The sequence below is a fragment of the Bidens hawaiensis genome, unplaced genomic scaffold (assembly GCF_021521415.1).
Source record: "Bidens hawaiensis isolate Kalapana, Puna unplaced genomic scaffold, B.hawaiensis_p1.1 tig00002307_1, whole genome shotgun sequence".
NCBI lineage: Eukaryota > Viridiplantae > Streptophyta > Magnoliopsida > Asterales > Asteraceae > Bidens > Bidens hawaiensis.
The window spans coordinates 2,855,809-2,927,897 of record NW_027491124.1 but is presented as its reverse complement, the minus strand read 5'-3'; the positions used below and the strand labels follow the sequence as shown (position 1 = coordinate 2,927,897).

The 72,089-nt window shown below is 36.8% G+C and overlaps 3 protein-coding genes across 3 annotated transcripts; 2 read left to right on the top strand and 1 right to left on the bottom strand.

Moving 5' to 3' along the window:
- The first annotated feature begins 24,025 nt into the window (after nt 1-24,025).
- Nucleotides 24,026-35,904, top strand: LOC143616804 (arogenate dehydratase/prephenate dehydratase 1, chloroplastic-like). The gene is made up of 11 exons (XM_077089532.1): nt 24,026-24,353; nt 30,823-30,890; nt 31,856-31,948; nt 32,102-32,302; nt 32,854-32,935; nt 33,006-33,100; nt 33,603-33,680; nt 33,790-33,879; nt 33,956-34,023; nt 34,119-34,200; nt 35,848-35,904. Exons 1-11 carry the CDS (start codon nt 24,068-24,070, stop codon nt 35,902-35,904), a joined length of 1,200 nt encoding a protein of 399 aa, XP_076945647.1. The 5' UTR covers nt 24,026-24,067.
- An 8,134-nt stretch (nt 35,905-44,038) lies between these two features.
- On the top strand, nt 44,039-44,641 carry LOC143617319 (uncharacterized). The gene has a single exon (XM_077089918.1). It carries the CDS (start codon nt 44,039-44,041, stop codon nt 44,639-44,641), a length of 603 nt encoding a protein of 200 aa, XP_076946033.1.
- Nucleotides 44,642-60,077: 15,436 nt separating this feature from the next.
- Nucleotides 60,078-70,360, bottom strand: LOC143617313 (uncharacterized). Its single transcript, XM_077089913.1, has 3 exons — nt 70,241-70,360; nt 61,201-61,382; nt 60,078-60,801 (listed from the first exon to the last, which is right to left on the bottom strand). The coding sequence occupies exons 1-3, from the start codon at nt 70,358-70,360 to the stop codon at nt 60,078-60,080; spliced, it is 1,026 nt and encodes a 341-aa protein (XP_076946028.1).
- Between the last annotated feature and the right edge of the window lie 1,729 nt (nt 70,361-72,089).

The following is a 72,089-nucleotide window of genomic DNA, read 5'->3' as shown; positions in this document are numbered from 1 at the left end:
GGTTACGTGTATAATACCATTGAATTGAAGTGTTACTTAGTGATGTTTTCGTCAATATGATTCCCTGCTCAAACTCACAAAAATATATACTGCTTTGTAGGATGTTAGTTTGCTTTACTGCTTTACATTTGCTGCATTTTATTTTAGTTTAAAATTTTAAAAATCCAAAAATATTTTTTTCTGCTTTATTTTCGATTTACCGAGCTTGCGAATAATTCAAACAAAAAGAAAAATTTTTGTCACCCCAAATTTAAGTTAATCGTGCTTAACGTAATTCACAACTGGTATCAGTTGTATTTAACGTAAAAATCCGCTTAATTTAAACATTACCAATCTTTGGTTGATCGGGTATTTAATATATGCAATTAAAACCCTAATTGAATTTAAAGGATTATTTATTTCCTTGATTAAAACCCTAATTGGGTTTAATGAGTATTTAATTCCTTAATGAGATTTTATCTCATTCGTTAAGGATCTTTGATGATTCGTTAACTTTGGTTTAACGAATGTAAAGCCTTTCGTTATTTAAAACATAAAGAATGAGTCTGATATTCGCTTCCGTTGTGCATAACGAATGGAAGATATTCGGTTAAACAGTTAACGAATGGAATTATAATGTATCATTAGTTAACATTTTAACGAATGACTCTAAGATTCGTTATAAAGATAACGAATGGAAGAGTTAAAGTATTATTCGTTACAGTGTTAACGAATGAGAATCTTATTCGTTTAAAATTTTGAACGAATCAGATTGTAAGTTAACGAATGAGGCCATTCGTTAGTTCAAAATTGAACGAATGTCGTCGGTTGGCATGGAATAATTGGAGTTTATAATCCCAAGATCAGACGAATGACACTTCATTCACCTGTTCCTATTTCATCGCGTACTCAAACGAACTCTTGCAAAATTTTTGCAAAATACTCTACCTGTTTATTATAGCAATTGATTAACCTATTCGTAATCTACAGGTATTGGCGATCTCATTGATATGATTTGTATGGAGTTTTATTGGGTGTTTAGGGGTTAACTGATTAGTTTAATATTTGCATATTAACCGAACAGTTAACATATAATAAAACTCATAATCGAATCAAAATTAGGATTAATGATCTGTGTTTAGTAGATTAAACCAGTTTCCAATCATTGTAATTGAGATTAATTGTGAAAATTGATAGCAAATCACAGGCTTCATAGATGACATTCATCGTGTTTGACTGTAATAAGTCAAAATTAAGTTGATGTTTGACTTCTGAGAAGTCAAATGGATAATCAACTCAGATTTGTTATATATATATATATATATATATATATATTATATATATATATATATATAACGAATGACTAATTAGATTCGTTAGTTTCTAACGAATGATCTAGTCAGATTCGTTATCATTAACGAATGACTGTCTGATTTCGCTACGGTAACAATGAACAGTCAACTCGATAACGAATAAGTGTAACGAATTAGAGTTGATTCGTTAAAGTAATAATCAGTGATTTGTTATTATAACGAATGATTTAACGTATAAGTATTATTCGTTATTTGTAGCGAATGTACTTCATTAATATTATAACAAATGTCTCATTCGTATTCTATGACGAATGAGATACCTATTCGTTAAACAGTATAATATTTTCGAATATTTTACTAATGTTTATTCTTGGTTAAACAGAAATGGCAGACGAGATTATTCAAAACCCTGTTCTCGAGCAAAATCCAACAGATAATCCATAGCAACATCCTAAAGTTCAAGATGAACCTGAACAAGCTCCAGTGCTATTGTCGTGGAACAAAAGCCATAACATATGTGCCTTTCTAGAGACAAATTTTGAAGATTCACTGATCTTTGGTGGCATGACCAGTTTCTTAATACGCTCCAGGATATACAAGGCCATCTCTACACAGACAGTGGTTTATCAAGGCATTATTCGAGCCTTTAGGGATACCTCTAGATTTAATGAGGTCGAGAATCAGATAGAGGCGGTTATTCAGGATAAACGAGTGGTGATCGATGTTGAAGTTCTTAGAGACTCGTTGGGCTTTCTTGATACAGTGGACAATAGATGCGAGTTCGATAAGGGTTTGATTCGTGGGTTTTTTAGACGGGTTAAGTATAATGGTGATTTGGGTAAATCGATGTACAACAAAGCAAACTTGTGCGAACAATAAAAGTATTTGCTTCATGTGTTGATACATTGTCTCGGTGGATGCAAAGGAGGTTTTGATGAGTGCCGAGTTATGCTACAATCTGCTTTCGTCGCCTTAGTGTTAAACAAACCATTCAACTTCTCTGAATTGGTTTATTAATACTTGAAGGAGAATCTCACAAGCCGTCACAAGTTCCTTATGTATCCGAGATTCTTACAGATGATGATTAATGATCTCCAGCCCACTTTGGCTAAATATCAAGATGATTTATTGAAGCTAGAACACATGAATACGGAGACTATGCAACGTTTGAGATCTTATCGTGGTCAAAGTGTTCAAGCTCGCCCGAGGTACAAGAGGTTGATTGACCATCTTTCCAATATTGATTATGTAGCGCCACCTAATGATCGTTGGGCTCATGATGATTCTGATTCTGAGCGTGAAGCTGGTTATGGTGGTGATGGTGGAAATCATGGTGGTGATGGTGGTCCAGGACCCGTGCTGAGCTAACGTATGAGCAGAAACGTAAGCGTAAGGGGAAGGAAATTATGTTGGGAAAGGGGGAGAAACTGAAGAAACAAAGGGTTCGACATGGTTCGGGTATCGAGATAACGAGTCAACCTTTTGAGCGATTGACTCCACCAGTATCTATTTCTGCTCCTATTCCTAGTTATTCGTTGCCTCAGAGTATTCCAAGATCTCTTGATCCTATGATGACTCGATCTCCAAATCTAGTACATATGCCTATCTCTCTGGTACCTCCGTCTATGACATTGATGACTACTTCAAAACCGGATCCAGTATTTGGTGATGTGCTTCAAACTGTGTTGGCACATATGACTACACCACAATCAACTACTCTAGTTACTCTGTGACTCCTTCCACGTTGCCAAGACCTGAGCATTCGTTTATGTCGTTCAACCGTCCTCAGGGTCCCATGCAACCTGTGTATTCTCATTTCTTTGGTATGACTCCTCAGGCTCAATGGTTTCACATGATGAATCTGCTGCATCTTCAACAAACACAGATGCAAGCTGATTGAGCTGCCCATGAGCTAGCACAAAGGAATATGTATCGACATATTCAGTTCGTTCAACGAGAAACAGGGAACTTCGAGCCCTTGTTGCTGCTCAGGGGGAGAGAATCGATAAGCAAGACGAGATCATCCTTTAGCTCACATGCAAATATGACGAGTTAAAGAAATTGAAGAATGATGAAGATGATCAGGATGGAGCAGGTGGTGTTGATCAACAACTAGGTGGTAGTTCTGCACCGTCGGCAGGTAATAAGACTGATACAATTACTAGTGGTAGGTCTAAGGGGAGTAATCTACATATTTTGCCATACAAGGATTACATGAGAGCGAAGCCGATTGACGTTATACCGGCTAACATGCTTTTGTTTGTTGGTTTGGATGGGATAGTGTATAGTATGGTGAATGCGGATGAGATCGAAGAAGGCGAGTTTGTGGATCATTCATTGGCTAAAGAGCAAATAACCTTGCTTCTGGATTTGAATGAAGAGGAGGTTGAGGAATTGGGAAAGAGTGTGGATGTTGATGTTGAGTTTGAGGAAAGTACGAATACAGGCATTCCACGCGGGAATGTGCCTGAATATAATGAAGTGGAGGTAGAGGATGTTACTGCTGAGGAGTACCCTGAGTTTTATGCTGACTCAGGTATTCCATTCTTTACTACAGAACATTTTGATTCAGCAGAACGTCGCTTACGAGAAAAGATCGAGAAATGGAATAAGGCTGTACAGACAAGTCACTTGTCTGCTAAAGAAAGGAAACGGAAACATGCTTTGGAGGGTATGTTTGAGCATGATGTGAAGAGAATGAACAAGATGATCGAGGCCTTTCGTTATCATGAACAAGAGGAAGTCAGATTAGCCAAGGCTCGAGAGTCTGCATACCAGATGAAGAAGTACAAGCCCATCAAAGATGCGAAAGGTGATTTGATAGCTTGGCAGACACTAGCCAACACGATATACTATCTATGCCGAGGTAGGATGTTAGAACACTAGCCAATAGACCGTTTGTGAATCAAGGGAAAGATCAGTGGGCTGGGTGGTTCTACGAGCATCTACTTCATGAAACCCATTATGGTTTCAAGTTCTTCAAGCCGCAAGTCCCGACACACAAGTATATAGATGAGATTGATTCGTGCACTGGCTGGAGAAAGATGATCTTACAGGTAAAGCCGCCGAAGATAATGAAGAGGGCACCGATGAAGATATTCCCTCAGAGTCTATTCACCACGTTCACTAGATGGTACTTGTAAGTCACGAATCTGGATCACTACAATTATGATATCAACAATCTAGGTGTTAGCGCGGAACTCCAACACTAGATGATCCAAGAACACAAACAACGCACAAACACGTCAAACACCAGAGTGGCTTCAAAAAACACGTTAATATTAACGTCGGGTGCTTAAGCACTAGCAATACAATACTCGTCTAAGAAAACCTTTAGACGGCTAATAACCACGTGAACGAACAACTAACCCTATACAATGATATATATATACAGGGAGCTAACATACTAGCCCAACAAAAGCCCAAAGCCCGCCGAGAACCACTAAAGTTCTCGGCTTACATAATATACCCTATCTAAGCCCAACCTACAAGCATAAACCACAAATATAGCCCAACATTCTCCCCCTTGGTTTATTGCTTGATCAAAACTGCTTTGGCGTTAGATAATCATCGTCCATCAATACTTTTATTTAGGCCATTCGGTGTATATACTGTGGCTTCAAAATGGACACTTGGAGGTTTAGTGTCATATTTAGCGCCTTAATTTAAAAGCCTGGCCGGAAGTCCGGCATAGGTCATGCTACTTTCCATATGAAATAAATAAACATTATGTTTGTCATCATGATAGCAACGAATATTAGACTTGATTGACTCAGAAAAGTCAAGCACGATGTATCTTTGGTAGGAGCAACGAATCCTCTGTCAAGGTTTGACCGAGAATGCTTTAACAACTCTTCAAAACAAAGATCTCTCTGATTGACCCTAAGCATCTGGTTAGTCCATGCCGAAAACCTCAGAGCACTGTTAATCATCTTCAACATGCCACCGATCATCATCAATAACCAAACCTGTAACTACAACCAATGACTAAAACCAACTATCAGTAACTTCAACATAGATCAAACAGACCGTCTAAAAAAATCTCTCAACCATACTATAGTTCCTTACCTATTTAAGGAAACTTTCTTAAGAATCTCAAGGAGACAAGAAAAGAAGTAAGACAGCGAGATAGGTGAAAGATTTGATGGTTAGAGTGATAGAATATTTTGGAAGGCACGAGAAGTTGATTTTTTTCAAGATTAACGAGTGCCTTTATAGACAAGCTGGTCACATCAAACCAGACCGAGAATAGAGATTTGCCGAAAACATGTGGCAGAGAACTCTCGAATCTGGCCGAGAACAAGAAGCAGCCGAGAACATCGTCATCACAAGCAACCGAGAACTCATAAATCATGTTTAATCGAGAACTCAAACCGAGAACGATTACTCTTTAAAATTATCTCAACGCACTTTGAAAAGTATCCCGACTTATGTGAAAAATGATCTCTCAAAAGCTTTGTTTAGACATGACTAAACACGAGACAAAAATAAAATAAATGACAGTAGATAAGAATAGAAAAATAAAAATAAAACTAAAACTAAACTAAAACAAAATTTACCTATCCAGTCTTTAGAAAATCAAAGAATATTGGGATCAAATTCCAGCTAATTAAAACAATACCACCTTGAAAAGACTCGAACATGAGATCATATTGATTAAGGTACTTTCACAATGATTCATTTTCCGCATTATTGTACATAATGAAAAGGTTGATAGTAGGTAATTTTCATGAATTTCATTGCGAAAGTGATATGGTTAGATTCAATTTAGACATAAAACTTACATGGACATCACTTATGGACCTCTGATGCCCCTTATCTATTCTTAAGACGTATTTGGCTTTGCCCTAATCACCCCAATTTGACTCCAACCCCCTAGTACTTGATCAAAATATTTTTCTCTATACAAAATGATTATTAAGCTTTAAGGTTGAATGTTGGACTTACATGCCATCTGGACTTACAAGCCTTACATTCAGGGTGTTTAGGACTTATTTGGATGCCCCACCCCTGTAGTTCCCTGAGACCCCTTTAAGCTTTTAGAAAACAATTTAATGATAAATTAGATAACAATAAAAAAAAAATTTTTAACATATAAACAGTTGGTGATCAAGATACTAACGGGCTTGTGTATGACTGGGTAATTGCTTTTCTGCCTATCATTCGGAGAGATATGTCTAGGGACATGCATAAATTTTCAAGATGATTCTCCACACTAAGTTTAGCAGATTTAGTTTGTATCACTTCAACTTTTGTATCATGAAAAGCTTCCACACACATCAGTAACTAATCAAAAGCCTTTTTAGCCTAACAACTTCACACGTTAGACACTCAAAATCAATTTATCTATCATTTCGCAAAGGTTGGATCAATTTTCATTAAAGATCGAAGTTTATATAATTTACTATAAAACGATTACAATAAAGTGGCAGGCAAACGGGCAACAAGCTGCGCCGCAATAATAAAATGTGTCCATCAAACTTTAAAAAAAAACATATGAATATGTTCGTTGAACTTAAGTAACCGGCATGATTTTAAGCAAAGACGATTTAAATCCAATCACCCCAGCTACCTTTAGTCATTTGAAAGGTAGCTGAACTTAAGTCATTTGAAAAAAAACTTTAAGCTATCTGAAAAGCTTTCAGCTGAATAATAATATCATGTCCCAGATTATATTCCAAAGACGATTTAAATCCAATCACCCCAGCTACCTTTAGTTTTCAGGTGAATGGCTATCCTATGTGTCTACATGTAGACAATAGGACCAAACACATAATAAAATGTGTCCATCAAACTTTAAGTGGCCGGCATGATTTTCAGTGAAAGAACTTAAACCGATAGTTAAACCAAAAATTTAATTTTTATGTATGTTCAGTTGCCCCGGTCACTTTCAGTCCTAAGGTTAATAGCTATCCCGTTAGTCAAGAATTAATGACAGGGCCAAACATATGAATATGTCCGTTGAACTTAAGTAACCGGCATGATTTTAAGCAAGAGAACAAAAATTTTGAAATTTTTTTTTTAAATAAGCGCACACACACACACGCACACTCTTTTTGTATTTTTATTTTTCTCCCCCTAAATTTGTACAAAAATTATGACACAAAAAAAATTTATGTACACAATTTAAACCTCAAAATACTCAGTCTTCAAAACGCAGCATCTTGAGAAACCCTACAAGCACATTGAATCTGGCTGTTCCAACCGGCTTCGTAAATAGGTCCGCCACATTATTATCAGTGTGGACATGTTCAAGATGAATTAGCTTCCGGTCGTAACAGTCACGGATAAAATGAATTTTAATGTCAATGTGCTTGGTTTTAGAATGCTGAACGGGATTCTTAACAATTGCAATGGCAGCATCATTATCAAAAAAAATGGGAGTATCAAGAAATTCCAAACAGTAATCCAGCAGTTGATTTTGCATCCAGATAACTAAGAGCAGCAGGCTGATGCAGCAACATACTCTGCTTCGGCAGTCGAGGTGGACACCGTCTGTTGTTTCTTACACTGCCATGAAATGAGACGATCTCCTAAGAACTGGCATCCGGCAGATGTAGATTTCCTGTCAATGTCATCTCCACCATAATTACTATCAGCAAAAGCATAAAGATCAAATTCTGATTGTTTGGGATACCAAAGACCTAACTTCGGTTGTCCCTTCAGATATCTAAAAATACGTTTGACAGCAATTAAATGAGAAAGTTTAGGATTAACCTAGAAACGAGCACATTGACAAACTGCAAACATGATATCGGGTCGGCTAGCGGTGAGGTACATTAGAGACCCGATCATTGATCGATAGTATGTTTGATTTACGGGACTCCATTCCAGATCAGATGACAATGAAGGCCTTTGCAAGCATATCTTCAACATACTTCCCTTGATGCAGTAAAATTCCTGCCAAGGTTTGGCGAACCTGTAATCCCATAAATGTTGTCATTTCACCCAGCGAACTCATCTCAAAACGTTTCTTCATTACTTCTTCAAACTCTACGCATAACTCAGTACTGGTGGATCCGAAGATGATGTCGTCTACATAGATCTGGACTAAGATCAAATCTTTTCCGACAGTTTTGCGAAACAGAGTTTGATCAATGGTTCCTCGCTTATAGCCATGATCTAGAAGATGTGCTGTCAATGTAGCATACCATGCTCGAGGAGCCTGATGATGCCCATACAATGCCTTGTCTAATTTGTAAACATGATTTGGCTTCTTTGAATCAATAAAACCCGGTGGTTGTTCCATATATATCTCTTCCTTGACCTCGCCATATAGAAAAGCAGTCTTAACATCCATTTGATACACAGTGAACCCCATAAGTGAAGCGAAGGCCAGAAAAATTCTGATGGCTTCAAGTCTAGCCACCGGAGCATTAACCTCAGTGTAATCCAACCCTTCAACTTGACGAAAACCACGGACTACTAATCGAGCCTTGTTTCGAACAATAACCCCGGTGTCATCTTGCTTGTTCTGGAACACCCATCTCGTATCAAGTGCTTTCTTTCCCTGCGGTAACTCAACCAATTTCCAAACTTTCAACTTATCAAACCGATTTAACTCTTCATGCATAGCGTCTACCCAACTGGGTTCCTAGAGGGCCATGTCTACTGTCTTTGGCTCTATCTGAGATATGAAACAAGAAAACAAACAACTATTTATATTTCCAGTCTGACTTCTAGTGGACACGCCCATTTCAAGAGGACCTATGACGTTCTCAATTGGATGATCTTTCTGAATTCTTGAAGGAAGTAATTGATCGGAAACATCACTGGCAGAATTAAAGTTTGACAAAGTCACGTCAATGTCAGCAATTGATCCGGAGGTCACTGTACTATGTGAGTACGAAGTGCTGGCGACATATTCATTTGGAATGACATCGGGAAATAGTGTGCTCCCGAAAATCTGACGAATAGGACTCTCCCCCTCAACTGTCGCGGTATCTTTAGGCGGACTTGGCGAACATTCATTTTTCGGAACTGCTATCGGCTGAGAGACAGATGCGGGTTTGTCGTCAATAACTGGTTCTGGGATGTCGTCATCCAGAAGTGGAGAAATGTAGGATATTGCATGTGAGTCATCTTTCTCAGCATCCACTGTAGTGCTACCTGAAGGTTCTGTGTTGATGACCGGAAACACATTGAACGGTTTGAAGAGTTCATTATAATCAAATAACCAGTCTGGACCAACACGAGCATCAGTCTCGTTCTCTTCCAACCAACGAACATCATAAGATTCTAGAATCTGTTTGGTAGACTTGTTGTAGACCCTGTAGGAAGTATGGCCCGCATAACCAACGAAGTAGCAGTCATCAGCTTTGGCCCCAAATTTCGGAGTAGACTCAAGGTTCAGAAGAGTACATGGGCAACCAAAAGCCTTAAAATGCGCGACAGTAGGCTTATGTCCATAGACAATCTCATAAGGAGTCTTCATTTGTAATTTGTTGATTATCACTCGATTCTGAACATAACACGCCGTATTAACAGCTTCTGCCCAGAAAAATAATGGCAGCTTAGAATCACACAGCATGGTCCATGCTGCCTCGATAAGATTCCTGTTTCTCCTTTCAGCCACACCATTCTGTTGAGGAGTTCGAGCTGAACTGTACTGACGAAGCACTCCTGATGTGTTGTAAAACACTCGTATTTTTCGCACGTTTTATCTATGTATTATATTATATTTTATATGTTTTAACTCGTTTTAGATAGGTTTTACATACATTTATTAATCTTGTAGGTTTTGGGTGAAAGAAAGAAGAAAACCGGGACTTTTTGAGCATTCTAAGAGCCTTTTACGCATACAAGTTCAAGACAAAGCTCAAGGCCCGACCCGTATGCATCATGGAGGCCCAAGACCATATTATATTATATTATATAAAAACAAATAAAACCCTAATCAGCAAAAAAGAGCTGCTGATCGGAATCAATAGCAGCACAACAGCATCACCAGCAGCACAACAGCAGCCAACAGCAGCACAACAGCTGCTGATCGGAATTTCCAGCAAGAAAAAAGAAAGAAAAAGCTTTTTGTGTGCTAGGGTTTAGAGCTTGTGGCGACTAGGGAAGGAAGAAGACACAAGAACCAAGCCTTGGGATCATTCACCATTGATTTTTACAGCAACGAGCAGCCCGGAAACACCAAATATCCTTACATCTTTTTCATTGTTCATACACTTTTAGTTTCTTGCTTAATTGTTGAATTGTTTTGCAATTACTTGAGAGATTGAATTGTTAATGATTAGGATTGATTGTTGGACGATTGTTAAGATGGTTGGTATGAGTTTTATGATGATTTTATTGAGTGTTTGCTGCTGTCCAATTAATATGCTTGGCTAATCTTGTTAGTTCTACCTAGGAATGATGATAATTGTTAGGTTTTGATGAGTTTTATGGATTGTTTGATTAATAGACCTTAATTGTTATTGTAAAGTTTGATTTAGACATGAAATAGGTTGTGTTTAAGGGCTGGAAATTTTGGTGATTCATTACATAAACCCCGTGTGTCGGTTGATTAGTTTTGTATTGATTGATCGGTGCATTGTTTGATTCTAGACTTTGTGTTTAGGGTTTGTTTGCGGTAGGTACCACCGTAGGGTTTTGTTGCATGATTAATTGGATTAAGTACAGCGGTTAAACACCTTTCTTGAGACCGAAAGGTGATAGGAAGTTAGGGTTGTCTCATTACCTTTGCATGCTAGAATAAGGATTGCGCGAGAGCGAGTTCTTTTCTTGTCAGGTTTAGGTGTTTGAGCGACTAGTTGATCTATTTTAGTTTAAGTTGAATTGTTCCTCCATCCTTGGTTGTGTAGTATTCATTGCCATTAGGGTCGAGTGTTGGTGAGACCGAGAGGTGATCCTTCATTAGAACACGTTAGAAATTGTTTCCCGATTTGGTCGTTTTAGCCGATTTTGAGTAGTTAGGGTTTGTTGTGTGAGACCGAGAGGTAATCCAGTGAGCCCGAGCGATCCTTAGTCGTGTCATCTTTAGGAACCGGTGTCTATATATCATTCAATCCATTAGCTTGTTAGGCCTACAATTTGATTTAGACCTAGGTAGACGTTTTTCTCCATCCTAAGTTAACACAGTTAGTTTTACGTTAAGTTTTCTATTTTTGGTAAGTTTTGTTAGTTAGTCCAGTTAGTTCAGTTAAGTATTTAAAAATCAAAAAATCAAAAATCAATATAATATTATTTTAAGGTAGGTCTTGTCTAGGGTTAGTGATCTTTAGCGTTCTAACGTGTCCACGTGTTCGATACTCGGACTTCCTAAGTCTATACTACTTGCGATCGGTACACTTGCCGGTTGTGTGTGGTTTTAGGATTTTCGTTTTAATATTAAAGCTTAGTTGTGAGGGTCATTTTTATAGGGTTATAAGATTCTAGAATCTGCTTGGTAGACTTGTTGTAGACCCTGTAGGCAGTATGGCCCGCATAACCAACGAAGTAGCAGTCATCAGCTTTGGCCCCAAATTTCGGAGTAGACTCGAGGTTCAGAAGAGTACATGGGCAACCAAAAGCCTTAAAATGCGCGACAGTAGGCTTATGTCCATAGACAATCTCATAAGGAGTCTTCATTTGTAATTTGTTGATTATCACTCGATTCTGAACATAACACGCCGTATTAACAGCTTCTGCCCAGAAAAATAATGGCAGCTTAGAATCACACAGCATGGTCCTTGTCGCCTCGATAAGAGTCCTGTTTCTCCTTTCAGCCACACTATTCTGTTGAGGAGTTCGAGCTGAACTGTACTGACGAAGCACTCCACTCTCAGAACAAAAACGATTCAAGGATGCATTCTTGAATTCCGTACCATTATCACAATGAATTCCTTTCAGCTTCAGATTCAACTGATTTTCCATAAGCACCACGAATCTTTTGATCAGCTCTGCAGTTTCACTCTTATTGGACAAGAAAAACACCCAAGTGAAGCGTGAGTAATCATCAGTGATAACCAAACAATAAGAACTGTGAGAGAGACTTAAGACATGAACCGGACCAAAGAGATCCATATGTAATAGTTGAAGAACTGTGGAGATAGTGTTGATCAGTTTTGGCTTGTGAGATTTACGATGATGTTTGCCCAGAGCACAGTCCACACACTTTTCAATGGTAACAAAATCCTTAATGGGTAGTCCACCAACCAAATCATTTTTAGCAAGTCGGTTTAGATTTTTCACATTTGCATTGTGTTCAGACACTTTTGAGAACAAACAGGTTATTTCATCAGGAACATTTTTGTTCATGTCGATCACATAAGCATTATCTTTTCGTTGTGATTGAACAAGAATCCAGTCTTCTGGTATAATGATACCCGGTTTTAGAATCAAACACTCCTTTTTAGTAAAATGAGTTGAAAACCCTTTGTCACAGATTTGTGACACGCTTAGCAAACTGTGCTTCAATTCAGGAACGAAATTTACGTTTTCAAATTTTAAAACACCGTTACTTACAGTACCCTTCTGTGTGATCTTTCCCTTTTCTCTACCCGTAAAAGACATACCCACCATTAAAAGTTTGAATGTCGTGTAGCTGGGAAATGTCTCATGTCATGTGCCTGGAACAGCCACTATCAACATACCACGGTCTGATGATATTCCTCCATAGCTGCTCCTGCACAAAGTGCGGGATTAGTTAGATTTTGTCACCCACTCCATAGTGACGCTGGGTACACCTGACTCATCTATACTAGTTACAGGCTGCCATGACATATCTTCTCGATTATCTAGCATTGAAGAAGAAACCTTCCTTACCGGAGACTTAGGCATCCATTTATATTTACCATTGAAAGATTTACTGTTGTTTGTACGAATGGATGGTTTAGTCTCTTGCTTGCGTGTAGAGGGAACAAACGAATTTGTTCTCCCGACAGGCCAAAGTTTAGAAATCGAGTTAATTTTTGAAGTAGGAACATGGTTTCCACCCTTTTTCCGAGACATGTTACGCTTGGTCTGATGAGGACTAAACCTGCCAGATTTGTTTCGGTTCCAATCACCGTTAGAGGGATTAGCCGTATGATGCCTAAATCTTTTCCTGTATGAATTGTGAGGCATATAGGGCATATTCCTCTGATAAAATCCATAATATGGAATATATGGACGATGTGGACAATTTCTGGAAATATGACCAGGAGTGCCACAGTTAAAACACGTTTGTCGCTTTATGTAAAAATCATTTTGGGCAACTCCTTGTCTGGACTGGTTGTGTGGACCAGCTTGTTTAAACTTGCGAGAACCAAGTTTCACATTTTGAATCTTATCACCTTGTTTGTCATTAGAGCATCCCTCTTTGACAAATTTAGGTGGTAAATACTTGTTGAATTGTTTTAATTTTTCAATTTTATTTAAAACCACATTTTCAGAATTTAAAGGTTCAACTGAATCAACCCCACAAAAATCGTTGCTCTTTAAAACAGAGCCCACACAAACAGTTGGAATAACAAAATTCAAAGCAGGTAGTTTTAAAGTAACATCAGAATTAAAGTCTTTAATAAACGAAACACAAGCTTTATCAGTCCAATCCTCAACAATTACTTTCTCTGCACATGAAGTAGACACGTTAGTATCGTTCACTCCTGAGGTGGATGCACTCACATGATCAGATACGTCATTCTTATCATGTTTACCGTACTTCATGTCCTGTACCGTTTCTTCCTGCTCTTTGGTGACAGGAAGTTGAACATAGTTGTCATTGTAAGGTGGGGGTACCTGACTGTACCCTAATCCCTCACCTTCCCTTTCCTTCCACCATAATTGATTATCAATCATTGAGTTTAATACTTTACTGGAACCCTCGAATTTTTTAAAATCAAGTTCAGCTCTTTCAAATTTAGCGTTTAAGTTCAAAATTTCCAATTTTGAGGCTTCCAGTTTAGCATTTAATTCAACAATTTCTTGCTTAGCATCTAGGTGGTGATAACACTTTACACTGAATTCAGACTTAAGCTTAGAGAGATCCTTTTTATATGCTTCTATTTTATCTACAAAGGATTTTTCATTTTCTTAAGTTTAAAATTTTCTGATTTTACTCTTTCCATGTCTCTGATTAAGTTATCATTATGAAGTTTATATAAGTTGATTTTATCAACACAATCTCAGATGAGCTGGAGGGAGTGAACGCCATGAATGCGAATTGAAGTTCCTTGACTTGCTCCTCAGTAGCCCTTTCTGTGTTTCCTTCCTTCGCTGGGTTAGTACATTCACGAGCAAAATGACCCGGCTCGTGACAGTTATAACACCTCAGAGTGTTCTTGTTAAAACCCACTTTCTGATTATTTGGCATGTTCCAATTGTTTCTACCAGTCCTCTTAGTGAATTTCTTGGCACGAAACACTGCCATAGCAATTTACCAAGCGATATCCATTTCCTCAACATCATCAGTGGGAATCTGATCGAGTTCAGCAGCCACAACAGGTTGAACTAAGTCTCCAGCTAGAAATGCATTATAGCAGTTCATGAACCCTGCCATTAGATTTAAGTTCTCCTGAGTCTCTTTCAGAATGGAGGGAAACTGGCTTGCGTTCAGACCATGAGTAATGCCAGCAGATGAAGGTTGTGCTGATGAAGATTGAGCAGACTTAGTGAAGAAAACTGAGGCTGGTTGAGGTGGAATAGCAGAGAAATGGCCCTGAGTGGACTTAAACATCTGAAAGTTTCCTTGGGTCGGTGGTTGCTGAGTGGCCTTGAACATAGAGAAACTCTCTTGAGAAATGAGAGCATTGTTGGAAGCAACGTTGTAACCAGCTGCACTGTAGGAATTTGCATGATTTATTTCACGTTGCTTGTCGTCCATATCACATGCCTTGATAGTAGCCATCATCTCAGAGATCAACATTCTGTTGAGATCTTTAGTCTTCTTGATAACAGTAACATTCATGTCCCAACTTTTTGGCAATGAGTTCACCAGTTTGTTGTTTATCTCTGAAGTTGCTAGATAAATACTGGCGGATCTCATTTCAGTCACTAGAGATATGAACCTTTGGAGTTGAGTTTCCAACGACTCCCGTAGAACATGGTTGAACATGTTGAACTTTTGTTGCAACAGGTCTTGGCGACTCCTTTTCAAATCTTCATTTCCCTCATACACCTCGATTAGTGCCTCCCATAGTTCCTTGGTAGATTGAAGTTCTCTAAAACCAAGGGCAATCTCAGGTGAAAGAGCCATGGTTATAGCTGATAGAGCCCTTTCATCCTCTTCAACTTTGGCAAAATCATCATCATCATAATGTGCCACTGGCTTCACAACAACCTCATTTGAATCTTCACGTTGATACGTGATGATTTGGGGTCCTCTAACGATGCTTCTCAAGATCTTGGCATCTTTCATTTTAACATATTTTTCAAAACGAAATTTCCACTCGCTGAACCCCTCATGAGACAATAGGCGAGGTACACGAGTTGTTGTCCCCATTATTAAATCTAATTCTTGATAAAGTAGAGCACTTGATGATACATTGCTGTTGGATAACTATTCCATTTTTAGAATAATTTAGAAGTTTATTTTGGTCCAGAAGAAATTATAGTCCAAGTCCAACTATCGGGTCCAAATCAACTAATCAGGTCCAAATAGATCCTGCAGTTTACTAAGCCGAGAACTAAGGTTAACCGAAAACACCTTTAGTCAGCAGAGATCACCTCTATTGACCGAGAACAATGATTATTGATCGAAAACTCAAGTCAACCGAGAACTGCCCTAGCCGAAAACTGGTAGAAGCCGATAACAAGTGTGGCCGAGAACAGATTGTGGCCGAAAACTAGTTGTAGGCCGAGAATAGTTTGTGGCCGAGAACTAGTTGTAGCCGAGAACCCTGATTCTCATCAGAAGTCAATCTATAGCGTAACAAACATCCGAGAAAGATGGGATTTTGCTTTGTTTCCAAACCAAAACCAATCTCTTTCCAAAAGTGAATTTCCTTCTTCTCCGATTACTTATTCACCGGAAGTACAAGCAGACCACCAATAAATCAAGATCTTGAATCCTTGATATCACAATAACGAGCCTGAATAGGTCTATGGCTCTGATACCAATTTTAAGTCCCGAATCTGGATCACTACAATTACGATATCAACAATCTAGGTGTTGGCGCAAAACTCCAACACTAGATGATCCAAGAACACAAACAAAGCACAAACACGTCAAACACCACAGTGGCTTCAAAACACACGTTAATATTAACGTCGAGTGCTTAAGCACTAGCAATACAATGCGTCTAAGAAAACCTTTAGACGACTAATAACCACGTGAACGAACAACTAACCCTATACAATGATATCTATATATAGAGAGCTAACATACTAGCCCAACAAAAGCCCAAAGCCCGCCGAGAACCGCTAAAGTTCTCGGCTTACATAATAGACCCTATCTAAGCCAACAGTACTACGAAAACCAAACGGGTGAAGCGGTTATTTTATTGGGCACCGGGTCTAACACGAGGATAATCCATGTGATCGATCCGATGTGGTTCGTTAACTTATCCGAGTCCGACAACGATGTGTTATATCATAGTCAGATTAGATTTGCTAACGTAAGCGACTAGGATCTTGCGATGCAGTTTCAGAGAGTTGTACTAGTGTGTTATGCATTCAAGATACATAGCTGCAACGACTGGAAGACGAAGATGTTCCAGAGATAAAGAATAAAGAGCTCGAGACGAGGGAGAGTTTGTTGATACATGTTTTGTACGTCTCGGTATTTATTTGTTTATTATTATATTATGTTTTAATGTAAAGGGCATTTTGGTAATTGTATAAGCCCATTCGCTTAATGGTAAGACACAATCGTTACCCCGTAACGAATGTGTCCCATTCGTATAATGTAAGCTCCATTCGTTAACCCTGCTTAACGAATGGAACATAACGAATGAAGGGCTATTTGGTGCTTGTAATGTATAACGAATGAGTTGTATCATTCGTTGATCTTTAATGTAACGAATGACCCATTCATTAAGGTTATCTTAAAAAATGAGGTCATCTCCCTATATATACCCAGTAAGATTATTTGTAATGCAACAATTCTGATTATTATCTTCTCTGAGTCGTTGCTTTGCCTAAATTCACTCTCAATACACATAGTTCACACACTTAACGTAATAGAGCTTAATCGTATAACACAATCAACGAGTAACATGATGTCATCAAAGATCTAGATCCTATGAGGCTCTCTCAAATGCGAATGCATTTAATCATTTTATTGATGAAACTGAGTTGGAAGAATATGAAATGGATGGGGCCAATTTACTTATGTCTCCAATAGAGGGGATAAATTTAGCAAGATTAACGATTTTTTGGTGTGTACGAAATTCATGCAAACCTGGCCTTTGGCATCCTTGGCAGCCCTTCCTAAAGACTGTTACGACCATAGACCCTTGTTGCTAAATTCGGTGACGACTGATTTTGGCCACATTCTGTTCCGTTTTTTAATGTGTGGTTGGAGATTCCTGGATTTGTTGAGTTTGTGGAAACTATTTGCTCCAGATTTCAATTTGCAAGTCCTGCTGATTTGGCCTCCGTTACCAAATTACGTTGGCTAAAATCCCATATAAAAAGGTTGTTAGAATCTAAAATAGAAATGGAGGATATTATGTATGAGAACAATAAAGGTAGAATTCGGGTTCTGTAAGACCCCGAATCCCGGGAATCCCACAGTTGGTAATCATACAAGAAACTTACAAAGTTCTTAAACTCAAAACAATTCATTTCATTTCGAAAACCAATTCAGAGTATAAATCAGCGGAAAATAAAAATTATTAAAACAAGTTCCCAAAACCGGAAATTATGCCCAAAACCAAATTTCAATGTATTTAGTAAAAATTTAAAAGAACAATGTTCATTAATAAAAATTCCGACTAAATATGCCCTCCACCGTCCAAGTAGCCTCGTACACGTCCAAGCGGTAATGCATCCTCCTCCTAACCTGAAACTCGCACTAACATGCACACAAAGTCAGCTTGAGCTGAGTAAGTTCAGGTTTTTAATAATTTACATTTATAATAATAACCATTCCAAGAGTTTTAAAAAGAAACGGGATACGAACAGTTAGGCCATCATCAACAACAAGTAATCATACTCGTATATATGTACATCTATATAATTATATCCCTATAAATATCATCCAAGTAATAACATCAAGGTCGAGCACACGTACAACCCAAACACGTAGCATCTCATCCAACGTATGCAAACACAAAGTAGGCATACGTAAACATCCTTAGTCGATAACGACTAATAAACATCGCCAATTATTGGCCATACAATAATACATGTATAAACATACATACAAACATACAATAATATCATCCCATGGCCTACCCTATACCAGTAAGCTCATACAAAATAATTTAAACGGTTCATCAAGCAGAATCACTTAGGTGTGCATGATAGCCCAAAAACATAAAAAGAGTAAATAGGGGCATCGTGAACTCACCTGACACAATGCACGATTTCACCACAAGCTAGAGAAACCCTAAGTATCCCCACAACTCAAACGCCTGTTGGTTAAGGTTTTTTTTATCATTAAAAGCATCATAAAACTCATACCAATCATCTTAATAATTGTCAAATAATCAATTCTAATCATAAACAATTCAATCTCTCAAGTAATTGCAAAACAATTCAACAATTAAGCAAGAATATCAAAGTGTATGAACAATGTGTAAAAGAAAGGATATGGAGTGAATATGGCTGCTCGTGGCTGTGAAAAAATTGATGATGAATGATCCCGAGACTTGTCCTTGCCTTCTTCTTCCTTCCCTAGCCGCCAAGACACCAAAACCTAGCCGCCACCAACTTTTTTTACTTTTTCTTTCTTCTCCCCGGCTGCGATCGGAGGTATGCTGGATGCCTTAGGGTTTTTTTTATTTTATATAATATAATATAATGTAGCTTGGGCTTGTCCATGATGCATACGGGCCGGGCCTTGAGCTTTGTCTTGAAGTTGTATGCGTAAAAGACCCGTAAGCTCTCCGAAAAGCTCGGTTTTTCTTCCTTTCCACCCAAAACCTACAAGATTATTAAAACTATGTAAAACCTATATAAATCAAGTAAAAACACAAAAAATATAATATAATACGTAGATAAAAGGCGCGGAAAATAAGTGTGTTTTGCAACACATCACATAACTAGGAAGATTTTGGTGTAAAAACCTCAACCAAAACAGTCCCGAAACCGCTCAATTGGACAGCCACCCGGTTAGCCTAAAACAAGCCATTTATCTATCAATACGCGCGTTATAATGACCAATTAAAGTGTAAAAGACTTGTAGGGATGTAGTACTAACCTTGAATTATGGATTCACACCCAGAATCAAGCTGGAAAAAAGAAAATCGGGGGTGGTGGTGGAGCTACTGGTCGCGGCCACTGAAACAATGAAGGGGGTTAGGGTTTGTATTATATTATAAAATGTTACACCCTAGCCCCTCCAAATTGAAAGATATGGCGTCCCGATTGAAAAGTTAATTAATTTAACGTACCGAAACGACGAGAAGGTCTCCAAGGGATGTCGGATAATCCCGAGAAATGTACATACTTTACAAGCTTTAAATCCTTGAACCGAAAATTAACGGTTGTTACAGGTTCTTGAGAACATAGCTAAGACTCGTCCGTTAAATCATTCAGAGCCGGAAGAAAGAACGAAACGGTGTTTGCAGTGTCGATTTACGACTCTGAGAAACTAAGGGATCTGAAACAGAAGTCAAGGGTTAAGTGGGCAATTGATGGGGATGAAAACTCTGCCTATTTTCATGCGATCCTAAATGCGAATATTAGTTCCAACAGGTTACATGGGTTGTTAGAGAATCTAGGTGGATCTCTAATCCCACGGTTATGAAAAACATGGTTTTTGAATTCTTCTTAGCCAAGTTCACGAAGCCGATGAGACAAAGGCCGAGGCTAATTTGCCCTAATTTGAAAATGTTAACATCATGGGAGTCGGGTGAACTTGTGGGTCCATTCACGCTATTTGAAATAAAAGCGGCTGTTTGGGAGTGTGATGGGGATCGGCGTCCGGACCGGATGGCTATAATTTTAAAATGCTGGGGATGTTTCGAAAGGGACTTCCTCAATGTTTTTGAGGAATTCTATTCTTATGCAACTGTGTTTAGCTGGCTGCATGGCCTCTTTCATTGCTCTTATTCCAAAGTCTAAAGATCCAGTAGATTTATCGGGCTTTCGTCCTATTAGTCTTATTAGGGCTCTTAACAAGGCGGTGTCAAAGGTGTTAGCAAGCCGTCTTAAAAAGTTTATTGGTTGCTTAATCTCTGAAGAACAATCGACTTTTGTGGAAAATCGAAGTATTTTGGACGGGCCACTTATTCTAAACGAAGTAGTCTCATGGTTAAAGAAATCAAAGAAACGTGGCTTAATGTTTAAAGTAGACATCGAAAAGGCGTATGACTCTTTGAATTGGGAGTTCCTTTATTCGATTCTCGAACAAATGAACTATCCTGATAACTGGAGGCGGTGGGTGTCGGTAATTTTGGTGGCAAACTGATCATCCGTTTTGGTGAATGGGTCTCCGACTCAGGAATTCTCTTGCTCCCGGGAATTACGCCAAGGAGACCCCCTTTCCACTTTTCTTTTTATAATAGCTAAGGAAGCCTTGTCTGAAATTATGAAACGTGCTCAGAATTACGGCTTATTTCGTGGTATAAACGACAGGGATGGGAATCTGGTTCTTAATCACTTCATTTATGACGACGACGTAGTATTTTTAGGTGATTGGGAAGAACAAAATGCTTTGAATTTGTGGCGGATTATGAGGTGTTTTTTATGGTCTCGGGGCTAAATAAACTTGAAGAAAAAGTTGGGTCTACGGTACGAAAGTGGGGCCTCAGGACAGAAATGCAATGGCTGAAGTATTAAATTTTCGTGCAGGTGAGTTCTCATTTTAATATTTGGGGTTGCAGGTGGGTGGTAATATGAATCTTATAAAATCTTGGGACTCGTGGTGGATTTGTTTAGAAGACGTCTAGCCATATGAAAAGCGAAAAAAATTATCAACAGGAGGGAGAGTCACAGCGATTAAGGCGGTTCTTAATGCTCTTCCGACTTATTATTTCGCCTTGTACAAAGCTCCTGGTGGTGTTATTGAAAAATTGGAATGATTGAGGAGGGTTTTCTTTTGGGGCGGATTGGAGGAAAAAAGGAAGATATGTTGGATTTCCTGGAAAATGTGGTCGCTCCCGTTGAATAGGGGGGGGGGGTTGCAGTTGCGTTCCTTAAAACGCCAATCTTGCAATATGGGCAGTACACCACACAAATCTTTCATGGGCGAGCCTTCCGGCTAGATAGTTGGTTACGGGTCCTTGGAAACACATTGTTGGGCTAAAAAGTGAGCTCGAAATTGTTGGAATCGACCTGGAAAAGGCGTTCAAAAGCGAGATCCGGAATGGGTTGAACACATATTTCTGGTTGGATTGGTGGCTCGGTGATACGCAATTTTATTTCAAATTCCCGACTATGTTTCTCTTAGAACGTGTAAAAGAGGGCAGGGTTGCAGATAGGCTTTTGATGTATAACGGAGTGATTTGTGGTCAGTGGGATTGGAATCGGGTACCATCGACCCCTAGAGAAATTTGGAAGCTAAGGAAATTGCTATTGCTTTGTCAATCAATGGTCTTTGGTAATGACAATGATAAGTGGAAATGTGTGTTCGGGGATGAATATGACTTATCAGTGGGAATAGTGAAAAAAAGTTTGGCAAATCAGGTAACTGCCGGGACGGAATATGTATTCCCTTGGAATAATTGGGTCCCGAAAAAGGTCGGTATTCTCACTTGGAGGGTAGAAATGGAGAGAATCCCATCTTTAGTTTCGTTGGCAAAACGAAGTGTGAACGTGCCATCGGTTTTATGTCCAAATTATGGGGAAATGGAGGAGTCGGCGGAGCATATCTTGGTTTCATGCGGCTTCGCGCAAATAATTTGGCAGGTAATAGTTCAATGGTGCAAGGTCCCATCGTTTTTTGCGTTTGACACTTGAGACGTTTTGGAAATGTACAAGTATACAGGATTTAATACAGAAAAGGTGAAAGCTTTCCAAGCTGTTTGTTTGGTGACAATGTGGTGTCTTTGGTGTACTCGAAATGCATTGGTGCTCGATGGGAAACCGAATCTTAGCGTCACGATTAGCAACATAAAAGCTTGGGCTTATTGTGAACTAGGAATAGATCAAACTTGGGGGAGATCTCATGGGAAAAATGGTTTGCCTTTGATGTTTAGGTAGAGGTGCTTTCTTGGGGGTTGTTTTTCTTGTGTTTTGTATCTTTTTCGTTTATTCCTCCCAGAAGGTTTTGTTTCCGCTTGGTTAGCTTCTTACTATACTGTTTTGGTGGTTAATAAAGTTTTTTTTTTGTCATTCAAAAAAAAAAAGAATATTAATAATTGTTGTCTACAATTAAAGAAAAGTATTAAACCATTAATATCTTTAACGGTTATGTATGCATATAATGAATAAAAGTTGCAACATTTTAAGTAAAGAATTAATTCGAATATATAGCGTGAAACAACTAATAAAAAGAGATTATTAATAATTGTATTTAATACATAATAACTACCATTTGAACTTTATTAAATAAATATAATCTCAAAACTATTATATTTCTTTTTATGGAAAATTCCCAAAATAAGCATTTATGAAAACAAAATTCTAGTTTTAGGTATCGATTGCAAAAAATTTCAAAAATAGGTATCATATACTAATCGTGACGAGTAATTTGTAGAAACCAATTCGAGCTTGCCATGTGTCCTTAAACTAACCGTAACGAGCACGTTCACTAATCAATTATCCGTCACGACTAAATAAGTTTCATGCCTCGTAATTAACGCCCATGAGTAATTCATAAGTTCTTTAGTCGCGACAAATAGATTTTAAGGTTAAACTAGTCTCGACGAGTAGATTATAAGGTTAAACTAGTCGCAACGAGTTAACTACTAATAAACTACTCGTGTAGGGAATGTAAACCTGGTAAACTAATCATCGCGATTAAAGGATTTATAAATAACTCGTGGGTGTTAATTACGAGGCATGAAACTTATTTAGTCGTGACGAGTAATTGATTAGTAAATGTGCTCGTTACGGTTAGTTTAAGGACACATGACAACTTTTAATTGGTTCTACAAACTACTCGTTATAACTAGTTTATAATACATATTTTTGGAATTTTTTACAAATGATACCTAAAATAAGAACTTTGTTTTCATAAATACTTATTTTGGGAATTTTCCTTTCTTTTTATCATTAGTTTAAAATCAAAATCAAAATCAGGTGATTAATACTAAACCAGCTGGTAGCCAGGCAAAGGATGGGAAGACACGGGGAGACCCGGGTTCGATCCCTGATGCCGACCGGATTTTCTCTGATGCATAAAATCTGTCGTGCCTTTGGGCGAGGTGAGCGAGGGTTTTACCGGGAATGCCAAATGATCCTTAGGTTCCAGTGTGGGTCCCGATAATGTCAACATAGTCTGGACCAAGGGTGATGGTGCGGCAAATGTGGTCGCGTTATCACTTAACTGAGAAAGTCGCCGTTCGAAAAAAAAAAAGTTGATTAATACTAAAAGATACGATCAAACACCTTGGGAAAGAAAAAAAAGGAAAAAAAGTAAATAAATAAATAGATAAATAAATAAAAACAAGAAGGATCGTATTACGGTTATGTTCATTCCCAAAGGTAAGATGAAAATACAGAGTCTGATTGACTAGTGACTACATATATTCATTCCCAAATTAGGTGTCAATCTCTAATACATTCTTGACAACCTTAAAAAGTTGGCACAAAAAGACATGTCTTCCAACGTTGTACCAACTCGTTTTTCTACTAATCATCCTCATTCCAAATGGGGTGTCACCCATCTTTTTCAAAACAATTGCAGAATTTCTGGGCTCACTGGTTACTTAAGGGTTCATGATGCCTCATGGAGGAAATGGAGTTGCTTGAGTTCAAATTTGGGTCAAAGTAAACCCCATTTGGAAGATGAAAAACCTTCTGGTTTTGTTTTAAAGTCAGGAAATGGAGGAGTCGATGATACTCAGATATCCAAGTTTCATAAAGATTTGAGTTCTTTACCAAGTGAGTTGACTCGGTTAATATTGACAAGAAAGTTCTATGGTTTTTTATTGTTTAGGTTTTATAGTTACTATTATTACTTGTTCTTTTAACGGCAAACTGTTGGTTGGATCAGAGTTTGGAAACAGAGAAATAACAAAGACAGAAACTTGCAGAATGCCTTTTTGTATTATAACTTCAACGATTACAAAAGCAGAAAACAATTGAATACTTGCATAAAAACTTAAACAGAATGACTACTTAAATAGGCTAAAAACTAGACTTGTTCTTCCTAGAAAGGTGGCACTCCTCCTTCCTTTTCTGAACGACTCCAACGTTCACACGAACGTTTATTCATTGCTGCTTTCTCGGTCAGCACTACTCCACTTTACTTGTTCAATGCCATATCATCAATCTTAGTCAGCATTATCCAACATTCTCCCCGTTAATGCTGACTTGGTTAAGGTCCTCCACTCCGATCAAGCTCCTCATTTCTTTGAACTTTATACGTGGCAACGGCTTTGTTAAAATGTCTGCTTTCTGCAGCTCTCCCCGTACATGTTCAACATGTATTTGATCCCGATCCACACACTCTCGTATGAAGTGAAACTTCGTATCAATATGCTTGCTTCGTTTGTGAAATACGGGGTTCTTCATCAAAGCTATTGCAGACTCGTTATCAACCAAGAGTTTTACCTTCTGCGCCTCACTTCCAGTCAATTCACTAAGCAAATTTCGCAGCCACAACGCTTGGCAAGCTGCTGCTGTTGCAGCCATGAATTCAGCCTCACAGGAGCTCAACGCAACAGTCTGTTGTTTTTGTGAGGTCCAAGTGATTAAATTGTTTGAATAATAGAACGCCATACCCGTGGTGCTCCTTCTATCTTCAATATCCAGCCCGTGACTGCTATCGCTGTACCCGCACAGTTTTCCATCTCCAGCCTTTCTATACCACAAGCCAAACCCGGTTGTACCCTTGATGTAACGTAAAATCTGCTTTACTGCTACATGATGGCTCGCTTTAGGTTCTTGCATGAACTTGCTCACCACCCCAACCGAATAGCTTAGATCAGGTCGAGTATGAGTCAAGTACCGTAGACTGCCAATGATTCTCCTGAACTCAGTGGCTTCCACTGATCTGCCATTCTCATCTTTTGTCAGCTTCAATTTTGCTTCCATAGGAAATTGTGTATCATTGCACGTTGCCATTCCAGTACTTTCAAGTATCTTCTTTGCATAACCTTCCTGTTTAATGAAGATACCTTGGTCACCTTGCTGAACTTCGATTCCCAAATAGTAACTTAGAAGACCCAAGTCACTCATATCGAAAGCTTGCTTCATTTTTTTCTTGAACTCTTCAATTTCCCTTTCATTAGACCCTGTTACAATTAAATCATCAACATACACACCCACAATTAAAGTTGACCTGTTGTTTTGCAACTTGTATACTGCTTGATCTTGTGCACACTTGATGAAACCAACTTCTTTTAAGGACATATCAAGCTTTGTGTTCCAAGCTCTTGGAGCTTGTCGAAGCCCATAGAGTGCTTTGTGTAACCTGTACACCCAACCTACTTTCCCTTTAATCTCGAAGCCCAACGGTTGCGTTACATACACCTCCTCTTTAAGCTCTCCATTTAAGAAGGCTGACTTGACATCTAAGTGATGAACAAGCCAGTTTCTTTCAGCTGCAATTGATAGTATCAAACGAATGGTCTCCAATCGTGCCACCGGTGCAAACACTTCCTCAAAATCAACACCTTTTCGCTGCACATACCCCTTTGCTACCAAACGAGCTTTGTACTTAGTTACCGAACCTTTCGCATCCTTCTTTACTTTATACACCCATTTTAACCCAATAGCTTTGTTTCCTTGTGGCAGTTGGGTTAAGGACCAGGTGTTATTTCTTTCAATTGAGTCTAGTTCAACCAGCATTGCTTTTCTCCAAGACTCCTCCTTTGAAGCTTCCTTAAACGAAACAGGTTCGTCATCAGCCAGAAGAAGTTCGTTGTCCTCATACAACTTACGTACTTCTTCATCGGTCATTGCAGAAGCCTGTTGATAAACATCTTGAATTTTCTTGAAGCCCTTTGGTGGTGTATGATCAAAAAATCCATCATGGTCTTCCTCATCTTGCATGGGAAATTGAGGATTTTCTTGCAAATTTCTTGTGGGACCAGCAGATGTAGGTGAACTTTGGTCTGCTGGACATGGGGTATTTTGGTTTGAATTCCCATGCAAGTTCTCCATGTGGTTGATATCTTCATTGGGATTTGGCTGTAAAAAAATTCCTGTTGACATGGACCTTTCACTTTGTACCTCCTTCCAATCCCATCCTTTTGTTTCATAGAAGGACACATCACGTGATACAACTACCCTTTTCTCCTTTGGATTGTACATTCTGTATGCCTTACTTCCAGGCTCAACTCCCAAGTAAATCATAGGTCTGCTCCTATCTTCCAACTTTTGGAAGTTACCTGTTAATTTCATTGCGTACCCAACACACCCAAATACTTTCAAGTATTTTAAGTTTGGTTTCTTCTTCATCCATGCTTCATATGGGGTTCTATTCTTTACAGCCTTTGTAACAATTCTGTTGAGTAAATACACAGAATGGCGCACAGCTTCTCCCCACAATGGTTCTGGCACTTTAAATGATTTTAACATAGAACGAGTCATGCCCATAACCGTTCTATTCCTACGTTCCACAACACCATTTTGTTGTGGAGTGTAGGGGGCTGTGGTTTGCCTTTTGATCCCCATTTGATTACAATAGTTTGTAAAAGCTTGGGAATTAAATTCCCCACCCCGGTCTGTTCTCAACATACTGACCCCATGTTTAGATTGTTTTTCAACTCTTTTCATAAAGATTTGAAACTTCTCTAAAGCCTCATCCTTCGTTTTTAACAAATACACCCACATGAACCGACTAAAATCATCGACTATGAGGAGGAAGTAACGGTTACCTCCCCATGTTTGGGGCGTGATCGGGCCACAAAGATCGGCATGTAGCAACTCCAATGGCTTAGAAGCTCTCCAATTGACTTCTTTTGGAAAACTTTTCCGAGTTTGTTTGGCTACCAAACATGCTTCACAAAGTTGTTCAGGGTGTGAGATACACGGTAGACCTCTTACCAGCTTTCTCTTGGCCATCGATTCTAGCACATGGAAATTGGCATGTCCCAACCTTGCATGCCATATCCAAGCTTCATCGTCCATGCTAGCTTTCAAGCACACTGGTTTTGCAATTTTTAAAGTTATTCTATATAACCTGTTTGCTGATCTTGGAATCTTCATCACCAACCGCTTGTGACTATCGAATACCCTCAGGAATTCATCATGCATCCAAGCATCATACCCGACTTCAGTTAACTGTCCGAGGCTCAAGATGTTACTTTTCAAGGCTGGTATGAAGTATACTTCAGGAATCATTAGTTGATCCCCATTCTTGCATTGAAAGAGTATTGTACCCTTCCCTTTGATCTCTACTCTTGAGTTATCACCAAACCGTACATGGCCCGTTATGCTTTCATTCAATTCTGCAAAGGAGCTCTTCATGCTTGTCATGTGATTACTTGCACCGTTGTCAAGATACCACAAATCTTCACTCTCTCCATTCCGGGTGGCATGACTCTTAGGAAGCACCTTTTCCTCATGCAATAACACCATTGAAGGTATTTCTTCTTCACCAACACACAACATTAACGTCGGTCCATCCTCCGGTTCCTTTGTCAAGTGCACTTCTTGCTCTTGTTTGTTCTTGCACTCAGACGCATAATGCCCAAGTTGTTGGCATTCAAAGCATCTAATGTGACTCTTCTTGTCACATGGTTTTCGGTTTGTGTTGTTGGTATCTTTGTATGACTTTCCTGCATACCGGTCACCCCGACCTCGACTGGATCCACGACCACCTCGTGTGTTGCTTCTGCCTCCTCTTTCTCCATTAGTGTGCCCACGTCCACGCCCGGACCCTTGCTTATTGTAAGTCTTGGCACTTGATGATCCTTCTGCTTTAGTGAAAAGCAAAGCATTTTCACTTGAAGATCCACCTTGCCTCAGTTTTACTCGATCCTCATAGGCCTTTAACCGCCCAATTGCCTCCTCGAAAGGCATGCGTTCCAAATCAGAATACTGCTCCATGGACGCAACCAGATGAATGTATTTTTCAGTTACAGTATCGAACAATTTACGTACCAGTTCCTCATTCTCCAACACGGCACCCACACTGTTGTATTTAGTGATCATACCGGATAGTTTTCCGGCATACTCGTCAATCGATTCACTGTCTTTCATGCGCATTGCTTCAAATTCACTTTTGAGTGTGTGTAATCGAGCCTTTTGAACCCGATCTACACCCACGAATCTTGTCTTCAAAGATTCCCACACTTCACGGGCCGTCTTTTTCTTGGCAACTTGCAGCAATATCTCCTCCGGAATTGCTTGGAAAAGGAAGGCTCGAGCCATCTTGCTCTTCTTTTCATCCGCAACCACCCCAGTCTGCGGTTCGATAGCCTCCCATAAGCCTTGAGCGTCCATTATGGCCTCCATCTTGATGGCCCATGTGGTGTAGTTTGAAGAGGTAAGAGAGGGACAGTAAAACGGGAACGAGTTTTCTTTTGGTTGGTTTAGATTGGTAGCTAGTGCACTCATGGTTGCTGAGTTTATGTATTTGGGCATATGATAGGATCGAAATCTTGCTCTGATACCAAAATATTGGTTGGATCAGAGTTTGGAAACAGAGAAATAACAAAGACAGAAACTTGCAGAATGCCTTTTTGTATTATAACTTCAACGATTACAAAAGCAGAAAACAATTGAATACTTGCATAAAAACTTAAACAGAATGACTACTTAAATAGGCTAAAAACTAGACTTGTTCTTCCTAGAAAGGTGGCACTCCTCCTTCCTTTTCTGAACGACTCCAACGTTCACACGAACGTTTATTCATTGCTGCTTTCTCGGTCAGCACTACTCCACTTTACTTGTTCAATGCCATATCATCAATCTTAGTCAGCATTATCCAACACAAACTAGTATACTCCTAAACATTGTTAAGCCTTACAAGAATCATCTACATCTTGCAGGATTCGAACCCTTGACGTTTAGAATGAATAGTTGGAATCATACAAACATACCATGTCCTTTGGGACAAACATATGAGTATATGACTTGTTAATTCATTGATTTCACACAGAAGCTACACTTTTTGCCTTTATGCCAAAAGGGGGATTTGAATTTCAAGAATGATTTTAAATTAATATTTTTAAAGAATATTTGATAAGTATAATCAATCAGAACAACAAATTGCTGATAAATTAGTTTACTATTTTTGTCGATTTTGCCTTCTGGAGTGTACTAGTTTTAAAAATAATAATAAATAAATAAAAGTAAAATTTGACTTTTTGTCTTGATCCGAGCCTGTGATTTTCTCTGTGTATATTTTAAAACTTTATTAAGTCATCTGTTTTGACCTTCATATATACCACTTCATATAAAAATTATATATATATATATATATTGTTGTGTATAATTTGGATGGTCTTCTTGCTTTCTGCATTTAGAGTTTTGATAATTGTTGCATTGTTGTTTTTTTAGCAAATCACAAGGAAAAAAAAAAGTTGACAAGGTGTGACTATATACATATACCACGCTCACTCGTCATATGGGTTGTCTAGCAGCCTATGTTAGAAGTGTGTTGTCACATCAGTTGCTTTTACGTCCGTTTAACACATCATATGACTCATATGATTTGTAAGAACACCAACCCGATCATAGTACCCATATGATTAGCTACTATAATACTCTTATGATCCCGTATAACACTCATACGACTTGTATGATCTCAATGGTTTATGCTTAGTTTTTCTGTCATATGCCATAAGTTTTGAGAAATTTTATTGACTTTTAGTCATCCAGGGCTCTAGGATGATGTTGGATTCAGAATTCCATGCATGTGATTTTATTTTTTCTAATTTTATTAAGATACAACTTTTTTGACCTTCATATAACTACTACTGCATAGAGAAATTAGATTCCGTTTTGTTTGTTAAATTTGGAACAAATGCATGTTAAGATTTATTCTGCATTTGGGTTTATACAATTGTAAATGATTGTTGCTTTTAAATACTGGGAATATATTATTATAACATTTCAAGGTTCTTTTTATAAGTTTTAAATATTAGATATATATGCATGAAACTAGCTTTTGACACTTTTGGTTTCCTTGCGTCTGAAGCTGTGGAGTTACTTACCCGTGTTCAGCGGGTCATGCATAGTAATGTTATGACTCCAAGATCAGCAAATATAGTTTTTAAAAGATTGGGTTTTGCGATTCAAAAAGGGGTAGCGGCGCAGCTTGTTGCCCGCTTGCCTTCTGTTTCGATGTAATCCAATAAACAATTTATAATTGAGAAAAATTGCATATTAAGAAACCCTAAATGGCATATTTGCTTACAATCTAACTATACATGTTTTTTTTCCCCTCTTGTTGCAGAAGCATTATCTTCAACAGATCTTGTCCCTCCAAATAGTGACAATTCAAAAGTCCGGGTCGCTTACAAGGTAATTCTGTTAAAACATATATTTAGAGAACATTACAAAATAGTCATTTTCTTGAACATGTTATAGAGCACTGTTAAAAACGCATCTACTTTTTGCGTCAGTAATGACATAAATTGTATCGAGTATAGATTTCAATATATATTGTATTTCACGCATAGAACGGAAATATTTAGGAGTTAGTCGAGTAAGCATAGCTATGCGGCCATAGATTCGTGTATGACATAGCTATATGCATGAAGTTGATCTTATATTACTGGCTGGGTTGTACAAGGTAATTGTATTGAAAACATTTAACTAAGACATCATATATTTTCTTGAGTGTGTTATACCTATGTAGACATGTTAAAAAAACTAACACTAAATTGTAATTCACGACACCATATCACGCATAGATTCACAAATATATTGTAATTCACGTATAGATTAAAGGATTTAGATAGTAAGAACAGTTGCAAAACCACAGATTCACGTATCCCACGTTAATATGCATGAAATTGTTCTGACTTAGCTCGATCGCTTACATTTTAATTTTGTTAAAAGCAATAAACTAAGACATCATATTTAGAAAATTCACAAAATAATCATGTTCTTGTGCGTTATACCTGTATAGCCATGTCAAAAACATATGAACTCTAAGTTAGCCATCAGATACGTGACTGGGAATCGTATATCTACTTTTTCTCATGATAATTGCTTAAACAAATATCATACAAGACACTGAGAGACACCCTAACGTGTATTGATTCACATATAAATTATATTTTTATGTATAGAATCAAAATATTTAGGATATACTCGAGGAAGAGTAGATACATGGCCATAAAGATATTTTCACATGTGAGATTGTCCAGACATGACCATAAAGATATAGCACACTAAAATATTTACGTGGTTCAATAATCTGCATACCCATGGTGGTTTTTATGATTCTTAATTTCATATTGTAAATCTTTTGAACTATGCAGGGTGTACCCGGAGCGTACAGTGAGGCTGCTGCTCTTAAAGCATATCCAAAATGTGAGACAATTCCATGTGAAGAATATGAATCTGTATTTATGGTATTCTATATATTTTCCCAAATTATATTCTTCCCTTTTTTAACCCGGATATGCACTGCTTTCACGAAAAATATAAATCTGATATGTATAACTATGACAACAATATATATATTTTTTAGTTTGAATGCTTAATACGTATGTTTGGATTTTCAGGCAGTTGAGTTATGGTTTGCAGACAAAGGCATAATCAAAATTGAGGACTCGGTAGGAGAAAGCATCCACAGAAATTATGATTTAGTTCTTCGTCATAGGCTGCATATTTTAGGAGAAGTGAACCTCAGTGTTGATCATTGCCTTTTGGGATTGCCCGGTGTACAAATGGGGGATTTAAAGTGTGTGTTAAGCCACCAGAAGGTGCGTACTGTACCTCATCGGTTATGCAATATTCAATAATTGGATGTGCGTGAAAATTGTATAATTAGATGTTCTGAGTGTTTCACAATTTCTGGTTATTAAAGTGGGTATTTCATAGATGAATGGTTACTAAATGGTAAATAAATCCAAAAATTTGAAATTCGTTATTAGTTGGGTTTGATATATCTATTGAAGCATGCCAACCGACACAAATGCGAGTGTAATGCCATGAAATTTACGTACTATCATATTCACCCAAGTAAAAAAATTAATATCAAATACACTCATTTCATTAAATAAAATTATAATATGACCATTAAACCCGTAATTCTGTGTTTCCTTACTCAAACTCTTAGACCCTAGTAAAAGTTTTAAAGGATTGGGTTTAAATGTCATAAATTAGAAAATGGTTTTGAGCAGATATTTTTATGGTAAATATGATGCTGTAATTTTGTTCTTTTTTATAAATATGATATGATACTATGCTTTAAGAAGATTTATTTTACCCTAAATTCTAGTGGATTAGTGTTGATACTATGTTAATAACACAGGCACTTGATCAATATAAGATGTTGCTGAACGAATTAAACGTTGTTAAAGTTAATACTGAAGATACTGCCGCTGCAGCCCAGGAAAATATTGAGAATCTATTCCATATATTATATAGCCTTTGTTTATTTTAAAAAATTTTCTATGCAACAGATTGTAGCCTCTAAGGGCGTAGCAGACACCGGAGCGATTGCCAGTTCTCGCGCAGCAGAAATATATGGGCTCCATATTCTCTCTAAGAAGTTTCAGGTATAAATAAGCTTGTAAACGTACCGAACAAACACAAACAGAAACAAAACATGGTATGTTCATTCACAGAATACAAACAATTAAGCATAGGGGGGTTTCTTGTTCGTGTTCATTAGTTAAGAAAATGAACATGTTCGTGTTCGCCCGTTAGCAGTATAAGCGAACGGTTCACTAACGTAAACGAACGAACATAACTGAGCTAAAACAAGTTAAATGTAAAGTGAAGAACGATGTGTTGGGTTTAACAAGTTATTATAACCAGAGTAAGTTGTAATGTGCCAAAAGTAATTAAATGAATATGTTAACGAATGTTAAAGAATGATCTTAAACAAACGTAAACTAATGAACATGAATGAACATAAAAAAACAAAAACAAATGAATTTAAATCATCAAATAAGACATGTGTTCTTGTTCATTCTTTTGACTACATGAACACGTTTATTTGTTTATGTTCGTTCATTTATTAAAAAAAATCTGATCATGCATTTATTGCTTTCTTAGGATGATTTACATAATGTCATGCGCTTTCTAATTCTAGCTAGGGAGCCTATTATCCCGGGAGTAGACAAGCCTTATAAGGTAAAAATAATGGTGCATTAGCAGGGAAAACTCACCGGGCTCCTCAATACCCTCCTAACAAGTGAAATAGATGTATTAATGATTATATTTGTTTTTTTTTATATCAAAGACGAGCATTGTGTTTACATTAGAAGAAGGCTCGGGACAATTGTTCAATGCTTTAGCAGTTTTTGCTCTTAGGGACATCAATTTATCCAAGGTAATTTCTTTTCACAAATTTCATTAGTTAAAAAGTCAACGCTTGACAATTTTCCAATTTTCAATTTGACTTAAAGATTGAGAGCCGGCCTCAAAGAAATCGCCCACTTAGAATCGTTGATGGCAGAAACAAGGGGAGTGCCAAGTGAGTTTAATCTTCCAAGTTCACTGTCGACTTTTTGTTCTGTTGAATTTAAATCATTTATATTACTTTTTTGACGTTTGACTTAATTTTCACAGGTACTTTGACTATTTCTTCTACATTGATTTTGAAGCTTCAATGGCAGAGCCTCGTGCACAATGCGCTCTCGGCCATCTGCAGGTTGGTCTTCATAGTTCATAATAATTCTTTGGAGTTCTTACTTCAAAGTCAAATGAGGTATTGCAACCTCAAAATAAATTAGATGCAAAATGCTAAGTATTGATATCGAAAATATGATTAATAAGGACCGGGCTCGAATGATCAAATATAAAAAGTACCTTGTAAACTTACAACTGCCTATAAGATTGTCCATGCTTGACTCCTCAAGGTCAACCAAGGTATTGTTTAACTTTTAAATTGGTAAGATCTATATAAATATCAGAAAATATTATCTAGGATTACGAATCTACCTATACTAATTAAAAAAATAATGATTATGATGTGTCCTAACCACATTCAATCTTAACTTTAATTTTCTAATCTCCACTCTCCTTAATTCATGTTATCCATGGGTCATGGGTTTAATTAGTATGACCCATTAGTTGTAACCCATATGAGTAAAAAGTATTTAATGTAATTCTAATAACATTAACTTTTACTAACCCATTGCATCTAATTTTACTATTAGATGTAGAAAATTTGACCATAATTTCTTAAAAAAAAGCATATAAACAATTGAATATCTATAATAATTTTAAAATCAAACAGTGAATTACCAAATGAATTAAATAATGATTTACAAACCATTGTCATATAATAATTAGTGACCTATATTTAGATATTTAGTTATGTGTGTACTTCAAATTTCGTTGAATAAATATAATATTTATAATCTTACAATTTGTAAAACACTATTTAACTTACATTCGTATTGATCATATAAAAAATCTTTAATATGCTTAGGTACCAATAATTGATTTTATGTCATCTTAAAACATTATTTCAATCTTAAGAAAATGTAAAATTTAAATATGTAACATTTGAAGTGTGTGTGATTATATTAAAATTAATCTATAAATTCAAAAGAAAATCTCTAAATTACATATGATTAAATACTTAAATTTCGGTCATTTGACAAATCCCGTGTAATACACGGGTTCAAAAGCTAGTAACTATATATACGACGTTCAAAGCATCTGGAGATTAGAAACCGCAAAAATGTAAGGCTAATTTGTGTTCGAAAACTAGTACGTTTGACTCTCTAAAGTCAAAGTAATCATTTTCTTGCAAAAGCTGGGATATCATCATCATCATCATCATCATCGTACTCAGTATATCCCACTAATAGCATAGCAATGCTATGGTAAGGTCTGAGCAGGGTAAGATGTAGACAGCCTTACCTCTATCCCATAGGGATAGAGAGGCTGCTTCCGGTGAGACCCCCGGCTCGATAGTAGTTTTGCATCAAGCCTTGGACATAAGGCACATAGCACTCAATCATCAGGGACACCGGCTGATTGGTGCATGTGCCCTTGTCTTTTGGCTATCAACGCCACCACATGATGCCTGATTAACCTTCCGCCACCTTTAACGTTATTTTCACGAGATTGGTAAAATAACGTCAAAATTAGTGCAATTTTACTTTTGCCCACCCGAGGGTTCACACATATATACTTTATATGCGCGCACCGCAAGCAGGGCGTAATATCATTAGTAATTTATCATACTTTAATTTACTCTCTCACCTTGAAAGAACGATATATAATCAATGATTATGATTATCATACAAATGTAACGTATATATTAATATATTCAACTTTTTTGCAGGAATTTTCTAGTTTTCTTCGCGTTCTTGGTTGCTACCCGATAGATACAAACCTATAGACGACTTATGGTTATGGATATTATGAGCACCCACTGCACATATATTATATGCCATTGATTGAACAGATATAAAAGGAAAAAAAAAACTGCTAGCTAATGATTCTCTTTTCTAGTTAATGATTCTTTCTTCCTATACATTTTTCGTGTGTTTGTGTTTCTTGCTCTCCAACCAAGTGTTTCCTTTTATGTTAATGGTATGTTAATGCTGTCTGAATTAAATTTTTTTTTTTTTTTCCATGAGAATGTTACATTTAGATATTGCCCTTGACTAAAAAAAGGCTGTTTTGATGGCCATAAATTTGATTAATATTCATTTTAAGGTCATATTTTCCCTACGACATGATTTGTATTTGGGAGAAAAACAAATCCAATATGAATCTCTCCTTTTACCCTAACTAATATTCAACATTTTAACATTTATAGTTTTTTAACTTTTCAAAAATAACCCTATTGGTGAAAAAGAAGTTTTGGTTGAAAGAAACTTTAGTTTTTATTATATATAAAAAGGTAAATTTTAAAAAATAAGCTACTTAAAATAAAATTGATTTTATAAAAATGCTTTGGGCTCTCCGCCTTCCCCACCTCTTTCCTTAAGTTGAAGCTCATAAACCTTTGAAATTGAGTGAACCATCCAAACTGATAAAAGTCGGCTACCTGACAGGTTTAAAATATATACCGCATGGTTCACGGTTCGATTTTTTTGATTTGACAGTGAAAACTGGCTTAACTACGGTTTCGCAGCCAATCCTTAAACCCATTAACAATTAGTGAAATTAAAAGCACTACATTAAACATTAAATATTCTACTGCCATATGTTTATGAAGGAAAAGTGATGCAGAATTATCTCCTTTCCTAGTTTATCTTTTTCCATGTTTAGTATAAATAGGATGTTGGGGTCTCTTTGTTAATTAGTTTTTGATTAAGTTTTATATTAAAAGAACATTGTTTTTGAACCATTGGTTCGATTTTATCATCTTTGTTAATCATGAGTCTCTCGAGCCATTGATCGCTTCCGAAACTGCATCAAAAACACTAAGCAACTCCCATGTAACATTTTGCCATGTTCTTCACAATTCTATTAAGCAGAATACTCCAGGCGCTTTGATTCAAGGTGTCAGCCTTTTGATGATCAATCACCAGTAACATGATTTTGCTCACGTTACACATTCATGTACGAAATAGTATTTGGTGTCGATACGTTTGCTACCAATGAACATTGAGATTTTTCAGACGGGTTATAGCTAAATCGTTATCTACACAATAGCTTCACACTGTAGCACTCCATATCGGTTGATACACTAAGTGCGTAGTCCCTTTAGCCACAAAGTTTGGCACATAAGCAACAGATGTTGCATCCATAAATAGCTCGACCTTTCATGAAGAGAGAGCTACCGTGCACTGCTTTTGGGAAGACTAAGTGACTAAGCCTCTTGAAATAAACCGCCATTACGTTTGTTCCCCTCCAATCTAGTATATAAACTAAACTTATTAATATTTATATTAAGTATAGGGGTCTTATTGTAATTATTGTAATTAGTAGGGAAAATATGTAATTATTTACTCTATAAATAGGAGTGATATCAGACAAATTTGTTAACATATTCAGTATATTCAATCGTATATTCAGTATTGTTCAATCAAGAATTCTTGTGTATCATCATCTTGTTCTTATTCTATTCAATTAAATTAGGATTTGTTCTCTAATTACCAACAGTGGCATCAGAGCCAAGGTTTGAGAAACTGAGATAATCGATCTGAAGTTTTAATCGATTTGGGAATTCAGATTATGAACGTCCTAGTTTTAAATTGATAATTGAAATTATCTGTGTGATAATCAATCGATCTACAGGAATAAGGGGCCGTGATCAATTGAATCAGGGAATTCATTTAATTGAATTGATTGATTAAGGGAAGAACAAGAAAGGTTCGATCAAATTATATCAGAAGCAAAATCAAATTTGGAATTACTTGTGATCACTGATTGGTCAAGAGACAGAAAAGGATTGTGAATTAATATGTGATTAATTGTCTTGAATTCATATTTGCGATAAAAAAAAGTAAAAAAGTTCGTTGTTGTCTTTTGGTTCTGTCTCAATAAATTGATGAATACATCAATCAGTAGGCAACTGAGATTACAAGTTGTTAGTTAATCAATTTTTATATATTCTTGAATATTACTTTGCTGCAAATCAAAGTAAAGAAAGCAAAGCAATTTTTATAATCAATTGCTTGTTAATTTGGTTTGGATTAAAAAATTCGTATTGAAACATTTTGGAAGAAGTAAGAAAATAAGAATAGTTGGTTTGCTTCGTTAAGCAACCCAAAAACCCATGTATTGTTTTCGGTGGAGACAAACAATTGTTTTTTATTTGCTTTGCAACCGAAAACCCGGATACTATTCTTGGTCGAAACGGTTGGTTTTGATTCACTTGGTGACAGATAAACCCGAACACCGTTGTGTTTTAGAGTAGTTGGTTTTATTGAGTTATCACTTGACTTATTTAACTCCTTATTTCTCTACCACATCTTCCTCCCTTTGACCAGCATGATTTGCTCCTTTTCCCATCCTTTATTCTTGTTATTTCCTTTACAAGATTTTATGATTTTGTATTTAATTGTCCTATGTAACATTTGAAGTAAGAAGAAATATAATAAACAAAAATAACCTTTGATATGTTTTTTATCATGGTATCAGAGCAGGACATTATACCACTTTCTTAGCAAAACCCTACCTGACGTTTGCTCCAATATACATTCACAACACCACCTTGCTTCTTCAATGGCCGGCGACAACCTACATCACAAGAAAACCAACCCTCAAAATTCTGATAACCAGTCTCTGCCATGGGCGACTACCGTCAAAGAGTTCGTTCCCATAAAACATGAAGGCCCCACAAATCAGCGGCGAGACAAACCCGAACGTTGCACTCACTGTAACCGAGATGGGCATGCTCACGAAGGTTTCTTTAGGAGAATAGGGTATCCCGATTGGTGGCCGGGAAACGGTAAACAAGAAGAAACCAAACCAAAGACATCCTGCATCAGTTCAAGTCCTATTCCAGGTTTAACAAATGAACAATATGAAATTTTCTTAAACCTCTTTTCAGGAAATAAAGATGGAAATAAACCTACTGCTTGCATAGCTAAGAGAGGTAAAGATTCTGATGATTGGGTGATAGACTCAGGATCAACCGAGCATATCACCTACAACGCCGATATCCTCCGAAACAAAACAAAAAAACAGTTTGAAAACCCGGTTGTCATTCCAAACGGAAACGCCATACCCGTTGAAGGAAGAGGGGAGTGCATTTTACCGGGAGGAACGAAAATAAAAGATGTCTTACATAACCCAATGTTCACTTGTAATCTTTTGTCGGTCAGTCGTTTAAGCCAAGACCTTCAAGCAGCCATAACCTTTTTTCTCGATTTTTGTGTTATGCATGAAATTAACACAAGGGGCTTAATTGGTGTGGGTGAACGCTGAGGTGGTCTATACCGAATGGGAATGGTTGAAGAAGAAAAGAAAGCCATGATGGCAACAATTGATACATGGCACAAAAGATTGGGACACGCTTTCGGTGAGAAACTCTCACAAATTGATTTTCTTAGCAATTCTCCCTTCAATAAAATTTGTGACTCTTGTTCTAGAGCTAAACACACAAAACATCCATTTCCCGTTGGTGATATTAAAACTAGTGGGTGCTTTGAACTTATTCATTGCGATATTTAGGGTAAATATCGATTTCCCTCCTACTCCGGTGCCAGGTCTTTTTTGACCATTGTTGACGATTTTAGTAGATCCATTTGGGTGTTTTTACTAAAATTTAAATCTCAAGCAAGCAAATTGTTGATCAATTTTCATAAAATGGAACCCAATTCAGAAAATTGATTAAAAGAATCCGGTGTGATAATGGTGGTGAATTTACGTCCAACGACATGCTAGAGTTTTATGCTGAACAAGGAATTCTCCTTGAAACTACTTGTCCACACACCCCATAACAAAATAGGGTTGTAGAGAGAAAACATAGGCACATAATTGAAACCGCTCGCGCCCTAAGATTTGAAGCCAAATTGCCTAAAATGTTTTAGGGAGAATGTGTATTAACCGCCACTTACATTATCAACCGATTGTCGTCCACATCTGTCGACAACAAAATTCCCTATGAAATTCTTCTTAACCAAAAACCCGACTACAACCTTATGAAGACATTTGGGTGTTTACTCTATTTCAAGAACAACAAAACCAAAGGTGACAAGTTTGAAGAAAGAGGAAGACCGGGTGTTTTCCTAGGATACCCACAAGGAATCAAGGGATATTAAATTTATGATATCCAAACCAGAAAAATTATTGTCTCTAGGCATGTGAAATTTCATGAAAACATTTTTCCCTTTCACAAAATAGGCAATGACGAAATGAATGGAAGTTTGTTTGATCCCTTCATAATTGAAACTTCAAACAGAAGCTCACCAGAAACAAGTTTTATGCCTACTGATTACATAGCCCACGAAGAGATGCTTGAGCCCAATCAAAATCTTGAAAGCCCAACTAATGAAGACAATCATGAAAGTCCCATTAGGCCTACACATGAACCAGACCCAAGTGCAACAACCCAAAACTCCAAAGAGCAATCAACCTTATCTGGGCCAGAACAATCCCAAAATCCCAGTCCTTCTACTGAACCAGCTCCAGCTCCGCCTGGGATAGAACAAACCCAAAATACCGAATCATCTGCCAAATCCCCAACTGAATCTCCTTCCGAAAGTACCCAAAACCACCCCACTCGTGAAAAACGGGCCAAAACACAACCAAGTCACCTGAAAGATTTTGTCGTCGAACTTCCCTCATCGGTAGACCACGCTCAACCTGCAGCAACTCAAGAATCATCTACGGTACACCCATTAAGCAATTTTGTTTCATATAATAAATTTTCTGACAATCACAAGGCCTTTTAGCGGCTATCGACTCGGTCGATGAGCCCAAATTTTTTCATCAGGCTATCAAGAATGAAAAATGGAAAGAGGCGATGAAACAAGAAATTCATGCCCTTGAAAAAAATGGCACGTGGACCCTTGAAAAATTACCGGAGGGAAAACGAGCCATTGATTCCAAATGGGTATACAAAGTGAAGTACAAACCAAATGGTGACATTGATAGGTACAAAGCACGACTCGTGGCAAAAGGATTCACTCAAATTGAGGGAGTTGACTATCATGACACCTTTGCTCCAGTTGCCAAACTTGTCACAGTTAGAACAATTTTAGCCATCGCAGTAAAACGGGATTGGCTCATACACCAACTAGATGTAAACAATTCATTTTTACATGGTGATTTACATGAAGAAGTGTACATGAAGATACCTCAAGGCTTTGCTAAAAAAGGAGAAACACGAGTTTGTCGACTAAGAAAATCTCTCTATGGGCTTAAACAAGCCTCCCGAAATTGGTACCAAAAATTTACCAATGCTCTTCTTAGTCTTGGCTACACTCAATCAAAAGCTGATCACTCTCTTTTTATCTATCGACATGGTAATATTTTCGTTGCCGCCCTTATTTATGTCGATGATGTTGTGATAGTCGGCAACAACGGAAACAAAATACAAGACACCAACGACAAGCTTAACCAACATTTCAGCATCAAAGATCTTGGAAACCTCAAATACTTCCTTGGTATAGAAGTTGCCCGTACCACCGAAGGACTTATACTAAGCCAACAAAAATATGTTCTTGACATCCTTCAAGATAGTGGCTTACAAGGATGTAGACCAAGTTCCTTCCCTTTTGAACAAAATCTCAAACTTGACAAGAGTGAAGGTGAACCACAAGTAGATGTTGGACAATATCGAAGATTGGTAGGAAGACTTCTTTACCTGCAAGCCACCCGACCTGACATCACCTATGCGGTCAATATCCTAAGTCAATTTTTTTCAGATCCTAGACAACCGCATTTAGATGCTACTCATCGTGTTTTATGTTATCTAAAGCCACACCCAGGCAAGGAGTCCTTCTTCCACGTGAAGGAGAGTGCAATCTTAGGGCTTATTGTGACTCAGATTGGCTTGGATGTCCATACACACAGAGATCTCGAACTGGTTACCTGCTCCTTTCGGGTGGAGTCCCAATCTCTTGGAAAACCAAAAAACAGTGTGTTGTCTCCCGTTCTTCCGCCGAGGCAGAATACCGACCTATGGCATCTACCGTAAATGAAGTTTTATGGGTTCGTTGGCTTCTAAAAGATATTGGTGTGATCCTTACAAAACCGACACCTCTATTTTGTGATAATCAAGCGGCCCGTCACATCGCTAATAACCCAGTCTTTCATGAGCGCACCAAACATGTAGAGATGGATTTCTATTTCGTTCGGGAAAGAGTTGATAGTCAAGAAATCAAACGTCACACCATTGACACCAAAATGCAAATTGCCGATATATTCACAAAGGGCTTGGGAGGACAACAACTTAGATTTCTACTTGACAAGTTGGGCTCTCGAAACTTACATGCTCCAACTTGAGGGGGAGTATTGAGATATCACTTGACTTATTTAACTCCTTATTTCTCTACCATATCTTTCTCCCTTTTGACCAGCATGATTTGCTCCTTTTCCCATCCTTTATTCTTGTAATTTCCTTTACAAGCTTTTATGATTTTGTATTTACTTGTCCTATGCAACATTTGAAGTAAGAAGAAATATAATAAACAAAAATAACCTTGGGTATGTTTTTTATTAGGTTTAAGTTATTTTGGAAAATTCAAATTATATCAGAAGTAAATATGTAATTATTTACTCTATAAATAGGAGTGATGTCAGACAAATTTGTTAACATATTCAGTATATTCAATTGTATATTCAGTATTGTTCAATCAAGAATTCTTGTGTATCATCATCTTGTTCTTATTCTATTCAATTAAATTGGGGTTTGTTCTCTGATTACCAAAAGTGGCATAAGAGCCAAGGTTTGAGAAACTGAGATAATCAATCTGAAGTTTTAATCGATTTGGGAATTCAGTTTATTAACGTCCTAGTTTTAAATTGATAATTGAAATTATCTGTGTGATAATCAATCGATCTGCAAGGATAAGGGGCCGTGATCAATTGAATCAGGGAATTCATTTAATTGAATTGATCGATTAAGGGAAGAACAAGAAAGGTTCGATCAAATTATATCAGAAGCAAAATCAAATTTGGAATTACTTGTGATCACTGATTGGTCAAGAGACAGAAAAGGATTGTGAATTAATATGTGATTAATTGTCTTGAATTCCTATTTGCGATAAAAAAAAGTAAAAAAGTTCGTTGTTGTCTTTTGGTTATGTCTCAATAAATTGATGAATACATCAATCAGTAGGCAACTGAGATTACAAGTTGTTAGTTAATCAATTTTTATATATTCTTGAATATTACTTTGCTGCAAATCAAAGTAAAGAAAGCAAAGCAATTTTTATAATCAATTGCTTGTTAATTTGGTTTGGATTAAAAAATTCGTATTGAAACATTTTGGAAGAAGTAAGAAAATAAGAATAGTTGGCTTGCTTCGTTAAGCAACCCAAAAACCCATGTATTGTTGTCGATGGAGACAAACAATTGGTTTTGATTGGCTTTGCAACCGAAAACCCGGATACTATTCTTGGTCGAAACTGTTGGTTTTGATTCACTTGGTGACCGATAAACTCGAACACCATTGTGTTTTAGAGTAGTTGGTTTAAGTTATTTTAGCAACCGAAAAACCCATATATTGTTGTCGGTTGAGACGAACAATTGGTTTTGATTTGCTTTGGGAAACCCGTATACTACTCTCGGTATTAAACGGTTGGTTTTGATTCATTTGTGACCGAAAAACCCGTAAACCGTTGTTGAAACAGTTGGTTTTATAAACCGGATATCATTTATAGAACTAACAGTTGGTTTTGATTTGTCTTAAGTTGTAAGGTAACTGAAAAAACGTTGAATTTTTATTGTTAAAGGTTGATATCGATTTGATCCGATACTAATAAAGTTGAAATCAAAGTTGATCTGAAACCGGTGATAGTCAATTTGTCAAGATTAGGAAAAAGAAAACTAAGAAAATGGTTCAGTCCAAGGATAAAGAAGTTGTAACTTTAAAAGAAGGAGGGACATTCATGAGTTTTTAATGTCCTATGTTAAACTCCACAAATTACACCATTTGGGCTGTAAAGATTAGATCGATCTTTAATGTCCATGGAATTTGGGAAGCCGTCGAACCAAAAGAGGGCACCCAAGTTGATGAGAAACAGAATAATACTACAATTGCATTACTGTACCAAGCAATTCCAGAAAACATGGTATTGCAAATTACTAATTTTACTTCCTCTAAAGAAATTTGGGACACATTAAAGGTTCGACATGTTGGAGTTGACAGAGTTAAAGAAACGTGTTTAGAAACATTCAAGTCAGATTTTGAGTCTCTAAAAATGGGTGTTGACGAATCACTTGATGTTTATTCCGGAAAAATTAGTGAGATTGCATCAAAAGCAAGCAATCTTGGGCAAACTATGAATGACAAGAAACTGGTCCGAAAACTACTTAGTTCGGTGCCAGAAAAGTTCATTCAGATTGTTGCTGTGATCCAACAGTTTGTTGATCCTGGTGCAATGCCATTCCAAGAAGCCGTTAGAAGATTGAAGGCTTTTGAGGAACGTACCAAGAAGAAAATCAAGGAGAAAGACATGCATGACAAGCTCTTATTCTGCAACGAAGACGGAAAGAAAAAAATCCAATGACCATAAATGTGAGCATTGCGGTCACGAAAGTTCAAAGCAAGAAAACAACGGACATGGTGTAAGGCCCCGAACCCCGGGAACCCCACAGTTGGTAATCATTCAAACACTTGTAAAATTTAGTAAACTTAAAAACCATTTCTTCCATTAAAACAAGTGTATCTGAGTGTAAATTTTGCGGAAAACATGAAAAATGAAATAAGTTCCCGAAACCTGGGAATTTATCCCAAGAACCAAAATAAGTATAACTGTTATAAGTTTCCTTGAAATAAAATATTCATAAACAATTCTTCCTTCCAGTATGCCCTTCACCATCCAAGTAGCTCCGTGCACGTCCAAGCGATTAGGCATCCTCTTCCAAATCCTGAAACTTACACTAACATGCACACAAAGTCAGCTTAAGCTGAGTGAGTTCAAGTTTTAAATAAGTAGCAACAGTTTTAATAATCATTCCAACGAAACGGTAAACGGAAGTACATCGGTTAGGTCACCACATTCAAATAAATAATCATCCTTACGTATGAGCACCTCTATACGTGCATTCCTATATATATCATTATACGTATATATAACATTCAATAATAACATTCAGGGCCGAGAAAACGTACAACCCAAACACGTAACATTCAGCGCATGCAAACACAAAGTAGGCATACGCAACATTCAGTAGTCAAGACGACTACAAACATTCAGGGTCGAGCAAACGTACAACCCAAACACGTAACATTCGGCGCGTGCAAACACAAGGTAGGCATACACAACATTCAGTAGTCGAGACGACTACAAACATTCAGGGTCGAGCAAACGTACAACCCAAACACGTAACATTCGGCGCGTGCAAACACAAGGTAGGCATACGCAACATTCAGTAGTCGAGACGACTACAAACATTCAGGGTCAAGCAAACGTACAACCCAAACACGTAACATTCGGCGCGTGCAAACACAAGGTAGGCATACGCAACATTCAGTAGTCGAGACGACTACAAACATTCAGGGTCGAGCAAACATACAACCCAAACACGTAACATTCTGTGCGTGCAAACACAAGGTAGGCATACGCAACATTCAGTAGTCGAGACGACTACAACATTCGCCAAATAATGGCCATTCTAAATATATATAAATATATATATATATATACATACACATTCCATAACATTCCAAGGCCTACCGATACTAGCAAGCCTATGTAAAACCATTCATAACATTTCATCAAGTAAGAAAAGCACTTAGGTGTGCATGCTAGCCTAAACTTAAAAAGATTTAAACGGGGCATCAAGAACTCACCTGAGATCGATCGAATACTTGCAACGAGCTAGGAAGTTCCTAAGGGCAAAATCACAAGCAAGGGCCTGTAAATTACACATAACGCGTTACTAAACTAGAATGTAGGAACACTCTAGCCTAATGGGCCGTACCAGCCCAACACTTTGGCCCAAGGCCCAACACTTGGCCCAAGGCCCAACAACTTTGTCCCAAGGCCCAATACTTTAGCCCAAGGCCCAACAGCTTGGCCCAAGGCCCAACAACTTGGCCCAAGGCCCAACCACTTGGCCCAAGGCCCAAAGATAGTCAAATCGGGTCGAATGCGCGTGAAATAATCCTTAAAACCATTTGTTAACCGAATCAACCCCGAATGGACCAAATTCCGTCTAAAACCTTTTCATTCATCATAAATATGTCACCCGAGTTGATAGGGTTGACGGTTCCTTTTACAACACTTACTTTAACATTTAAAAGAAAATTCGCGCATCGCCGACTCGACTGACGAAGCACTAACCCCAACAGCCCCGTGCATCAAAAATATAATTTTCCCATAGCCCTTAAACTCGCCTAGGGCTGTACAAACTGATTCGGTCGGTCATCCGATCGTTTAACGCATCAAACTCAACAATTGCCAATCCTACACCCGATAAACCCTAGTTTTCGAACTAAAATCGATTGACCGACCTAAACACCTCCATTGGCCATGAAATTTTAGTATATTGTAAGTGATATACCTAAGAATATGACGGAGTACGAACTTCAATTATAACAGCCCCGAAAAATGCGAGAAAGGGCAGCCACCGGTTAAGCCTAAAACGAACTTATTGATCAATACGAATATAACATGCAGATTTTAGCATGCAAAGATGTATTTTATTACATAGGAAAAACATGGAAATAAATTATTAAATTCTTACCAGTGTTACATAAATATCTTAAGTTTATAAAAATATTTTTATTATATTTTTCTAGTGGACACAAAAATCATAAAAATTCTTCTAACACAGAAAGGTATGTGCAGCTATTTCAGCTGCGCAACAAAATGGTTTTATTTTTATAAAATTCATTACCCAGCCAAATTAAACGATTCCAATTGGGTTTGGTTACTAACTCAAAATATTAACTTCCAGAAGTGGATTCCTAACCAATTTAGACTTGTCGAAAAAAGGTTATGATGTCGGGAAGACGGACCAGAATCCGTCGTCCCGCATCAGGTTTGACACTCGATTTTATAAAATCATAAAAACTATTCAAATCTCGTCCAAAAATTACGTATTATACCTCTCTGGAAACTAGACTCAAAGTAGAACATCATGGAATCAAGAATCGATCAAAAACAGTGGATTAACATCACGTTACAGACCCTACAATAATCGTATACGAATCTGTCAGCCAGCTGTTATCATCAAAACTCAATCTTAACGACCAATAAGCACGTTCGTATGATCAATTAAGGAGCAAAAGACATGGGGAATCATAAAACCGACCTTGAATTGAAGTTTTCACGGCTGAACATGGCGGGGCAGAAGAAAAACGAGCAGGGGGGGTTCTTAGCTGCGATCGGCTGCACTTAGGGTTATGAGTTAGGGTTTTTCATTCTTTTATGATATAAAATAAGAAGTTTCATTCTAGCCCCTCAAGTATAAAGTGTGTAGCAACTTGGGTGGAAAGTTACATAATTTTAACGTACCGGGATGACGTAAAGCCTCCGAGGAAAGTCGGATAAATCCCGAGAGATGTACATACTTTACATGCTTTAAATCACTTATCTGAAATTAACGGGCGTTACAATTCCACCCTCCTTAAAATGGGATTCGTCCCCGAATCCCGATGCGACAGTAACAATTGCGGGTAGAGTTTCATTATCTCGCATTCGGATTCCCAAGTAGCCTCTGAACCCCTACGGTGTCTCCATTGCACCTTCACCTTCCTAACCACTTTATTTCTCAAACGCCTTTCCTAACGGTCAAGAGTTGCGATAGGTTATTCAACGTAGTTCAGTTTACTATCAAACTCAATGTCATCAAGAGGCACATGGGCATCTTCATCTGCTAAACATTTCCTCAAATGGGACACGTGGATAGTAGCATGAATCTCCGCGAGCTCATCGAGCAATTCCAGTCTATACGTTACCTCACCAACACGGGACAATATACGGGACGGACCAATGAACCTCGGACTAAGCTTCCCCCACTTACGGAAACGAATGATGCCCTTCCAAGGAGAAACTTTTAGCATAACTCTATCACCAGCCCCAAAAACAATAGGCCTCCGCCTTTTATCTGTGTAGGACTTTTGACGATCCTGAACGGCCTTCATAAAAGCCTTAATCTTTTCGAGCTTCTCAGTCGTTGCCTCAACCACCTTCAAACTACCCAACTATTTCTGACCAATGGAACCTTAACAGACTGGAGTCCTACATCTCCTACCATACAACATCTCAAACGGTGGCATCCCAATCGTGGCGCGATAACTGTTATTATACGAAAACTCCACCAACGGTAAGTGACGGTCCCAACTACCACCAAAGTCGATAACACAAGCCCGCAACATATCCTCGAGAGTCTGAATTGTCCTCTCGGACTGACCATCCGTCTGCGGGTGATAGGCAGTACTGATGTGGAGTTTGGTACCCATCTCCTCGTGAAACCTTTTCCAAAACCTGGAGGTGAAACGCGTATCCCTATCCGAAACAATAGATACCGGCACCCCGTGCCTAGAGACGATCTCACGAATAAACTCATCGGCTAGCTGCTCATAATTAAAAGTCTCTCGAATCGGCAAGAAGTGAGCGCTCTTGGTCAGTCTATCCCCGGTTACCCAAATGGTGTCCTAATTACCCCTAGGAGTACGAGGCAGTTTAGTAACGAAATATATAGTAAGATGCTCCCATTTCAACTCAGGTATTTCCAATGGCTGAAGTTTCCTAAACGGCTTCTGATGCTCGGCCTTAACCTGAAGACACGTCAAACACTTACTCACATACTGAGCCATGTCAAACTTCATCGCAGGCCACCAATAATTCTTCCTCAGGTCTTGGTACATCTTGGTCGCGCCCGGGTGAATAGAATAGCGGGACTTGTGCGCCTCATCTAAAATTTTACCTCTGAAACCTCCATACCTCGGTACCCTAAATGCCCATCCTTATACTTCACCCCATCACCGACGTCTTCCAACAACTTTTCCTGACCCCAAACACGTTCTGACATAATCCATTCCACCTGCAAGGCCTCATTTTGAACGCTGGCTATTTGCTTCAAAATATCGGGTTTAAGGATGAGTTGATAAGATTTTACACGAATCGGCTTCGGTCTCTCCTTCTGGCTCAACCCGTCAGCCACCACGTTAGCCTTACTTAGTGGTACATAATTTCCAAATCATAATCCTTAATCAACTCCAACCATCGACGCTGGCGCATATTCAATTCCTTTTGTTCGAAGAAATACTTTAAACTCTTATGATCGGTATAGATAACGCAGGGAACACCGTACAAATAATGCTGCCACAACTTAAGCGCAAACACAACGGCCGCAAGCTCCAAATCGTGAGTAGGAAAATTCGCCTCGTGAGGCTTCAACTTCCGTGAGGCATAAGCGATGACTCGACCTCGCTGCATCAAAACACACCCAAGCCCCTGATAAGAGGCATCAGAATACACTACCAAATCATCGGTGCCATCAGGTAAAGCTAAAATCGGGGCATGCGTTAACCTGTTCTTCAACTCGAGAAAAGTCTCCTCTGGCTCATTACCCCAAACGAACTTAACACTCTTCTTAGTCAACTTGGTCAGCGAAGAAGCAATTTTCAAAAAGTCGGGAATAAAGCGGCGGTAATACCCCGCCAAGCCCAGAAAGCTACGGATTTCAGATGGAGACTTAGGAGACTCCCAATCATTCCCGGCTTCCACCTTTGCAGGATCAACCAAAATACCCCTCGGGTTAATAACATGACCCAAGAACTGAACCTCACGCAACCAGAAGGAACTCTTAGAAAATTTTGCATACAACTTGCTCTTTCGCAGAGTTTCCAAAACTTCCGAGAGATGACCGGCGTGATCGGATTCGCTTTTGGAATACACAAGGATGTCGTCGATGAATACAATAACAGAACGATCGAGCATCGGTCTACACACCCGGTTCATAAGATCCATGAACGCAGCCGATGCGTTGGTCAAACTGAAAGTCATCACGAGGAATTCGTAGTGCCCATAACGAGTGCGGAATGCAGTCTTAGGAATATCTTCCTCCCGAATCTTCAACTGATGATACCCGGACCTAAGTTCGATCTTCGAGAGCCAACTAGCTCCTTGGAGCTGATCAAATAAGTCGTCGATCCTCGGGAGCGGGTACCGATTTTTAACGGTGAGCTTATTCAACTCACGGTAGTCAATGCACATCTGCATGCTACCGTCCTTCTTCTTAACGAACCAGACCGAGGCACCCAAGGCGAGATGCTCGGTCGAATGAAGCCCTTGTCGAGCAAGTCTTCCAACTGGGCCATAAGTTCTTTCATCTCATTCGGTGCTAGACAATAAGGGTTCGAGCAACGGGTTTTGCGCCCGCACAAGATCTATCTGGAACTCGACCTCACGGTCCGGCGGCACATCTGACCAATCATCTGGAATTACGTCCGGGAAATCCCGAACGATAGGAACATCACCGACGGTAGCCCTAGACACGAAAACATATTTTCCTACGGCGACCTCAACCTCAAACACATCGACTACGCGCTCAGGTGATTTATTCAACGAGGAACAGAAAGCGGTAGACACAAAACTTCTACTGGCGCCCGAATCAAATAAGACAGACGCCGGTAATTCATCAAGTAGAAAGGTATCTGGGATAACATCACGCTCCTACTTAGCTAAACAGTTGCTCATACATTCTTGAAGGAGCGAGGAATTTAAGCGGTCAAGTACCAAGGAACCCAGAGTGACAGTATGCTACGCCTCAGCTAAACAATTACGCGCAAAGCGTTCGAGAGGATGGGAAACGAACAGGAGAATTTAGGGAATAAGATAAACTTTAACGCTAACGACTCGAGAGTTAGCCAAATCCTATCCCTACAAAGACGGAACCCTAACACAGTCAGACACAAGTGGTATTTAAAACATGGAAGGTAAGGGTAAACTGCTAATAACGTTGATCAAGTGTTATTAGTCGTTTACTTCACCGGCCCGTTCTAAGCACCCCCTGCCCCTACCCACATTAGCATTCTATCTAACACTTTACAATTAATCACATACTGGAAACATTCAAATTCAAAGGAATGACTAAATAATTTAAAGTTACCTCTTGGCGTGCAGCTACTCGCGGCGGGCATACTGGTCTCTTTTCTTACAGTTCGAGTCTAAGCATTCGGGGATGCTCGGATCCCTCGAACCAAGGCTCTGATACCAACTTGTAAGGCCCCGAACCCCGGGAACCCCACAGTTGGTAATCATTCAAACACTTGTAAAATTTTAGTAAACTTAAAAACCATTTCTTCCATTAAAACAAGCGTATCAGAGTGTAAATTTTGCGGAAAACATGAAAAATGAAATAAGTTCCCGAAACCTGGGAATTTTGCCCAATAACCAAAATAAGTATAACTGTTATAAGTTTCCTTGAAATAAAATATTCATAAACAATACTTCCTTCTAGTATGCCCTTCACCATCCAAATAGCTCCGTGCACGTCCAAGCGATTAGGCATCCTCTTCCAAATCCTGAAACTTACACTAACATGCACACAAAGTCAGCTTAAGCTGAGTGAGTTCAAGTTTTAAATAAGTGGCAACAGTTTTAATAATCAATCCAACGGTTTTAAAACGGTAAACGGAAGTACATCGGTTAGGTCACCACATTCAAATAAATAATCATCCTTACGTATGAGCACCTCTATACGTGCATTCCAATATATATCATTATACGTATATATAACATTCAATAATAACATTCAGGGCCGAGAAAACGTACAACCCAAACACGTAACATTCAGCATATGCAAACACAAAGTAGGCATACGCAACATTCAGTAGTCGAGACGACTACAAACATTCAGGGTCGAGCAAACGTACAACCCAAACACGTAACATTCGGCGCGTGCAAACACAAGGTAGGCATACACAACATTCAGTAGTCGAGACGAATACAAACATTCAGGGTCGAGCAAACGTACAACCCAAACACGTAACATTCGGCGCGTGCAAACACAAGGTAGGCATACGCAACATTCAGTAGTCGAGACGACTACAAACATTCAGGGTCGAGCAAACGTACAACCCAAACACGTAACATTCGGCGCGTGCAAACACAAGGTAGGCATACGCAACATTCAGTAGTCGAGACGACTACAAACATTCAGGGTCGAGCAAACGTACAACCCAAACACGTAACATTCGGCGCGTGCAAACACAAGGTAGGCATACGCAACATTCAGTAGTCGAGACGACTACAACATTCGCCAAATAATGGCCATTCTAAATATATATAAATATATATATATATATACATACACATTCCATAACATTCCAAGGCCTACCGATACTAGCAAGCCTATGTAAAACCATTCATAACATTTCATCAAGTAAGAAAAGCACTTAGGTGTGCATGCTAGCCCAAAACTTAAAAAGATTTAAACGGGGCATCAAGAACTCACCTGAGATCGATCGAATACTTGCAACGAGCTAGGAAGTTCCTAAGGGCAAAATCACAAGCAAGGGCCTGTAAATTATACATAACGCGTTACTAAACTAGACTGTAGGAACACTCTAGCCTAATGGGCCGTACCAGCCCAACACTTTGGCCCAAGGCCCAACCACTTGGCCCAAGGCCCAAAGATAGTCAAATCGGGTCGAATGCGCGTGAAATAATCCTTAAAACCATTTGTTAACCGAATCAACCCCGAATGGACCAAATTCCGTCTAAAACCTTTTCATTCATCATAAATATGTCACCCGAGTTGATACGGTTGACGGTTCCTTTTACAACACTTACTTTAACATTTAAACGAAAATTCGCGCATCGCCGACTCGACTGACGAAGCACTAACCCCAACAGCCCCGTGCATCAAAAATATAATTTTCCCATAGCCCTTAAACTCCCCTAGGGCTGTACAAACTGATTCGGTCGGTCATCCGATCGTTTAACGCATCAAACTCAACAATTGCCAATCCTACACCCGATAAACCCTAGTTTTCGAACTAAAATCGATTGACCGACCTAAACACCTCCATTGGCCATGAAATTTTAGTATATTGTAAGTGATATACCTAAGAATATGACGGAGTACGAACTTCAATTATAACAGCCCCGAAAAATGCGAGAAAGGGCAGCCACCGGTTAAGCCTAAAACGAACTTATTGATCAATACGAATATAACATGCAGATTTTAGCATGCAAAGATGTATTTTATTACATAGGAAAACCATGGAAATAAATTATTAAATTCTTACCGGTGTTACATAAATATCTTAAGTTTATAAAAATATTTTTATTATATTTTTCTAGTGGACACAAAAATCATAAAAATTCTTCTAACACAGAAAGGTATGTGCAGCTATTTCAGCTGCGCAACAAAATGGTTTTATTTTTATAAAATTCATTACCCAGCCAAATTAAAGGATTCCAATTGGGTTTGGTTCCTAACTCAAAATATTAACTTCCAGAAGTGGAACAAACCAATTTAGACTTGTCGAAAAAAGGTTATGATGTCAGGAAGACGGACCAGAATCCGTCGTCCCGCATCAGGTTTGACACTCGATTTTATAAAATCATAAAAACTATTCAAATCTCGTCCAAAAATTACGTATTATACCTTTCTGGAAACTAGACTCAAAGTAGAACATCATGGAATCAAGAATCGATCAAAAACAGTGGATTAACATCGCATTACAGACCCTAGAATAAACGTATACGAATCTGTCAGCAAGCTATTATCATCAAAACTCAATCTTAACGACCAATAAGCGCGTTCATATGATCAATTAAGGTGCAAAAGTCATGGGGAATCATAAAACCGACCTTGAATTGAAGTTTTCACGGCTGAACATGGCGGGGCAGAAGAAAAACGAGCAGGGGGGGTTCTTAGCTGCGATCGGCTGCACCTTAGGTTATGAGTTAGGGTTTTTCATTCTTTTATGATATAAAATAAGAAGTTTCATTCTAGCCCCTCACGTATAAAGTGTGTAGCAACTTGGGTGGAAAGTTACATAATTTTAACGTACCGGGATGACGTAAAGCCTCCGAGGAAAGTCGGATAAATCCCGAGAGATGTACATACTTTACATGCTTTAAATCACTTATCTGAAATTAACGGGCGTTACACATGGTCAAGGAAAAAATTGGAGGTCATGGAAAATTAAAGGTGGGAAGCACGGTCATCAAAACAAAGATCACATACGATGCTTCAATTGTAATGAACTTCGACATTTCAAACATGAATGTCAAAAAGGGGAGAAAAGAGTGAAAGCAAACCTGATCCGGGAGGAAGATGACGAACCAACGCTACTGTGATGGCAAGCGGATCTTGAAGAAACGAAGTCCTCACTTAAACTAAGTTTAGTTTAGGGGGGGGGTATTAGTATATAAACTAAACTTATTAATATTTATATTAAGGTCTTATTGTAATTATTGCAATTAGTAGGGTTAATATGTAATTATTTACTCTATAAATAGGAATGATGTCAGACAAATTTGTTAACGTATTCAGGATATTCAATCGTATATTCGGTATTGTTAAATCAAGAATTCTTGTATATCATCATCTTGTTCTTATTATATTCAATTGAATTGGGATTTGTTCTCCGATTACCAACACATCCATCCAAATTAGTCTCATGACTATTGTCGCCGTCATCTCCTCCCCTTGTGTGCTTCAACCCATTACTCGTTGTTCCTTTATTGTACGTCATGATCTACTTTATGGCTTTGAGTTGGCTCACTACTCCTATGGAGTAACCAATTAAGATTAGGCATCGTGTGAACTAAATACCAAAAACCCAGGACTCCCCACTTTGAACTTCTTGAGCATATCAAAAACATCATCCTTTTGCTTTAATTATTGATATATCCACACATACCGGCAATAGTTATCATCAATTATTAGAATACCGGTTAACACCTTTTTTTTTGTGGTGAAATGGATCAAAAAGTTAGCATGAACGAGTTCCAGCAGTCTACTTGCTTGTCACTGTGCTTCTCACACTTTTGTTGGGTGTAATATTGTAAAAAACATAAATTCAGATCTTATTATTTGAACCAGATCCAATAATACAAAACTTAATAAACAAAGGCCAACAACAATGTGATTGATAAACCAAACAAAGGGAATAAGAATGATTCAAATGTAGTAAACCCAAAAGAATAGAGATAGCTAGGGTTTAGTGATGTGTTATTCTTGAGATACCAGGAACATCGATTATATCTCTGAAAGAGGAACACGGCCACCGACATCACAAAACTTCTTTTCCAAGCTAATCCCATTAAGAAACACTAGCCCACTAGAGACAATCAATCAGGTCCGAAACCAAGCCAAATTAAAGAACTCACCAGTCACAAATAAAAGGAAAATTACTAGAAAAGACAATATAAAACTGAAATATAATTTTATTTTAACACCCCTCCCCTCAATTTTATATCCAAATATATTAAACAAACCCAAATTTCTAACATAGCGACATGTTAACTTACCAAAAGTCCTTTATTAAACATGTCTGCCAATTGCTTGTCAGATCTTCTAAATACAATTTTAATCACCCCAGATGATATTATTTCACGCAGGAAAAACAAGTCAACCTCAAAATGTTTTGTTCAATTGTGAAAACAGGATTAGCAGCTATTGATATAGTTGCATTGTTATCAACGTGTAAGGATACAGGAAGATCAACATTTGACTTTTAACTCCTTTAAAAAATTCTTGATCCAAACTATTTCTTCAGTACAAGCACACATAGCCCTATACTCAGCTTCCGAACCAGTCAACTGCTTCTTGCTTTTCCATGCCACAAGTGATCCGCCAATGAAAATACAAAAATCCATTATAGATTGTTGAGTATCTAGGCATTTAGCTCATTCTGAATCAGATTACCCAATAATATTAAAAGACTCCCCCTACTTTTGTGAATAAAACTCTCAAATCAGAAGCTTTCTTTAAGTATCTCAACAATCTTAAAGCTATTTGTAAATGTGCATTAGACGGTTTATGAATATATTGACTTAAAAATTAAACAGCATATCATATATCAGGTCTTGTATGACAAAGGTATATTAATTTCCCAATCAATTTTTGATACCCAGTGATATTCGTTAAAAAAGATTTATCTTTTTCACACATATTTATGACAACATAATTTTGTTTTATAGGAGCGTTAACTGGTTTGCTTGCACTCATGCCATACTCAGCTAACAACTCCATACAATATTTTCTTTAAGACAACAAATCCCTTGGTCTGACTTAACAACTTCAATACCTAAAAAGTATTTAAGGGTACCCAAATCTTTAATCATAAAATTTGATTTCAACATTCGTTTAACTTCATCAATAGCAGTAAGATCATTTCCTGTCACCACTATATAAGATAACAATCTCATATTTTTTAGACTTAATAAACAAGGAATAGTCACACATAGACTGGGTAAATCCCATTTTTAGCAAAGCAGACACAAGTTTAGCATTCCACATTCGTAGTGCTTGTTTTAGCCATATAGAGATTTAACAAACTTACACACATGTGTATCATTTTTGGAAAAATAACCATTAGGTAATTTCATATAGGCATCGTAATGTAACTCGCTGTGACAACCGCCAATTTTCAGGTCAATATCCGTACACGCCCTAAATGCGCTTACATTTTATTAGTTTCTATTTCGCTTAATATTCATTTATTAGCTCATATAAAGTCTAGCGAAGCCATTCATACCGTTATCATATGTTGGGTAGTTTTAGAAATTAACGATACACATGGAGGTTAACCTGACGAAACCGAACGTTGATAATAAAGTTTTATAAAACCAAAACAATATTCAATAGCCCAACATATAAGCCGTATATTGTACACTCAAATTCAAGAACTTTAAAATTCAGGACAATATAATTTCAAGACTTGATCTCAAATGAACATCTTTAAATGAGTGTGTACATATAGCATACAAGTATCATTAAACTAGTACACATAAACTAACACTTGTAGTCTTATATAAATAAGATGGTTGTACACCATAAGCCATCTAATTATTCGTAACCTAAATATTATGCATAAACTAATTGTATATTAACTAAACAAAAATAATAATAATAATAACTATTATAATAAAAATCATCACAATATTTCTTACTAGCTCATGGCTTCATAGGGGGGGGGGGGGGGGGGGGGGGGGGGGCTTTCCTTTTTGTGTTAAAAACTTCAAGTTCAATTAGATTAAGATAACCATGCCATCTTCACAATCACCATCCATCAAAGACAATTTTCTTGCTTCAATTTAACTGACAACCCCTAAACCAACTTCTCTTTTTGTTTACAACTTTCCATGACAATAACCAATCACATTTAGGAGCTAGTGGATCAAAGACTTATCCAAGAGATAAAATTTCTACATGTATATTTATATAATAACCAAATGTTACAAACAAAAAATCACATCATCGTCACACATTCCTCATTCTCATGGCATTCTCTCAACAAAACCAAACTCACTCTTGTTTAACCTCCACCTTTTATTCCAAGCAAACCATTCAAGAACCAACTCCAAGGAAACAAACATACATGTTAGAAATGGTGATCTCAAGTGAAAGGAAGCTATATGGTGCTAGGAAGCTCAAGATTTCTTCTTTTCTTCTCATTATTATTTTTATTATCTCCTCTATCCTTGCTAGGTAAAATCTACACACATATCTTTTATATTCTTTGTTTAAAATACAAGTTTAAAAGCTTGTATAAAGGATCACCCTCAAGTGTTATTAAAAAGTTGGATAAACATAAAATAACCACTAAAACCTTGTTTTTTCTCTAAACAAACTTTTCTCTAAAGCATGAACATGCTTAAGTCTTTAAAAAGAGATATATTTAAAAAAAAAAAAAAAGCCTTTCATAAGATTTAAGATTTGCTAGTGAAAGCGTAACATTTTTAGTAAACCACAATATACTACTAAAGATCTAAACTTAACTTGTGAAAATATGGCAAAAAGTGGTGTGTTCATCTTCTTTAAACATGAAATAATGACCAACTTTATGATAATAATGGTATAGAAAAACTTATTAAAACCAAGTTCTAAAAAGAACAAGTATTACAAGACATGAACTTTATACAAAAATTAAACTATGAGCATCTTGTATATATTCAATCAGAAGATGAGATACTATCTAGATTTGAGATCTAAAATATTAAAAAAAAAACATAATGTTAAACAAGTCTATATACCATTAACCAAAGGATAAACCATTACACACCTAGGAACCGTAAAAATGGTTCAAAAGAAAAATTGTAAGGAAACAGTGAGCTGGCAGTTTACATAACTCAAATTCACAAGGACATAAATTAGTCAATAATTAACCAAAATACATGATTTTTGAATCAAAAATATACTACTTTGAGTCTAGTTTCTATGCCAACCAGTTTCATATAATTTGGACTAATTATGATACCCTAAACTTACTTTACAAAAACACATATCAAAACTATCATGTTGTTACAGATTTGAGTCTTACTCATGGACCCATAATTCATTCATATCAAGTCCAAATGACATGATTCTTTTTTGTAAAAGGTACCTTTATGTCTTAGGTTTAAAATTTATACTCGCGCTCTTCAAGAAAATAATTTTAGGTTAGTCAAATAAAGATTTTCCCATAGACTATCAACGAATTTGGCTGTACGACACTTGTCTACTAATAAATATGTTTGGACCCCTTAAACACCTCCAAAAACTATGTATCATAACTTTATAGAAATTTAAGACATGTGAGATTATGTGATAAAAATTTCAAGTCAAAAAAAGGTAGTCTGATGCAAGAAAATTCACAACCCAAAATCGATAAAGAATCAGTCAATAATTTAACAACATATAAAGTGTTAGATACTAGCGCTAAGTGACCAAATATTAATATAAAGCTCCTATGAGAATTTATGAACTAATAATGGCACACTTAATATATAAATATATATAAACTTAAATATATTGATCCAAAACTTAGATGTATGATTAAACACATAAACAAATCACCAACGGTTCGACGGGATATACATTAACAATAAACGTATACACCATCGAGTCTAACATGTTGGGTGGACTTTATACAGGATCAACTTGTAAGTTGATATTGTACTATGGGATTCTAAGTAATCTAACTGATTAGGTCGCGATTAGGAGAAGTCTCACGCTTGTTTTTGATATTCGCTAGCTATTTTGCTCGAAAACTCAAAGGTGAATTTCACGGCCCCTTTACTTTCAAACGATTTACAAAATGGGGGAGAAACATAAAAATACTGGTTTTTATACGTTAATGAGAAACAAGACCCGACCTTTATGTTTGCATGAGTTATCTCTTGGATCCAAAACTCCCCTTTATCGCTTATTAATAACCATTAGCTTGTATTAGCCTAAGATTCTGTGAATAGTACTATTGGGATTGACGCCCCCAGTCATGGTTACTCGCGCTAACTGCAAATCTACATGGTCGAATGACTGCATAGTGTCTACTCAGTTGCTCGCGAGGTATGAGTGAGGGGCGAAACACCTGTGTCTTGATTTGGTTATGCCACATATAGCTCATAATTATGGTATTCTTTTCTAGCTTACGATGGGTCAAACGATTACTTGTTTGTATTTAACGTATACATGAAACTCTTATGAACGAAAAGGCTTTACAAACTATGAACGAAAAGGCTTTACATGGTATTCTTTTAAATGTTAAAACCTGTGAACTCAGCAACGTTACGCTGACATTTTAAAGTATGTCTTTCAGGTACTTAAAGCACAAACGCTTAAGTTGAAAGCGTCCTATTATAACATGCACACAAGTGTCGGATACGCTTTTTCGAAGATTTTACTTGTATAGCCCAAGTCATGGGTCACATGGGCAAAATCTTAGAAACAATGTCTTTTAATAATGTTTTGAGACTTAAACATTGAGTTTGGGATGTAAACTCTGAATTTTAACTATGTATCCAATTTGTGTGTTTGTGTTTGCAATAATCATATGCTTGACAACCATGTTCGTCGCCCTTCACGATTCCGCCGTGGCGGGGTGTGACACTCACCATACAGAAAAGCATTATTAACATCTAACTGAGACAAAGACCAATTATTTTCAACAACCAAACTTATAACACACCTAACTATAACCACTTTAATAACCGGCGAGAAGGTCTCATCAAAATCAACTTCTTCTCTTTGGTTGTAAATTTTAGCAACTAAACAAGCCTTATAACGATCAATTTCACCATTAGACTTGTATTTTATTTTATAAACCCATCTACAACATATAGCTTTTTTGTCACTAGGTAACCCAACAAGTTTCCAAGTATTATTAGTATAAAGAGCATTCATTTCATCATTCATAGTATTAACCCAATTAGAATCTGTTGAAGCTTCATAGAAATTTCTAGGCTCAACGGTTTTGTTAAGGCTAGACACAAAAGAAAAATTCCCAACAGATAAGTTGGAGCAATTGACCACTTTTCCAAAACCATACTTTACTTTCCCTTCAATAACAAAATCACTAAGTATTTTAGGTAACACAGAACTCCTAGAAGATTTTCTAAGAGGAGATTGAGTATGAATACCCTCAGAAGAGCTAACATTCTCCCTTTCAACTCCAGGTGAAGCTACCTCACTAGTGCCATCTCTAGAACTACTAGATTGTGAAACATCAGTTTCATCTGAAGTCCTTGAGTTGCTACTAGATTGGCAATCCTCACTAGAGTGATCAATGTGCACCCCCACATCATCATAGAGATTTTTAAATCATTTAAGGAACATTTGAAAACATCTTCATCATATAGATCAAAAAAATTAATTGTTAACTGATATAGGTTCATAATTTTCAAAAGTTTTTTTTTGTACACTATTTTTAAAAGGGAAAATATTTTTCATAAAACTTTACATCTCTTGAAAAAATAACCTTTTTATTATTTAAACTCCACAACTATAGCCCTTTTTATTAGAATAACCTATCAAAACACATTTTTCAGATCTACTATCAAACTTATTATAAGCATTTAAAACTGTACTAAAACATAAGCAACCAAAGTTCCTTAAATGCAACAGTGAGGGTTTAAAACCAAAAAGACACTCATAAGGGGTTTTGCCTTCTAACACAGAAGAGGGTGTCGTGTTAATAAGATACACAGCAGTTAAAACACATTCAGGCCAAAAAGAAAGGGGAACATTCCCTTGAAACAAAAGTGATCTATCAACATTCAGCAAATGCCTATGTTTTCTTTCCACAACACCATTTAGTTGTGGAGTATAGTTACAAGAGGTATGATGCCCTTGTCTCTAAAAAAATTATGAATATAACTATTAACAAATTAAGATTCATTATCTCTTATTATAATCTTAACTATTTATCAAACTGAGTTTTTAACACGTTCAAAAAAAGTCTCTAGATTAAAGAAAACTTCATCTTTGTTTTTCATTAAAAAAAATCCATATGACTCTTGTATAATCATCAACAATAGTTAGGAAAATTCTATAGCCTTCCCTATTTTAACTCTATGAGGACCCATACATCCACATGTATAAAATCACTTATATGTTTAGATTGCTGGTCGCTCAAAGGAAAAGGTTCTCTGTGCTTTTTAGACATATGACAGACTTCACAAGGATAATCATTTTTTTTTTTTGAAAATTAAACTTCAAAGTAGTTTGTAAGACATTTAAAACATTAGTAGAAGGATGTCCTAGCTCGGTATGCCACATATTAAAAGTATCAAAATTACTTAACGCACCTTAAAAGAACTAGAACTGTAACATTCGTCAACTTTCGGACCCGAAAACCCGACCTAGTTTTATGAGTTATTAGTACATGTGTATGACAAATTAATTGATTAGTTACGAAAATGTTTTCTTTCTTTCTTTTTTGGGCAAGTTTGTAATTTAACAAAGCTTGATGGTGAAATATGAAAATTTTCTTATAAATACACAATCATCCGTACCCATGTTTTTCCGGTGTCAACGCCAACCACCAAATCGACTCCGTCAGGTTTAAAACATCAATATTAACAACCAAATCGTCCAATTAATTATACCAGTTGACTCTCAATAGCAAACAGAGAATTTCATGGTCAAAATCATGCGTTCATAGCTATTAATAGTTTCTTTTTCAAGTCAAATATTTCCAGCTTCAATTTCGTATTTTCTGGCGAATTTTTAGCATTTTATTAAAGACCCAAAACGATCAATTAATTATGCTAGTTGTAACACCTCGAGAAGACCCTATTCAATTTTGGGCAAAAAATGACAATTCTGAAACATAAGGGAATAAAAATGAAAATTTTGGGTTTTCAGACCCATCGCGCTACGCGATGGATGGAAAGATTTGATCATCGCGCTACGCGATGATGTTTCCCATGAAATCAGAAAAAGGGGGCGCCGTGCAACTCGACGACCCAGGGTAAATGGGCATCGCGCTACGCGATATCCCATTAAGCAAACCATGGACACACCTTAGCAATTGCGGCGTCGCGCTACGCGATGGCCCTGGGAAAAGATCATCGCGCTACGCGACGATTGCCAAAACTTTGCTTATAAAAGGGGGCTACGGGATTGAACCATATTCATCACAATTCACACTTACAAACACACATTTAGAATTGGAGAGCATGCCTAGCTGTCGTGAAGTTCGAGGTTCAGTTTTCTTGAAGTTCGTGCAAGAATCGGAGTTCTGACACGTCGTTGATAAGTTAAGAGAATAGGAAACAAGGTTCTGCCAATCAAGTTGTCATTCTACTATAGTAATTAGCATTCCCGAGTACTCATTAAGGTAGGGATTCTACCCAAATATTATTTTATTATTATATGGCTTAGACCATAGTCAGGGGTATAGCCCAAAACCTTGATCATATTTATATACAAAAACTTTATACATGCAAAGGGTATAGATAAACTAATGTTTCTTTATGAAATATAAGCTTTTACATACAATAAGATATAGTCAGAAATAGTTTCTTCACAATTAAAAAACGTAAGATTTTATATATTATAGTTATTCAATGTTTCTTCTTGAAGAAGAAAACTTATCAATAGATGTTTCTTCACCCAGCATATGATTTGTAAACAAATGAAAAGATTACGGGTTTAAATATGTTATTCAAACCAATGATCAGTCAAGGTTTAAAGCTATCAAAACTAGACTAAAGGTCTATAGCTGGATCAAGAGACGATCTGGGTATTTATATAAACCTATTTTATGATAGATCAATCATCATTCATTTACAAGGGTTTTCAAACGAGATCACCACATCAATCAGAAAAAAGAATCACAATCACAGTTGAATACGTTAAACCTTTTACCATCAGATAAACGGGTTGTTTATCTTAAACAGTCAATTAAATAAGAGATTACATGATCTCTATATTTTAAGGGATTACGTGATCCCTAAGTTACAAGGTAGATAATAAAAGCAACTCAAACCGAGTACACATGTGTCTGGATCCAAACATATCTGTTAACCTTTCAATCAAGGCTACGTGGCCGCAGGCTAAAAGAGATAACAAAAGTTCTCCAATAGGCATCAGTTATTGGAGAACCATAATTGTGTGTGTATGGCAGTGGCACAAGTTCCCAGAAATAAGAGACGTTTCTACTGAGTTTGTTCCAAAACTATTTTGTCAGTCAAATGTTTTCAGAGTCAACGATTCACCAGCATATCACTGGCGTATTTTTTCCCCTAATTTCAGGAAAGCAAGCATAGTACAGATAGCAAGGCGTAAGAATCATTTATGGAGTAAGATGCTCGCATGTGGAGATAGTTCAGTTTTAAACAATTAAAATATTGTAAACAAACATTTGTAAAGCAAAATATTTGGATATTTATTATCCAAGAGATTTCAAATTAAATTAATATTTTATTATAATCAAAGACTTCCACTAATAACCCGTAACTCTGATATATTTTCAAAACAGGTACCAACTACGGGTGTCACACCTAGGCCTAAGTCGGGGTGTGACACTAGTTGACTCGTTTTCCCTTGCCAAAGATAACGCAAATTGTTAAGGAAGTTTCTATTAGGGTTTTAAGCACCAATTTTTCTGAGAAAAAATCACGAGATTGCCAATTGTAGATTACGTATTGTTTACCCTATTTAAGCTAACCCTCACACTCCTTTTCGAAGCACACGACAATCCCCACTCTTACCATCATTGGAAATCTGTCTCAGTTGTGTCAGTTTTACCGCCGCCGCCGAAACACCAGCCAACCCTTGTTGCCCGTTGGTTCGTCTCCGAATCGAGGTAACAAATATGTCATTTTGTTCATTTTTACCTTATGATTAAAAGCCATAATATTTTGGATACAAAGAAATAATAACAAGAATGAGTTTAGAAACCTATTTTTCTTTTTAAAAGTGATGATGAATGAAGATACAGACATAGGTTGTTTTTCTTGTATTTAGTTTTAGTGGTGTTTGGGACTAACTTTTTATACCTTCATTAACTATTTCTAATAACTGAAATGAACTATCTATGTTATTATATAATAAAATTTAATGGTCATACTAGTATTTTGTTTTCTTGTGAAAAGTAATAGTTATATTAATATAAATTAATTTATTATTATTATTATACTTTAGTGAGTTAAAGAATTTGAATCTGACATATTGTGGTATAAGCAACATATAAATAACTTTTACTAGTCAATTATATTTATGAAACATAACCTACTACTATATAAATAGTCTATATATATATATATATATATGTATATATATATATATAGGGGATGGATATTATAGCGAGAAGTGCGAGAAGTAAATCTCAACCATTAATTACACAAATCAATGGTTTATTTTACACCATGGCAATTTAGTAATATCAAGAACTACTTACTAGATGTTTATTGCTTACAAGGGCAAAGAAGCCATTAGTGTGTAGCTAACAAAAAAGAAACGGTAATTAAACATTGAATGCGTTTTATTTTTGCAGGTACATAATATACATTTTTTATTTTTAGATACAACTTGTTTTTAATAAATTTTATACTAAAATGATGACAACTTAATATTTAACAAAGTTGTTTATTTGGATATTTGCACCGGAATTTAATCTTTTTTTTTATTTCACACATTCGTTGTTTATTTGGATGTTACACGTGAATTTAAAATGAAGGGAATATAATAATTAAAGATGTTTATTTGGATGTTAAAAATGTACATGCATGCATACCTACGTTCGTATGTACATACCTACATACATTGATACATACCTACCGAATAACCCAGGTACATACCGGGACACATATGTATTTACATATAGTCATACCTATATATAACCCTGTGCATATGAAAGTTTACAACTACGCACATACATCCCACCAAACTACAGGCGTACATACCTAAACACTTAAGTACATACATACTATCACACCAACGTACACCCAAATACGTCGTACATACATACCCATGTACGAACATACGTCGTTGTCTGGATACAAACAGTCAAACGATACGTACCTACACTACATTAGTTATGGGTACACAACATTTGAAAGTGTGCCAACACTACACTACATTAGTTATGACTACACAACATTTGAAAAGTGTGCCTACACTACATTACATTAATTTTGCCTACAGTGTATTAGATATGTCTACATTACATTAGTTATAACTTATAACTACATAACATTTAAAAGCGCGCATACATCACATTACGTAACAATATCTGCATTACATAGATAAGCTTAACTACATTAATTGATTAAAATCAAAGGGGAAAAATCACATTTGAGATCAAATGATGATGATGATGATGATGATGATGATGATAATAATAATAATAATAATTACTCATGTCTTTGAATAAAATGATCTTAGATCAAATAGATTCGAATGGTTCTAATTTTAGATGAAATAAATAATAATAATAATAATAATAATAATAATAATAATGATAATAATAATAATAATTTGTAGCTTACCATTTACTAGTAATTTATCATTAATTATTAAACCATTAATGAGCATGAGTTATAAAACAAAACACTTTAAATTTCACTAATGTACCCTTGTATATAAATAATTAGAAAATAAAAAAGAAATAATATGATTGGTTAGAATCTCTTCTCGCATTTCTCGCAATAAAAAACACTTCTGAAATGAACCTAATCCTATATATATATATATATTTGAATTTGTTAGAAAATAGAATCTTTTCTAATACACCATATGCTCTATTATTTAGATGAATTATTTGTCATATACAGTTTTAAGTTAATAAACAGAACATGATAGGTATGATTTTTTAAATGAAAAGGTTATAAAACATCGTCTTTCTCACGAACGCCTTATATTATTCCCAGCGGTAAAAAAATAGAAAACTAAAGATCTTTATTGCAATAATATTTATAGGTTTCGCTCCGTTTATTTATTGCGTGACCGACCAACTCGCTTACCGCTAACTCGTTACCGCACTTTACATTTCAAGTGATTAATCACATCCCCTTTCTCTTATTTATGTATTGGAGGCATTATGCGCATTATAAATTATTATTATTATTATTATTATTATTATTATTATTATACTAAAACCAATTTCATTATTTGTGTGGTTGTGGTATTGCTCAATTAATTGTTAATTGCTATATGAATTATGTGTTTACTACTTTATGTTTGGTTGGTATCTCATACTCATCCTCATCCTCATCCTCATCCTCATCCTCATCCTCATAGTATGATCATACGTCGTCCGAGTAGACATATCCGCATCTAGTGTCATGTTCGAAAACACATTTGTTTACTTTTATTTTATGTTGTTTATTGGTTGCGAATTCGTCCAAGTAGATACGTCCGTAATCTAGTAGCATGATCGAAAAGACACTTATACTTGTTTAATATTAATTGGTGTTATTCACATACGCAAGACATTGTTTATTTATTATTATTATTATTATTATTATTATTATTATTATTATTATTATTATTATTATTATTATTATATTAAATTGTGGTTACTCACTGAACATGCGTTGTTGACAAATTATTTTAACGCACAATGCAGGTTGTAATATAAAGTGAATTGAAGTGAAGAATTAGTTTGAACTTAGGCTAAAATTATAAAATTCTAAATGTTGTATCAATTTCTTTTTCATTTGAATTATTTGTGTTTAATTGTTGTGAATAAATAAATTTAGACATTGACACTTATAAATATTTTAGTGTCTTTCAGCTATGATATAAATTGTCACGCCCCGGCATGTTCCTCCGTTAGGTTGGGGTGTGACAAGAACCATCACCACAAAAATAGAGTCCATTAACTTGACAATTACATTAAATTCATACACATCTACTTGATCAAACACATTTTTATCAGATTTTACCATGTGCTGATTGGCACCTGAATCAACAATCCATCCAGAGTTACCCAAAGATAGAAAGTTACTAGCAAAACATAAAACTCTATCACTGAAACTACTAGCAGAAAAGGAACCAAAAGGATTACCTTCTACATGAGAACCTGAAGTTTCTTCTCTAGTACATGAACTACCACCTAATTGATCATTCTTATGTTGAACACCAAGCAATAATAGAACAAGATAAAATTAATAAACTAAATCAAGTTCTTAACATTAAGCATAATGAATCTGGTCTTAAGAAGAATTACACAAAACCCTAACCTAAAATGAACACTAAGGTTTTAGGCAAGCATCGGCATATCGTTAAAATAACTTATTTATTAAACATGTAATCCCGAGACGAACCAGAAGCTTTGGAATGGTCAAAAGGCGCCCTAGGATGCCTCTTTAGCTTTTGGAATTAGTGATATGACGAATGGGGGTTTAAATGGGTTTATATAGTGATTAACCCTAATTTTCTTGGGATTTAGGTCGGTTCGCGTCGCGTAAAGTCTTAATGGGCATGTCTTTCGCTTCGCACGAAGGACAAAATAGTCGGGGCAGATTTCTAAGAACTTCGTGTCGCGCGAAGATTCTTCATAGTCCTTCGCGTCGCTCGAAGGACAAAAACTTCAGGAGAATTATTTTCTTTTCTTTAAACTGCCTCGTGATGCGTGCACTTCCATTCATGCTCTTCTAAGCCTTCCTTCCAAGCTCGTAAATCATCCCGATAAGCTTCATAACGTCCAATGTCCTGAAACACATAACAATGCTTGAAGTACCAATGTTCATTCATTTATTTATCTAAATATAACTAATTAATATATAATAATAACAAACTTTTACCTAACCATCAATTGACTAGATGGTTAACCCCCTCTAGGTCTGGGTCCTTGGGGGTATCTAACAATTTCAAAACATCTTTCAACAATTTGTCCAACCTTATTACAATGAGTGCACTTAAGGTTAGGGTTGGACCCTCTGTTGAATTTCTTTTTTGAATCAAAAGACTTATTAGTTTTAGAAAGAAACCCATATTTTGAGTTAGGGTTAGAGTTTTTGACATCCCATTAGATTTTCTATGGGACTCCTTCCTAGACACAATAGAGAAAGCAATTTTAATAGTAGGTAAAGTATCTTTAGTTAACAAGGAAGTTCTAACAGACTGATAAGTATTATCAAGGCCCATCAAAAATTGCTTAAGTTTAAGGTGATTAAAATCATTGAATTTTCCGGAAGCATTGCAATTACAAGAAGGCAATTGAACCATAGCATCAAATTATTTCCACATAGTATTAACTCTATGATAATAATCTGACACATTATTACCATTTTGATTAACTGAGTTAATTGTTCTTATATAAACTAAACACGGCTGAACCATCAACTTTATCATATGTTTCCTTTAATTCTTCCACACATCAAGTGAAAATTTAGAGAAAAACTTGTCCAAAATACAACTCATCAAAAACAGAATTAAGAATCAACGAAAGAACAACAAAATTACACCGATCTCATTGTTTAGCAAGAATCTTATTATTAGCTGATCTTTACAAGATCCATCACTAAAAACAATTTTATTTTTAACTTGCAGGGCAAGAAGCATAGCATTTGCCCAAACGGTGTATTTCTCTGTTCCTATCAACTTGAGATGTACCACAGTTAGGGTGCTAGAATCACTTGTGTGAAGATGCAAGGGATCACTATCATATAATTTACTAATCTCGGCAACAGTAGAACTACTGGAATCACCCATTTAACAAACAAGAGATCAAATAATCATGCAAACACTCATGCACACACACACAGAAAAAAGATCGCAAATAAACTGGTCTGACTAGCCCAGCAACATCAAAACCTATTTCACACAGAAAATAAAAGATATGAAAAGATCTCCCCGGGATTTTTGAAAGCCACCAATCCTCTAGCAGATTTGGTAGTGCCCACAGTTCATGCAGATTATAGATTGATATGCCCTAATTAACAGCCAGAACAGAAGATCGCTGGCAATTCAAAATCTATTTTTAGGGTAGATTTATGATGAACAACCACAGAACGAGTAAAGATTCCTTAACACCCTTAACGGAGATTAGATCCCCCAATCGAATAGCGTAATCACAGCAGCGTAATTTAGAGAGGTGCTGGAAAACTTAAATTCAGATCTTATTATTTTAACCAGGTTCAATAATACAAATCTTAATAAACAAAGACCAGCAACAATATATGATTGATAAAGGGAATAAGAATGATTCAGAGGTTGTAAACCCAAAAGAATAGAGATAGGGTTTTGTGATGTGTTATTGTTGAGACCCCAGAAACATCGATTATATATCTGAAAGAGAGACACAACCACTAGGGGTTTTCAAAACCGGATATCCGAAGTTTCGGATATCCGAACTTTGGATATCCGAACCTTTTGGATAGTGGATTTCACTATCCGAATCCGAATCAGAAATTTCGGATATCCGAACTTCGGATATCCGATCGGATAGTGAATTGGATATCCGAAATTAAAGAAAATAACAAATTGTTTCAAAATCAAACATATAACATATCCAGATTCAAGTTTCAATTCCAACAAAAGAACACACATGTTCTTAAACAGTGCAACCATTCAACAAAAGAACACACAGATTCTTCAACCTATGTCAAATTGAACATTGAAAAACTCTATAATGTTGCAAACAACAAATCTATAACTCACAAATGAACAAATATTATAACAAATGTATAGATCAGAAACTAATCGTGTGAAATCTAAAGTCGGCACTCATCGGAAATCAATTCACACAACAACCGACTCACCATCATCTGATCATACACCATCACTGTCAAGTCGTAAGTCATCCACAGAATCACAACTTCACCACTATGTAGTTGTCCATCGCACTGGACAGATTGGGAGGCGGTCGGAAGAATAGTCATGGCGATTAAAAGAGCGGCGGCGGCGAGATCTGAAGAAGGTTAGGGTTTTGTAGAGGCTAGACTTTGAAGTTTGCATAACGGTAGGGTTTTTATTATAAGATTATATATAATAAATAATTTAAAAGAAAACTAAATTTAATATTTCGGATAGTCTGGATATCCGAACTATACGAAAAATCCAAAAATTGCTAACCAAATCCGAATTTTTGGATATTCGAAATTTCGGATAGTTCGGATTCGGATTTTCGGATAATTCGGATACGGATTCAGATTTTTTTAAACGCCCCTAACAACCACCAACACCACAAAACTTCTTTTCCAATATAAGCCCACTAAGACACACCAGCCCACTAGAGACAAGCAATCAGGTCCGAAGCCAAACCCAAAGTAAAGAACTCACCAGCCACAAATTAAAGGTAAAGTATCAAAAAAAACAATATAAAACTGAAATATAAATTTATTTTAATACCCCTCCTCATCTAGCTTGGCTACCACGGGTTTGGAAACAATGAGCTCTCCCTGCTCATCGAATATCATCAAATGGTGTCGGTGCATCCGAATGATATATCCTTCTTTTGTATCAACAAATTGATCACTATTTTGTAGTCGGCTAAAGCTTCCACGTGTCCATAAGTTATCAACACGAGCTGATCCATTAGTATTACAACGTTGGATCCACTCTGAGTTAATATATCATTTCGTTTATGAAAAAATTAACTGTTAAAATCATTTCTGCAATTTTTTTTATATAACTTGTAAAAAAAATTTAGTGCTTACTGTAAGGCCCCATTCCCTAGATGTAACAACTCGGGTTTTCCACATACAAATTTATATCCATAACCCGACCCGTCTTAGGTTCGGGAAATTTATCACTAAAAAAGTATCACGTTTATCGAGAAATTACTATACAACTTATAATTATTTATTATATTTATTTAATATATATATAACTTTAGAAAATGTTCATTTTTAACCCGAAACTAAACTTTAATCCCTTATTGTTCCCATCACCAATCTCCATGGACTAAAATGCAAATTCTGCATATCATCTTTATAACCCATACCCATAACCAGTAACCCACTACCCGTTAACCCGAAACCCGTAACCGTTTAGATTGCTTGAGCCTCAATTATCGTTTTAAACTTGGAATTGAATCACGTTTATGATTATTCTTACCATACTCGGCCTAACCATCCTAACTAATTAAGAAACAAGATCCATTAAGATACGTATTGATGTATTTAACCGACCGTCTTAACCTAAAATATAATATACATCTTAAGCTTGATCATAAATCAATTACTTGTGTCTGCACAACCCTAAGGCCTGCACCAACTAAAACCCTAAGTTTAATTGGAGTGTCGAGGTCCCAGTGTACCTGTTCATCGTTCAGCCATAGCCGGAATTGGTTGAATCAATTAACCCGTGTTTAATCAATGATACAGGTAATAAATTATACGTGTAAGTTCGTCTTGAATCATTGAACAAAAGCCCTAATACTGATTTAACTAACATTCACTGGATTGATCGATTTCAAATTTAGGGTTTTTAATTTGTTCCTGTATATATATCTATACTATATATAATACATAAGTCATGAGCAAATTAAGACACCTCTTTTTTAAGTAATTTACAACTTATAATGCATAATGCACACATTATATAGCATGTAAGATAAGGACAAACTTGTCCATTAAAAAATATGCCTATAAATAGGTACAACATTAC

Excerpts from the sequence above, each read along its gene's own strand:
- LOC143616804 (XM_077089532.1), top strand. The coding sequence starts at position 24,068 with ATGTCTTCCAACGTTGTACCAACTCGTTTTTCTACTAATCATCCTCAT. Across the intron at positions 31,949-32,101 it reads AATATGAATCTGTATTTATG|GCAGTTGAGTTATGGTTTGC; the intron begins GTATTCTATATA and ends TTGGATTTTCAG. Across the intron at positions 34,201-35,847 it reads GCGCTCTCGGCCATCTGCAG|GAATTTTCTAGTTTTCTTCG; the intron begins GTTGGTCTTCAT and ends ACTTTTTTGCAG.
- LOC143617319 (XM_077089918.1), top strand. The coding sequence starts at position 44,039 with ATGTTAAACTCCACAAATTACACCATTTGGGCTGTAAAGATTAGATCG.
- LOC143617313 (XM_077089913.1), bottom strand. The coding sequence starts at position 70,360 with ATGACTATTCTTCCGACCGCCTCCCAATCTGTCCAGTGCGATGGACAA. Across the intron at positions 61,383-70,240 it reads TGGTGTATGATCAGATGATG|AGACAAGGGCATCATACCTC; the intron begins GTGAGTCGGTTG and ends TAATTTTTTTAG. Across the intron at positions 60,802-61,200 it reads AACACGACACCCTCTTCTGT|TGAGGATTGCCAATCTAGTA; the intron begins GTTAGAAGGCAA and ends TGATCACTCTAG.